This window comes from Rhyacophila brunnea, unplaced genomic scaffold, assembly GCF_057557595.1.
Source record: "Rhyacophila brunnea isolate RB1 unplaced genomic scaffold, BYU_Rbru_1.0 scaffold_10, whole genome shotgun sequence".
Taxonomy (NCBI): Eukaryota; Metazoa; Arthropoda; class Insecta; order Trichoptera; family Rhyacophilidae; genus Rhyacophila; species Rhyacophila brunnea.
The window spans coordinates 15382171-15454259 of NW_028232752.1; the positions used below are offsets into that span (position 1 = coordinate 15382171).

The window sequence follows — 72089 nt, forward strand, 5'->3', positions numbered from 1 at the left end:
ATTTTCTCAATTCAAAATGAGTAATGATGTTCATAATGAATGAATTACCTGTGACAGGATCTCGTTGTTTACTGTTTATGCAATATCCGTCTTGTTCCTTCCAGAAAATTAGCGTAGAGCGTCATATGAACGGTGTGTGTCAGCGATGAACTCCAGATTATTGTTTCTTCTTCGAATCACGATTTCTCGCGTCGATGTGCGGTCGCCAACCATGATTCCAGCAATGTCGTCAACAACAGTCGCATTGAATCGACGTACGTGCTCTCCAGCTGGTGTTTTATCAGGATTGATGACAATGGCGTGATTGTCACTTTGCGATTCGTGCATGTGTGCTTTGAAGAATTTCAATAATTCATTGTGCTCATTCAACAGGGCGTCTAGTTCGCCGACGATGCGCCTGGCATTAGGCGAATTGAGGCTATTGTAGCCGCAACGTGCATTCACATGATTGATGTCCTCACCGCCCATGAAGTAGATTTGTAAAAATGTATGTGGTTCGTTTGGCATTGGCAGCAATGAGCCTACTTTGTGGTATACTTGGCCTTTGATTTTGAACGTAGAATGGAATTGTTGACCATTTGCCGCATTATTGTGAACTATTTCTGTTGCTCCGGACGAAGTCATTTGGAAGCATGAATTGAATGTGCGAATGGACTTCAGGAACAGGTTTGAATCTGGAACCGTGCCGATGAGCAAGCCGTTCAATGGTTCTGGTGGTATCTCAATTTCTGGTAGTTGCACTTTTCCTGATGTGCAACACATCCCGGCTGACTCATGTTTAAATTTGAGCGCATGACAATGGGGACATTCTTTGTCCATAGCACCAATCAGCACTTTCGAATGAGCGGAATATTCAATATCTGGCTCGTACTCGAATGCGAGACGAAGGAACGAAGCGGATGTAAATGTTCGATGTACTTGTTGGCGTTGTAGGTCATTTGCTCTGCGTGTGTTAACTACGAACCGGCGCGCTTGGCTTCGTTCCAATTGTCGTTGTTGATTTCGTTCAGCTCGTGCCTCTTGTGATTGAAATGCACGCAATCGTGACATGCTTACACGCACGTTTTTGTTATCCTGTTGGATTTGTTCGTCTGTTCTTTCTGCTCTACTATTTCGCATGTTTGTTGCTTTATTCGTTCGACGGCCCAAATGGCCCCCCTTGCGTCTTGCTGGCATTGTGCACTGTAATACACGCACATAAAAATAGATAAATTAAAATAAATCGTACAAAATTTTGCACGCACTGCGTTGTGATATGCCGAATGAAATGTCAAAATGACGCGACGCTTCTCTTGAATTCTTCTCGGACGTAGCGCCATCTGTCATTCAACAACATAAATAATTTCGTTCTGTTTGAAATACGAACGACGGTTAAATTTGTTCATACAAAAATAATAAAATCGCGATTAAAAAATGGGATGGTGGGGGTAGGAAGGTGAAAATTTGGGGTTATAGGTATCTTTTGATGCCAAATAATAAAAAAAAATACAAAAAAAATTGTCAAAAAAATAAAAGAAATTTTTCTGGATAGAGATACCCTAATCACCTAGCAGTATGAAATATACTTGTTGACCTATTCTCATACTTAACAAATATACATTAAAAAAATCATAAAAATCGGTCGAGCCATTTCGGAGGAGTTCGACCACAAACATCGTGACACGAGATTTTTATATATATAGAGATATTATCAGATTTTTCATTTGTCACCATTTCTTCCACCTTCTTTCACCGATATGAATAAGCTTTTGTGTATAATTCGTAGATTATTTGGACTATTAACATTGTTATTCGACCATGTCCGATCCTAATAAGATCGTATAGGCCTCCAGAGAGTATAGGTTTGTTATTAACAGATTTTGTTTTTACGAGAAATGGATGTCAACAACTTTCTCAACCTATTAGGTCCATACTCTGACTCATACACAAATTAAAAAAAAAACTACATGTGTATTTGCCAGACCCAGGATTCGAACCTGGGACTCTGGGAAGCCGGTAGTTCTCCGCTGATGACTCGGCACCACTCTTATGGATTGGAGTAACCTTTGACATCTTCCACTATTATTCTATAAGCAGTTTGTAATTTTAAGGTTCCAATTTTGAATCAAGTCATATTGGGATTATCTAATTTTATTACTAACCTATAAGATATGAGGTTTGTATAAGGAAATTGGTGGAAAAAATCAACAAACCTTAACTTTATAAATGTTTATATAAAATACATGTATTTCAAATAAAAAGTAAATATTATTATATCAAAATGATATTGTACAAATATGTAATATATGCTAAGATGATTTATTTTGAACATTACAGAGAGCAAATAGTGGAAATCATAATTAGGGATTTACATGTGGCTGTTAATCCAGTTTCTTAAGTTTGGTACTCTAGCCCAGACTCCTGGGAATCTAGGATCGCCACATCCTGCACCGAATGAAGTGACTCCAATGAGTACTCCACCAACTACGAGTGGGCCACCAGAGTCTCCTTGGCAGGCATCCTGACCTCCGACTCCTAGACGACCGGCGCATATCATGTTATCTGTGATAGTGTATTTACCGGCGTATGCCTTGCTGCACTGCTGTTGGTTGACAGTTGGGAGTGTGACCTTGTACAAAATTGTGGGCCGGGCGCCGTTTTGCTGTTAAGTTAAATTAGAAATATACTTATAGGTTCATAAATTTACATTAGTATTACCTGTAAAAATTGAATAACTTTGCAAGACTGGTTATATTCTTAGAATCTTAGAACCTACATAAAATTACCATTCACACAGTGTTTATAAAAATTGGTTTATTTGAGACATTTCAGGTAAGGTCGATGTACATCCCAAAATGCCAATTTTATTGATTGAATAACAGAAGGAGAATTCATCCATGGGATTCAAAAAAGAAAATTACCCATCGCTGCACTAGGAATAAACTGACATAGTTGGTCAGAGGAATCTGGAGAAAATATCCAGGAAACTGTCAATATGCGAAGATTTATTTAAATACTGTTATCATAATGCATAAGATTTCTGCGCTTTATCAATAAAAAAAAACATGATACATGAGATACAGTATTTCGTGCAAGGCGAGGGTAGTTGACAACTAGTAACTTATTGTCAACACTGCTAAAAATTTAATATCTGAAAACTTATACTTACAGATAGCCTTCCCCATCCAGTGACTAGTCCATTGGATCCATCTGGTACTGGAGCTCCTTGGTTGGGGAGGGGGATGATAGCTACACCAGGTCCTAAGTTCAAAAGAGTAGCCAAGAAGAGTAGACTGATGTCATAATCGTGAGTTGTATTGCTATATTTTTCGTGGCTCACAAATTTGGTGCCTTCGATCACTTGGCCGCCACCATCGTTTTTGGTAGACCCTGCACGAACTTTCCATTTATTAGCAATGTTTATCCTGGAAGACCACAAAATCGATTATGAAATTATTTAATTTTGCAAGTAGAGACCGACAAGTTTAACGTGATTCGCACGAAGCTCACGTTTAACTTGTCAGTCTCTACAAGAAAGTCATTAAAAACCCTGACTGCCCCTAGATGCTAGTTACAATTATTAAGTTAGGTAAGTTGTTACTTAGTTAGTCAATTATCTACCTTTGTTGATTAATAAGCCGATCGCCATCGATTGGCGACATTATATGGACTTTAAATAAAAGGTAGTTATTTATTATAAATAATTCGTATGAATCATAGAATTACCGTATGTTTAAAGGCTATAATACTATATTTTACCTATAGAGAATAATGAATTACTACGTTAAGGAAGCCAATATGTTTTTAAAAATAAAGATTTACATAATGATCGCACAGATTTAACTTCACACAAATTAAATAAGTTCTAATACAGCTGTGGTAAATCTATGGCAAGTGCACTACGATTGACACACGACAAAATTGTAGAACTAGAGTACCGACAAATAAAGGTTTGAATTAGATAATTTTCGAGATACTCTGTGGGTGTTATTAAGAGGCTTTTTAGAATACCGAGATCCAGTTGGCTTGAAGAACCGATAAGCCAGGTTAAAATTATCTTGAAGCATTCGCAGTACGTGGTCGAGCCAGGCCAACGTTACCTCTTCACTGAAAGTGTGATGAAAGGCTGCTTATTCAGTCAGAATGCAAGCGTCGAATATGTGAATTGAGATGAGTTTCAGATATTCCGCATAGAGAAGAATTTTGCTCCAAATAACCCCATTTGGATGGCGAGCTGCCTTTGTAACCTCGTAATAAACAAAGCAGCAGACAAAAAAAGACTAGTCATTCAGCTCATAACTTTTTCTGGTAACTTTTGTATGCTAAAATAATCATTACTTACTCAAGAAAGCAATGGGCAGCTGTCAGAATGACGTTGCGACTGATAATGGATCCTCCGCATTGATGGAAGATGGTTAAATTAACGTGTTGGACGAATAGGCTGACTTGATAAGGAGCCTCCTTGATATCAGCTGGGGTTCCTCCAACAATCCTCTCATCCTCGATAGGAATGGAGGGAAGGACAGAGCCTAAAAATAAAATCATGTTTTCAAATATTTCGCAGTTTGGCATCGAAGATAAATATTTTTATTGTTTATTTTTGTATTTTACAACATTCAGTTCAAAGAACAGAAATAAAACCAAATACGTTATAATATAATTCAGTAGTGTATACTGCAAACTAGCTACGAATGCCTATGCATATATTTTTACTCTTTTTAATTCACACGTATTTAAAGTTTGGCTGGTCAAGTAAATGCTTTATTGAATAATATTGGAATCCACTATTCAATGAAATTAAAAATTAAATCTAAGTAATATATTTAAATAGAATAATAAGCTAGGTAAAAAATATTTTACTCACCATTTACAAAGACCAGGAAACAAGCAAGCACTGCAAGACGAAACATCGTGATGTAATGATAGCTGATACCTTAATTTCGTTTATATAGGTCCGTTAATCATGTAAAATCTGATTGATTATAATAATATAATATCAAAAAATGCATAGTCAATGCTTATGGAAATGATGAAAATTTGATAACAGTGATAATATCTAGGTATTATATTTTTTTCATGGATTACAAAAAAAACACCAACCTACACAATTTTAATATTTTTGGTAATTCTGTAAAAATCTAGCAAAATATTTTAATAAATTAATAATTTTACTCATGCCCTATGGTTGTTTATTCAGATCTTTATTTTAACTTGAAACTGTCTCAAACAAATATTAAAAAAACCACGCGGGAATTCACCACCGTGATTGAGAATCCACTACCCGCGACATTATAAGCCGACACGTTACCACTCGACCATCCTGGATGCAGTCATTTGAACCTAAATGAGTAAGTGCTATTTAACTTAGTGAAATTCACAAAATGTTTTTATATTACAGTATTTTAGTTAAGAGAGCTTATATTTACCTAACCTTTTTTCGACCTTTGTAAATGATAATTCATTCTGATTGAATGCGTCATATCCCTGACTACATATTAACTACATATTAAACGGAACATCTTCTCTTTGTCTCTTTTCTTTTGTGATATTTTTTTGTATATAATAAGGGGTTAACAAATTAGTACTATAGATTTTTAAAATGTCATACCAGCCATTTTTTCTGATTCCAACCAAAATTGACATTATTTGTATTCAATTTTGTTTGACAAATCATCATGGAAATATACACAATTATTACACAAATATTGTACGACGTCAATAAAATTATTAATGGACAACGCACTCAATACAGTAGCTAGCAAGTTAATTCGCGCATAGCGACATTAGCACATGTATAGGTAAACGTCACGCAATTTCCATTATGCGATATCACGCATCGGGAATTTATAGCAATATCACCTTTATTGTAATGGCGTTAGAACAGTGTATCGAGTATCAATGTTCATTTGATCGAACCCGTTCGAACCGAACCATTCGGCAGACCGACAAAAAGCATCAGGAATTTATATCAATATCACCTTTATTGTAATGGCGTTAATGAAATAAATATGGACGAAGCATCTCAAAAAAAAATGACACTCACTTTTTTGTCGGGTCTGCCGAATGGTATAATCTGTTCTAACGCCATAACGGTGATATTGCTATAAATTCCCGATGCTTTTTGTCGGGTCTGCCGAATGGAACAATTCATATTTTAATGTCAATATCGTTCGCTTGACACTAGAAACACTGTTGTAACGCCATTACAATAAAGGTGATATTGCTACAAATTCCCGATGCGTGATATTGCATAATGGAAATTGCAAAATTTTGTCACGTGACGTATACCTATATATATATGCGAATGTTGCTATGCGCGAAACTACTTGCTAGCTACTTTATTGAGTGCGTTGTCCATTAAAAATGTCATTGATTCGAGGTACGCTTCGAGCATTCGTGAAATTTGTGATCAAAACAAAAAAAATTGGCCTTCAGAGCTTAGTTAGGTACTATTCATAACTTAATTAGAAAATTCGAGTTAAATAGTGTTTGTGATGTTAATAATCTAACCCGTCAACAACGTGTCATCTAACCCGAAACATAATGTGTCATCTATGCATAAAATTTTGTTGGACGGGTTGGACAGCTCGATGGCCCGAACAGCTGTACAATCGACTTGAGTAACACTTATATTTCCAAACACATTTAAACATGTCCCGATGGATATGGTTTGCATCCTGCAATGGAATACCACTGTCACCAAATAGGGACTTACTCGTATTGTCATGAACATCACGGGTTTTTTTCATTTTTTTTTTATTTTCCATGCGTAGTATGTGATGACAGGGGAATGGGACAACTGGGCGCCAGGACAATTGGACGCCGCACTGTCGTAGACACGTAAACAGAACGTATGCGATGAATTTTAATCAGTTTCTTTCTACTACTTAGTAGTTGTAATTCATTTTACTGGTAACATAATATTTTTTTTTATTGCGGATTGAGAATTACCAAGGCTTTCTATAAAAATAAAAAAACTCTTTTTTCGTTGTAACTTAAACATATGCACGATTAAATCATTATTTACGTGTGTATTAAAATAATAAATTAAAATAATTATCACCAACTATTAAATCATAATATAATAATATTAAATCTCCTTTTTAAAGTACGTATAAACCAAACGTCTATTTATTTGCGAATTGCCAGTTGTCCCGGCGCCAAATCGTCCTAGACCCGGCTGACAGTGCTCTAGCCTGGGGGGCCGAGCTCAGGAAGGGCCCGGCGTGGCGAGCCGACCAGATAAGTGATATAAACGCAGATCACAAATTTGACCTAATAGTAAAAAAGTCGCTATTTTAATATGATATTAATAATTAAAACTATTTGGTTGTACGATGCAATTTTTTACTGTGTTGATACTCGACAACTCCATCATTCAAATGGATGTACTCGTACATATTATTAAAAATATAAACAATCGCTAAAAATGAACTGTATGGATAACGCTACTGCAGCGCGTCACTCTGACTTTACCCTTAGCGATAGATATCCCCCCCACCAATCATCCTACCCTGGGGGTCAGCTTCAGGGTGTGGGGGCTATGGTGGTAATTCATCGATTCCATCATCAGGTGGAAATTAAACAGAGCAAAGAAGAGCCAGATGGATGGATCAAATTGAGTGAATAAAGAATTTTTTTTTACAATTATCTTTTATTCGAAAACATTTTTATAAACATACTTATTTCTGAAGCGAAAAGTAATCCATGGTGATAAATGGGTCATTTTTTATGATAGACTGTTCTACAACTAGTGTTTTTTTCCTGTGAATTAACCTAGTAAAATGTATTTTAGTTCATGGCTTCTCATTTTATTAGGAGAAGATCTTTAAAAAATGTTTGTAAAGAAAGACAGTATACAGATTAATTCAAAAAATAATAAATGTGATTTAATAATTATTGATTGTCTCATTCGTAGGGGTATTATTTTAGATGATAGCATAAACATTGTCTCCTTTAGACCAAACCGGCTCGCATCACACGCGGTCTTAATCAGGCATATCAAACGGACTAGTAATAACACATTATGTTAAAATAAAAAAAACTCGTGAACTATAATTCAATTTGAAAAAACATTCATATACATACAATACCACTAGACTCTCTGTCTCCCCTGTGAAGATAACATAAAGCCCTTTAGAATCCAGACAATGATATATAAGTCGTTTCATAAAGACGTACTCATTAATCTGATGATTTGATAGAATCTTGCCGATATAGCTTTGTTTCTACTTATATTTATATACACTCATAATCGTTTTATCTTTTTTTTCGAAATGGCAAGACAATTAAAATAAAAATTGTGAATCTTATCTTAAGATATCTAGATAAGTTTAATTTGAATGAGACATAAAAAGCGTCGATTAGTTGGACCCATTGTAATTAAAGCATATTTGCATATGCGGACAACATTGCTATTTATAATTGACTAGAATTTAAGTACTTTCATAACCGAAAAGGGTCAGCATACTAGGACTCGCTGTTAATGTAGAGAAAACCAAATATTTAATATAGCTCATTAATTTGTGTAGCTTTCATCACGTTAGGTAGTGACGTCCCGTGGGAGTAGGCAGATTGAGCGTCGCCTGGGGGCGGCAGTTACTCGCAGGGCGGCATCAAGGAAAATCATTTGCAATATATAGAAATAGCTACATAAACTTAGTAATAACGAAAACATCTTTTCATTTAAAAATTCAGCTCGCTGGTTTTCTCGGGTTCGCGATATATAGTTTACTTATGTTGCCTTTCAACGTCCTTGGTGACCAGAAATGACACGTGCGGATATGTGAATAATTAGTCTGATAATTTGTTAGTAATTTATCCATACAACACATTTCTTAGATATTGGACTCATGAAAGGATGGTAAAAATACTGTATAAAAATGAGGCGGCAGTTTGGCGCTGCCTAGGGACGTCACTGACGTCAAGTGCCTCTATAAACCATGACGACTCTGTAAAAATGTCGTGTTTTCATTCTATAATAACCCGTTTTCTCAAAATGTTTGTTAACCACCTCGACAATGATTCAACCACTCCGTCCACTCCACTTAGGAGTGCCGGAGCTGAGAGGTGTAAATACATATAAAGTGAGAGATTACAATATGCCGAATATTTCTGCGGGTATTGGGGGTTAATCGAAGATGATGCTGAAGCCTCGATGTTATTATTATCTGTTCTGGAAGGTTGCGTTGAATGTGCGTGATATGGTACTTTGGGTAGTGAGGAATGATACACAATGGTTGCATTTCTTGGTTTTGTATTTTAGATATAAGTTTGGATACACACGGCAATATACAGTCACATTAGTTTTTATGTTGAGTTGATATGTTTACATTGTAATTTGGCAATTGATTTTAAGTTGAACGTTATGCGGAATTGCGCGCATAATTTGACAGTACCGTTGAAGAGCTGGAATGCTACTTATTTATTGCCTGTCAATTTCTGTTCGTATTATTATCTATGCGATATAAAAGAGCATATACAATAATGCGTCAGTTGTAGGGTTGAGTAAACCTCTACACGGGACAGTATAAAGAATGTAAAAATCCGGATAAAAAACAGTTGCCGGGCAAAGTTTCTAAAATGCGAACGAATTGACATCGTGAAGCTCTGCGACCACATGTGGCGCACTTCTCAATCCGATCTCATTAAGGAGAACTGGTGCCTCATAAAGAGTGCCACTTTGTTATTACCTAGTCCTGTACTCATTACCAGATTGAGATTGAGCAGCCAAGTGTGCGACAAATCGTGGGACGAAAATCAAGCGATTCGCATGGCTCGACAAACGGAAAATTGGAATTGGAAAATCGGAAAATTGAAGCAACAGAAGAACCAGTAAGCTGAAATGACAGAAGGAAACAGATATGGAATTTTTATTTTTTAGAAATCCTAGATATTTTTGTCATGCAAAAACAACAATCACTGATGTGATGTTGAGGCTGATTTTGTTGACTTGTTAACTACTCAAAGGGTTCTTGTAAATCGAACGCAGTTTACATATTGTGGTGTCTATATTTTCATCTTTGCACAGTGATAGAATTGTAAATTATACAAGCAGAGCGAGCTGGCGATAACCAGCCGTCTCGCTAGCTCTTGCATATAGCTTGTATATGTAGATTTTTAATATGTAAATACTCATGAGTTCGAAGTAAGCTTAAGATTGGGTCGATTATGTGGACCCTGTATCAGTGATAGCCTTTATGGTGGGGGTTTTTCGAATTAATTTATATTTAAGCATTCGTTCATAAGAGAGTTCGTTACAAAATATATAATATGTATGGCAGATAACAATATAGGCGAGTGAAAATCCTGTCTCTAATATTATGTAGATCCACGACGATATATTTTTTGATATCTGATATTTCTCTACAAGGATTCTAAAGCTATCCTACAAATCGTTACCTTACTTTGAAAAGGTTCTAATTGCACTTGACCATGTTTTGAGATATGAGCGTTTGAAATTTGGAATGGTCATATTTTCAATATAAAAAGACATGTAGATAGAACTCCAACATACTGCTAATTCCCATATTTTACAATAGATGACTCTGAAATGAATGTATATGATAGAATATGGTTAATGGAACCTTTTCACATCAAAAAGTCATTTTAGGCCAAAATGTCAGTTAGAACCTTTTCAAAGTAAGGTAACGAAATGTTAGTTTCAAATTACAAGAGACATAAATGTAGGCAAGATACCAATATAGGTGACAATCCTGTCATTCTGACCGGTACTCGTTCTGTGTTTCCGATATGTACCTAATACACGAGAAATTATATATGTATTTGAAATTTCTCCACAGGGATTGTAGAGCTATTCTACTATACTAATAAATGATAGTCTCAATAGGATTCAAATGAACGCTTAAGTAATAAAATAGCTTTAAATGTGGATTATTTTACTTGAGTGAGATTAAGTTATATAGTATCAGATTTTTGGATTGCCACCATTTCTACTTCCTTCTTTCATCGATATGAAACCTTCTGTATATAATATTTATTCATATATAATTTGGACTATTTAACATACTCCTCCATAATAACTCATTAATCCATATGTTTTTGATACGATAATATATTCTACATGTAATATTTTCACATTATTATGTTCGGATGATTTAAACTGTTTTTTTTTTTTTAATTTATATTTATATTATAATGATCTCTAATGTATCTGGCAACATCAAAATAAATTTTGTGAAATTCTATTATTTTCTCTATTTACAGTGTAGATAAGCAATCTAGATAAAACAACAAAACGCAGGGAAAAGAGAGAATTATAATAAAGCTTGGGGAGGCTTTCATCCAGCAGTGGATTGACCCCGGCTGATGATGATGATAAATAAATAAGCAATCATCACTACATTGGGTTTTAGTGGCGATACTAAAAGCCAGTGTGTTTACGGTGGCCTTTTGCGAATTTATCTATAATTAGGTTATGTGCATACACCTTATCAACATTCTCCATATAATAGTATTTATTATACAGGTACCTGCCTACTTAATAACTTATTGAACAATACACATCTATTTTTTAGCAAATAAAAAAAATGCTTATTGACTAATGAGATGGAGATATGATTTTGTTACGGCTCGTCTTAGGTACGCGCGTTCGGCGGCGCGTTGAGCGGTGCGCGCAACTCAATCGTATAACCGTATAAACATATAACCAAAAAAAGACTTTGTCTACGAAAATTTTCACACACGGATAAATGTTTGAGTTGCGCGCGCAGCTCAATGCTCCACCGACTTCGCCCACGTAAGACGCCCAGTTAGAATCGAAAATATAATCTTCTGCCCATAAAAAAAACTACTTTTTCAAATTATTATTTTTTTTTTTACATACCGTGAACATTACAAATTACAAATTTAAGACGTTCACAACATGACATTTAAAAACAAAGAAACAGTGTAAAGAAGAAATAAATATATGCAGTATGAAAAGAAAGTATAAGGTACAAAATTATAAAAAAAGTATATATAAATTATAAAGCATGGCAGCATACCTTTTCAACATTATCCAATTTATAGTATGGACAGAATGATACATAATCAATAACTTATTGAACAATAAACATCTATTTTTTCGCAAATAAAAAATGATTATTGATTAATGACATAGAGAAATATTTTTATTGGAATCAAAAAAAAACTCCATCCCATTGACATTCCATTCCCATGTCTCATTAACAAGATAGAAAGCTGAAATTTTCTATAAGTAGTAAGTACGTAATTTTATGGGTTTAATTGTGAATCACGAAGTTTGCTATTGTATGGGTTTTCAGAGTGGACGGAAGGGCTGTTAATTTTTTTTTAAATCTTTCAGATTGAAACTGAAATGAGCTCAACAAAAAAATATACATTACTGTTCAAAGTGTACAACCTCTATAAAATATTAATATTGAGATTGGCTAAGAAAGGAGGTTCGAATAAGGAAATAGGAGGAAAAAATAAAAAAAAACTTAACCTTTTTAATGATTATACAAAACCTTTTATTTTAAATAAAAATTATTTATTATTATATAAAAAAAAATGATATTGTAAAAATATGTAATCTATGCTGACATGATTTATATTGTACATTACGGAGAGAAATTGTGGAAATCATAATGAAAAATTTACATGTGGCTGTTTATCCAGTTTCTAAACATTGGTACTCTAACCGAGACCCCTGGCAATCTAGGACTGCCGCATACTGAAGCACCGAATGAAGTGATTCCAATGAGCACTCCGCCAACTACGAGTGGGCCACCAGAATCTCCTACGCAGGCACTTTGACCACCGACTCCTACACGACCGGCGCATATCATGTTATCGGTGATGACATGTATACCGGTGTATACCTTGTTGCACTGCTGTTGGTTCATAATAGGGATGGTGACTTTTTGCAAATTTACGGGAGTGGTTCCGTTAGCCTGTTAAGTCAAATTAAAAATATATAAACATGTTATAGACACAATACAAGTAAAGCTAATCATGCTGGTGGTGATGGTGAGTTTGTATAAAGTTGTGGGCTGGGTGCTGTTATGCTAATAAGTTAAATTAAAAATATATAAACCTGTTATAGACTGCTCAAAATACACCCATGTACTATCTAATGCAACTTATGAATTATTTTTTATGTGAAGTAGGTTTACAGAAATTTACATCTGCATTACATTTAAACATCGAATAACTTTGCAAAACCGGTGATATTCATAGAATCTTCTTCATTTTAATTCATATCCTTTGCTTAGTGGACCATGTATTTATTATGCAGATAACTACCAAGTTACCATTCATACAGTATTTTTTATGAAAAATTGATTATTTGAGCTCAGGTTGGTATTAAATTCTAAACCACTAATTGACTGAATAACAAAAGGAGAATTCATCCATGGGATACAAGAAAATCTCTCATCACTTCACTAGGAATAAACTGATAAACTTGATCAGAGGAATCTGGATAAATATCTCGGAAGCTATGAATACGCGAAGATGGATTAAATGCTGAAATCTTTATAATTCTCGTATATTATAGGGATTGCAATACCGAATGAATATATCAATACCGGTATTTCGGTATTTATTATTGAATACCGGTATTCGTCAAAACATATTATAAAAAAAAATAAGTACATATCAATAAATATGACTATTAAAATCTATTAAAAACACTATTTTATAGCAACCTTAAGTAAATTTGTAAATATGCATAGATCATAATGTTTTACAACTGTTAATTTGTACGAATACAGTAAGTCCGGGTACTGAAAAATCTCTCTGAAATTCAACGTTTGTTAAATATACTACTAACGTTGGATCAATAGTTATAAAATAATTGGAAATATTAGCCACGAATGTTATCTTTTTCGAAATATGTTAATTCATCGTGACAATTATTAGTCTATGAGTATATTTGAGGTATTTTGATATAATATTATTTAACCTTTGTTAGTTTCAGCCAATATATTTGCATTTTGACAGCATAACACTTATACATTAAATTTAATCTACAATATAGTAGTAAGTGATGTAAAATAGCATTAATTTCAAGTTCTAAAAACATAAATGTGTATGCTTTCTTAATACCTAAAATAACAGTGTATTGAATTTTTGAAACCGGTATCGATAAAAAAATGAATCCCTACTCGTATATCAAGCAAATTTAAAACTAAAATCTTTTAAAATAAGATTTCTGAGCTTTATCAATAAAATAAAATATTCAAGATAAACGTATTGTCAACACTGCTACAAACTTAAAATCTGAAAACATATACTTACAGATATCATTCCCCATCCAGTGATTAGTGCTGAGGATCCATCTAGTACAGGAGCTCCTTGGCTGGGAAGGGTGATGATAGCTACACCAGGTCCTAAGGTCAAAGGAGTCACCATGAAGAGTAATGCGATGTCATTATCGAATGTTTTGTTGTTATATTTTTCGTGAATCACAAATTTGGTGGCCTCAATCACTTGGCCGCCACCGTCGTTTTTGGTCGACCCTGCGCGGACTCTCCATTTATTAGCGATGTTTATACTGGAAGATCACAAAAAGATTTTGAAATTATTTCATAATATATTATTTGTCTTCAAAAATATTCTACAATCTAAAATTCTTAAAATAACGTGTATTCGGTTTCTACAGAACAAAAGTAATTTTATTATCGCAAGCACAAGAATGTCATCAAAAAACTTTACTCTCCCGGATGTTAGTAAAGTTACCATTATTTAGTCAGTAATGTCAATTTCACACATTAAGACGATACTTCAGTGAAACGGCAAATAATTTTCAACTATTTATAGGGGCGACGAAATTTCGGACTCGCTGGCAATCGGAGAGCGAGCATCTAGGTGTGAACACGTCAAATTGTGTCGTGATGACGACGGGGGTATTAATTCTTAAATCGTGTAAAGATGACTAAAAACGTAACCCATTTACTTAAAAAAGAAAACGTCAATATATTATTATTATTGTTAGTAAAATAACAATAAACAGAACATTAAATAGACGCATTTTGGATTTATATGACAAATTATATTTCGTTCGGCGCACGTCATTTGCACAATCCGCGCATCGGATCCTAGCCTAACCAGGATCTTTTTAGACCATGCCTCAACTGAGATATAGCCTCAATTGATTACTAAGCCGAATGCCATCGATTAAACCGCATTGACACGATCCAAGTACGATCCAAGTACACTTGGATTGAGTGCCGTCCAAGTGACAGCTTCATACTAATTATTCCTATCCAAGTTAACTTGGATGAGTAGGACGCGGTTAGCTTGGAAAGGAATAATTAGTATGAAGATGTCTCATACGAGTGCACTTGGATGGTATTCGGTACAAGTGTACTTGGATCCTTGGACCGTGTCAACGCGGCTTTAGCGAAATTTTATGGACCGTTATTAATTATAAATAATTCGGATGAATAATAATTATAAAATCACCGAATTCATAATAATTTATGAATGAAATTACATAATAAACACACATATTTACCTTTACAATAATTAAATAAGCTCAAAAAATAGAGCTGTGGAAAACCTATGGCAAGTGTGCTACGATTGATACACGACAAAATTGTGGAAATTTAAAGGGCATCGACAAATAAAGGTTGAAGAATTCTCAATTAGATAAATTTCGAGATACTCGCAATGCGATCACGTAGCTACACTCCATATACACTCTGTGAGTGATATTTAGCGGCTTTTTAGGATACCGAGATCCAATTGGCTTGAAGAATCGATGAGCCAGATTGAAATTTTCTTGAAGTATTCGCAGCACGTGCCCGAACCAGGTCCAACGTTACTTCTTCACTGTAAGTGTGATAAAAGGCTGCTGATGATGATCGAATAGGTAAAATTACATTTTAACTGACAACAGTCGTGACTTTCAGATATTCCGTATAAAGTAGAATGTTGCTCCAAATAATCCCATTTGGATGGCGAGCTACCTTTGCAAATCTCGACGTTTTGCCCTTCTCTAATCAGGAGAAAATCTTAATCACCGTGTCAGCATCATTGCGTATTCCAGAGTGACAGCTTTACATTGGTCAGATGATATTGACTTTCATAATATGAAGTGAAAGAGGATGATAAAGATAATCGGAGAAAAGACACAGCCCTGTCTGACTCCTGACATAATCCCGAGACATTCAGTGAAAGTGTCACCAATTTTGATGCAACTTTCGTTATTCATGGAGGGCTTTGATAATGGCGACGATCTTAGAAGATCACTATTATCGAACTGGTATGAGCGGACTGTCGAAATGCTTTTCATAATACACAAAGCAGCATACTAAAATAGACTATTCAGCTTATAACTTTTTTTGCTAAAATAATCAATGACTTACTCGCGAAAGCAATGCGCAGCTGTCAGAATGACGGTGCGACTGATGATGGATCCTCCGCATAAATGGAAGATGGTTAAATTAACATGTTGTACGAACATGCTGACTTGATAAGGATGCTCCTTGATATCAGTAGGGGTTCCTCCAATAACCCTCTCATCCTGCATAGGAATGGAGGGAAGGACAGAACCTAAAAATAAAATCATGTTTTCAAATGTTTCGCACTTTGGCAACGATGATAAATATTTTATTTTGTTTTTGCAATTTACTGAAAATAAAAATAAATAAATACATTATAATGCAGTAGTCAATACTGCAAACTAGTAACGAATGCCTAGGTACATATTTTCACTCTTTTTAATTCACACGTATTTAAAGTTTGACCCGTCAAGTAAATGCTTTATTAAATAATACTGGAATCCACCATTCAATGAAATTAAAAAGTAGATCTAAGTAAAATATTTAAGTAAAAAAATATTTTACTCACCATTGGCAAAGACTAGGAAACACGCAATCACTGCAAGACGAAACATCGTGATGTAATGATAGCTGGTACCTTGATGTCGTTTATATAGGTCCGTTAATCTCGTAAAATCGGATTATTATATAATAATGCATACTAAGTGCATATTATTATGGAAATGATAAATTTTGATAACAGTGATAAAATCTATTATATTTTTTTCATGGATGACAAAAAACACCACCAACCTATATAATTTTAATATTTATGGTAATTCTGTAAAAATCTAGCAAAATACTTTAATTAATTAATAGTCTTACTCACGATGAGGGATTCCACTCCCGGGATCCCGGACTGTTTTTGCTATCTATTATTCCCGGGATTGGTAAATATAATCCCGAAACTTTCGGGATTCATATTTTTTATCAATTTTTATGGGAAAAAAATAAAAACGAAAGTATAGGTAACAGATAAAATATTTTTAATGACATATAACTGCATTAGAAATAAACTGAGTTTGAATAAAGTTTGATATATTACCCATGTGTTGCCAATTCATTTTATTTTTTCACATAAATTAATAATAAAATGAGAAAGATTGGAAAAAATAATGCTTCGCACTTTTAACACAGTGATTCCACCATGATCTCACACTTTTTACGACAGTTTCATATTTGGCTGACATTATCACTGAATTTTAGATTTATGAAGCGGAAACGCCATAAACCATGATTTACTTTACTATTTTAAATCTCGCTAACCCATTCATTAAGTCTTAACCATCAGAAACAGCAATCTCATAATATATGTGAACACTAAACGCAATATTAATAATTCTACGAAATTTTATAATTGAAAATCGTTCAGATTTGTAAATAGTTTTAACATAAATAATTTTTATTATACAAAACAAAAAATAAATATTTAATATATATATCATTAAAATAAAACATAAATGAGAATCATACATATTTATTAGATTAGACTTTTTTTAAAGAATAAAAAATAAACTAAATACCTAATATAAAAATAATAAATTTTAGTGAGAGGTTTGATTTTGTGTGGCAGAACTAAGTGCATCAATATCGATACCGAGTGAGGTTGTTCCTACACGCAAACAGTTCTCCAAATGCACATCAGTGATTACTGTTCTCACTCGGGATTTGATATGCTTCATCCGACTAAAAAGCTTTTCACACGTGTAAATGTTTCCAAATGGTGAAGTCATCATTAGAGCATGTTTGTAAAATGCAGGATATGTCTCCTTGTCCAAATATGTTTTGTAAAACTCTTCCAAACCAACCTGATGGAATTTTTCCTTGAACTGTTCATCGCACCATATTTCACAATGTTCCATTTGTAAATTTCCCGGTTAAAAATTCACGTATACGGAGAATGGCTTTGCAAATGCAGCAAAAAGCACAAGGTGCTTTTCAAAATCTTGTAATCGGTTATCGAATTCAAGGTTCAAGTCGGATATCAACGAAACGTATTTATCCGCCGCTCCCTGTGTCACGTCTGGTTGCAATAACAATGTAGGAAAGGGATGAAGATTTCTTTTTCCTTGACTATTGTTCCCAAAGCTCAAGTTTCGTCGGGAATGCGGAAATAATATTATACACGTTATTAATTGATTGATATTTTCCTTGTAGACGACTATTAACATAATTTTAGGTGACTAACTATATCGAAAATAAATAAAATGCCATCAGTGATATAACTTTCTGACATAAGATGAGATGGCGTTGGAGAATTGAAAAAATGAAAAAAGGAGTATGTGCGTGTTCGCGCGCGAATTCAAATTCGAGCGAGCCAAAATCGGATCTCAATTTGCAAAATTAGCACATCTAGCGGCAGCATTTGATATTATTTTTATTTTCTCACTGCTCCGCGGGCCACAAGTTGACAGCTAGTGGGCCCCATGCGGCCCGCGGGCCGCGGGTTGGCCACCCATGAGTTAGACGTTACAGCCATTTACTCGTACACCTCAGCTGCCTTCTTTTAATAGAAAGTAAACCTTTGCGTACTACCAGACATTGCTACTTTGGAGACCCACTGGTTCCAGGAAAAAACACCGGATAATAAACAACCATTTTTACTGGCTTACGCAATCGTAACAACATCGGAAAAAACTAAAAAACTAACACTTCATGCTTTGGTAATACTTCGGGCATATTATTCAGATTAATGTTTATTTTTTTATAATATTGTATTTATTGTTGACACAATGTTATTTTTTTATTTTAATTGGACTTGTATTTGTATTTGTTATCTTTTCATAAAAAAATAAGTAAAACTGTTTTACTTTCAAATTATTATTTATATTACAATATTATGTACTCCATTAAACTTATGTATTTCCAAAAATCAACGTACGAAATATTAACAATAAATATTTTAAATAGTATAAATAATACTAGATTTATTTTTGACCGATTTTATCAATGTTTTTTGTATATATAAAAATTTTATATTAACTATCGAAAAAAATGCCAATCTAGGGATCGTCAAATTGTAATCCCTAAATCCCAGGATCAAAATTTTGGCTCGAGATTGGATTCCCTACTCACGACTGATGGTTGTATTACAGATTTTAATTTTTACTTGCCATCTCAACCTATTAAGTCTATAACTTTGACTTCAAACAAATATTAAAAAAACAACACGTGAATTTGCCTGAAACGTGATTCAAATCCACTACCCGCGACATTATAAGCCGACACGTTACCGCTCGGTCATCGTGGGCGCGATCTTTTGAACCTGAATAATTATAATAAGTGCTATCCTAACTTAGTCAAATTTACGAAATGATTTTATAACAGAGTATTTTAGTTAAAAGAGCTTATATTTAGTTACGTAAGCTTTTTTTCGATATGTCTATAGATATGTCGTATCCCTGATTACTAACTGTACGACACTTTCTTTCATGATTTAAAAAAAAATATATACGTGTTTTTTTAATTGTTTCTTAATTTTCCTGCGCTGATTAAACATGATAAATATATTTAATTATTATTTGTTTATAAATTATTTTAAATAATTATGATCGTAAATGATACATATTATAATCTAGATAAAATAATAATGGTGTATAGATTAGAAATTGCTATATTTATTTCGATCTAAAGATAAAAATAACTTTTTATATACCACGTTTTTAAATTTGTTGTTGAATCATATAAGCTTGACAATTCTATGTACCTATTAATAAAAACTTTTTATTGTACTTCATAGAAATACTGAATAAATATTATAGAATATTGAAATGTCATTTTGACATTTCATATTTATTTCCATAGTAACGCACGTATATTTTAATAATTTAGTTGCTAGGACCCCCTTAGCAACCGACAATAATAACTTTTCATACAAAACAGAATTCACTCAAAATGAATTCAACTCTGCTTAAAAATGGCTACAAGTATTAACGGCGGACGTGCTCAGCGTGGGTCAAAATGGAGCTTTTTTTCTATTTTCAAAGCACGATCCTGGACATACCTTAAACGTTATAGATAATCTATTTATATAATTTTGAAGCCTTATTATCTTTTATATTTATTTTAAACATTTAATGACTGCACAAAGTATTTTTATTACATAAAATAGTATTCTTTTAAACCTCTCGCTCTAATATTTTAGAATATAGTCATATTTCAGTACATAAATGTGCAGTGGTGTTAGGATTTTTTACATTTATTAATTTTTAACCGCATTTATAAAACCATCAGTATAATTTATGTCGACATTGTTATAGTGAAATATTTATGATAAAAAATTATATTGATAATCTCTCCGATCCCAAATTTGACAAGAATTAGGCATTTTATTATTCAAAAAATGGGCAAGATTAACACATTTGAAGATAATTCTAAAGATACTCATTATAAGCTATGTCTTTGACCATTCAAGTGTGATAAACAACCTACGAATAATGATTGCTTTATAATAATTATTGACCTAAGAATAAGGTAGTGTTTTTTTGAAATACGCCATTTCTTTTGGCATCTCCCAGTAGTTAAGCTACAACATACGGCCGTAGCCATAAATTGACAAACTATAATAGAGGTTGGGAGTAAAATGATGTTAACGCGCGTGTTTGAAAATGTACCTAACCGATTTTTTTTTAAACGGGTTTTTTCAAGTCTTTATTTTCTACGCGGGGTATGTGACCAAATAACTGCAGAGTGGTAATCCATCCATTCCATCATCGGGTGGAAATTAAAGAGGGCGAAAAACTGGCAGATTTATGGATCAAATGAAATAGAATTGGTTGAGAAAAGAATTATACTATTTTAAAATTATCTTTTATTCAACAACATTTTAATATACATACTTATTTATGAAGCGAAAAGTAATTCACAGTGATAAAAGCCAAAGGGGTCATCTTTTTATGATAGACTGTTCCACAACTAGTGACTTTTTTTTCTTTGAACAAAACTAGTAAAAATATTTTAGTTCATGGCCTCTTATATTTTAAGAGAATATCTTTAAAAATTGTTTGTAAAGAAAGACAGTACACAGAATAATTCAAAAAATATTAAATGTGGCTTAATTGATTGTCTCATTCATAAGGGTATTTTTGATGATAACAGAAACATAGACTCCTTTAGACTTGCATCACACACGGTCAGGCATATCAAACGGACTAGTAATAAAATTATTCATTTTTTTAAATAAAAAAAATCGATAGTACTGTTGTAAGTATTTAGAAAGTAGAAATATTCTAATAAAAAAAAAATCATGTCGGCTAAAATTATTAAACATGGAACATGCTTTGCCTACTGATTCTCTGAATTCGGGTTTACACGTCATTCCCGAAGCGCCATTCGTGGCCGACTGGAGTCTCTCGCGGCCGCGCTACTTTTGTGACTTTATTTTTCGTTACTCCTGTGCGATTTTTCGTAAAGAATCCGCCCGGGAGGTCAACACAAAAGCATGTATCCATGCTAAAACTTGTGACCTTAAATTCACATTTCTAAAAAAACGTTATCTTCCATATACATACACTCCCACTAGTGACTAGACCCTCTGTCTCCCCTGTGAAGATAACCTTAAGTCCTCTAGAGTCTAGACTATGATAGGTAGATCGTTTCAAAAATATGTACTTAGTAATCTGACAATTTGATAATAATCTTGCTGATATAGGTTTGTTTTTCTGCTTATATTTATCAACAGTCATAATCTTTTTAGCTTTTATTCGTAATGGCAAGACAAAACAAAAATTGTGAACCTTATCTTCAGATATCTAGATAAGAATATGTGGTATCCATGGCGAACTAATTTATATTCAAGCATTCGTTCATAAGACGTTACAAAATATGTATGTAGGGCAAATACCAATATAAGTGATAATCCCGTCGTTCTTACTGGTACTGTGTCTCTAATATGTAGGTCCACGAGTATATTTCTGATATCTGATATTTCTCTACAGGGATTGTAGAGTTATCCTACAAATGTCAGTTACAAATTACAAGAGAGATAATAAAAAGTAGGTAAGATACCAATATTCGTGAGAATCCTGTCATTCTGACCGGTACTCGTTCTGTGTTTATGATATGTAATACACGAAAAATTGGTATAAGCGACTGGTTGGGCCAAATTATGGTCGCATTCATGTAGGTGGGGACCTACACAAATCCCCTTATTTATTATTGTCACAAGACCAGACGAAGAGTAATTACGTGTCATAATACGACCGTGATGGCGAATAAGGCAGTTAGCTCAAGTGATATGCATTATGCAGCCAGCGGATGTGAGCAAGTTTGTTATAACTTTATCGTCGCTACCTACAAGCCGCATCGCGTTATAAAGAGTAATTCAAAAGTTAACTCAAAACATATCTGTTCAACTTTTGTTGCACTAAGTCTGTTACGGTTCGAGTGAACATCGTGTCCATCAATCATCCATCCTGAACTTATCATCATCATTCAGCAACCTCATAATATATCATCCATCCAAAAATGTGTTGTCCGTTTACCAAAACGTGAGTGAACATCGAACCAGCTCCAGTACGCGCCAGCTCGCTCAACATCAAAGTTCAGTGTCTGGCATACTTTGTTCGATTATATTTGTTACGTATAACTGATAAAATGTGGTAGACATATTTTATCTATAGTCTAAGGTGGTAGATAATGGATTTACATTTAAAAAATACTATAGAGGCAGCATTTCGAGTCTGCTTGGACTAAGGAGTTATGTGATGATAAACCATGAATAATTTGGGAATGTTAGCGAGTTTTTTTTTTGTTGGTCCTGCAATTCTATAGGGATTTGGGCCGCCTCACGAGGAGATTTTTTTATTTAGGTGTGTTTTTACGAGAAATGTATATTAGTCACTTCCTTAACTTATTAGATCCATACCTAGGTCCAAACAACATAACCTTTTTTGCCAGATTCGGGACCCTCACCTGGGACCGACGCCGTATAAGTCTGACGCATAGCAGTTCGGCCATCTTTGCGAGCTTAGCCTTACTAATCGTTAATTTTAAACTAAGCATATTTTTTTAATGGGAAAGAATGAAGAGAAAGATACTGTTGTGGCTGCATTCAAAATTTAATCACTTTTTTCTAGCTGTCATTATGGATACTTATGCATTTACTATCGAGGTTTTTTTAAGGACTTTGCCACGCAAAGTACTCTACTTAATCCTAAGTCAATGGAAATATATGACGGCTGAGAAAAATTGTTACATGTAAATTTTACGTAAAACATTTCACCGTGACACAGTTCGCCGTGAGCTTTCTTTACGAAAAGAGATAGCTGTATACAATATTACGGTCTCCAATTTTATTAGATTCAATATGAACATTAATTTAATTTTCATAGCTGAATTTTCAGAGCATGAATTTTCAGAGCATGAATCTAGTATAATTTATACTATTTAAGACATTTATTATTAATATTGTGTACGTTCAATCTTGGAAATACATAAGTTTATCGGAGTAAATAATATCGTAATATAAATAATAATGTGAATTTAATATGAGATTGCTGTTTCTGATAGTAAAGACTTAATGAATGGGTTAGCGAGATTTAAAATAGTAAAGCAAATCATGGTGTGCTTATGGCATTTCCGCTTCATAAGTCTAATTAGTCAGCCAAATATGAAACTGCCGTAAAACGTATGAGATCATGGTGGAATTACTTTTTTAATAGTGCGAAGCATTGTTTTTTCCCAATCATTCTCATTTTTATTAATTTATGTGAAAAAATAAAATGAATCGGCAACTTACACATGGGTATAAATCAAACTCAGTTTATTTCTAATGTAGTTATTTGTTATTAAAAGGGACCTGGGATTCATAGGTATCGAAAATAGCTCGGGATCCTGGGATTGGAATCCCTAGTCAGTACTATTCGACCCAAAGAGGTTGAACAGTCTTTAATATACGGCCATATATTTCCGATACAACATTTCACGGTGATGTGTGATGTGGCGAACTGCATACGTACAAGTTTCTGGACACGGGGAAAAATGACTATATTCTAAACAATATAAACCATTGGATCGAAAGGTTTAAAAGAATACTATTTTGTGTATTAAAAATACTTTATGCAGGCATCAAATGTTTAAGATAAATAGATTTTCTACAACGTTTAATGATGCTCAGGCTTATACTCTGCAAATAGCATCAAATGTCTATTTTGACCTACGTGGCAAATGTGGTAATACTTAGATAATATCTTATTGTAAATGTTTAATTGATTAAGTAAGATCTAGAGAGAAGATTATTTTAGAATCAAAAATAAAATCTGAAAATCAAAAAATACTTAGTCCTTTGTTCCCATTATCACGATAAAAAGCTGAAATTTTCTTTCAGGGGTAAATAATTATTGTAAAGTAACAATAAATTATGAATCATGAAGTTTGCGGTTATATGGTTTAGATTTACGTTGACGGATTGGACGGGCTGTTACATTTTTTTTTAAATCTTCCATATCAAAAGTGAATAATGAGCTCAAACAAGCTCAAGCAGGCAGTGGGGCGGCAGCGGCATGCGGAACGCAATCGTATAACAGTGTGAAATGTTTGTAGACAGCGCTCCTTTCACATTATTTGGTTTTGGCCGTACGGCTAAAAATCGAACGGCAACAGTGGCGCGAAGAAGAGCATGGCTCTTTTCACATTACACAGCGACGGTTAAAACGGTGCCGTATAGCAGCCGGGAATTGCCACTGCATTGCACGGCGGCCGGACATGACTCATGGTGTAGGTGACCTAATGCACGCTTTCATAATATTATTATTAGACGGTTTTAACCAAACAGCACAACACTCGACTCAACCACAAACTGAGCTCGTGACGGAAAAAACCGTGCATAAACCGTATAGTGAGAAAAGAGAGTAAACTTGTTGTCGATTCGGATATTGACCGTTCGATTTTTTGCCGTACGGCCAAAACCGTGTAATGTGAAAGGAGGGTTATATGTTTGAGTTTCACGCGCCGCTGCCATCCCGTTACTTGCACGTTTCCTCTGGCCAAGCACTAAGGAATTAAGCTCTTATAAGGAAATTTGTGGAAAAAATCAACAAAAAAATTAACATCTCAAATGGTATACAAAATGTATTTAATTCAAATAAAAAATATTTATAATATATCAAAATATTGTACAGGTAATTAATATAATATGCTAACATGACTCGTATTGTACGTTACAGGAAGTTTATATTGGAAATCATAATGAAAGATTTACATCTTGCTGTTAATCCAGTTCCTGAAGATTGGAACTCTAGCCCAGACTCCTGGGTATTTAGCACTGCCGCATCCTTCGCCGAATGAGGTGATTCCAATGAGTACTCCGCCGACTACGAATGGGCCACCAGAATCTCCTTGGCAGGCATCTTGACCTCCAATTCCTAGACGACCGGCGCATATCATGTTATCTGTGATGGTGTGTACACCGGCGTATGCCTTGACGCACTGTTGTTGGTTGATAGTTGGGAGTGTGACTTTGTACAAATTTATGGGACCGATACCGCCTTCCTGTTCATTAAAAAAAAATACATATATATAATATGTTATAGAATCTCCAAAATAAATATGTAAAGCTAGTCATGAATAATTATTTTATATGTTTTATATATACAGCAATTTACATCTTTATTGCATGTAAAAATGGAATAAATTCACAAGACTGGCAATATTCGTAGAACCTTCTTCCCGCCGGGTATTTTTTTTGCGCCCGTCATTATTAATTGTACTTCTGATGACAAATAACTTTTTTATATATTTTTTAAAAAGTATTGACAATAGATTAAAATTTGAAGAACTTGTTGTTTCGTAAATGTATTATCTCAGTACGTCTTCCTTGCGCCTCGTCTCACACTATAAAACCACTATTTTCTACGTTGAACATCGATTGGGAATGAATGAAAAGAAATTTCGGATTGTAATCTCGCCCTGGATGTAGATACTGTATGTATATCAATAGATATTGATAGTGTACCGACAGAGCTACAACTTGACATTATTGATCTGCAGTGTGACACTGATTTAAGAGAATTGCATCGTCGTGAAGAAATCTCCAAATTTTACAAAAATTAATTCAGACCTTAATTCAGACAAATTCGACCAACTTAAAGATTATGCAAGAAAAATGTTCGTTATTTTTGGATCAACCTATATAATTATGTGAACAAACATTTTCGATCATGAACCTCAATAAAAATTCTTTACGATCAAATATCTCCGATGCCCATTTAGAAGCAGTTTTGAGAATATCAACTACAAAATTAACACCTGAATTTAAAAAAATGTTCAAAAATTTACAACAGTTTCATTTTTCTCATTATTTTTTTGTAATGTTTATTTTTCGTGATAATAAATAGTGTATATCTAAAAATGGTATTTTACTTGCGGCCCGTCGCTCATTTTGAATTCTTGAATTTGGTCCTCTATCCAAAAAGTTTGCATCTCCCCCCTGATCTAATGCGAAGCTTTTTATATTACGACACAAAATTACCATTCTTTCAGTATTTATGAAAATTGGCAAATTTGTGCTCAGGTTAGTATTACATCCTAAACCACCAATTGACTAAATAACAAAATGAGAATTGATTCGTGAAATCCAAACAGGATAATCAGTCATCACTACATTAGGAATAAACTGATTTATGGCTTAAATGCTGCAATCCTTATGATATATCCAGCAAAGTCAAAACGAGAATTATGTAACATAAGATTTCTGTGCTTTACCAATACAGATAATGTTCAATATTATTCCATGCTATGCGAGGGTAGTAACAATCCCTGTTTGCTGCAAACTTAAAATTTGAATTGGCGTTAACTTACGGATAGATGTCCCCATCCTGTGACAAGTCCTGCGGAGCCATCTGGTACAGTAGCTCCTTGGGCGGGAAGGTTGACAATAGCTACAAGAGGTCCTAAGGTCAAAGGACTCGCCATGAAGAGTAATGCGATGTCATAATCTTCAGATTTGTTGGTATATTTTTCGTGACTCACTAATTTGGTGGCATTAATCACTTGGCCGCCACCATTATTTTTGGTGGACCCTGCACGAACCTTCCATATAGAAGGGAGGTTTAATCTGGAAAAACATAAAAAAGATTTGATTTATCTATCTATTATCTATCTATCTATGCCAGGACCCCGAGAGATTCCGTGAAAGTTTCACCAATTTTGACACAGCATTCGCTATTCTCATGCAAAGATTTGATAATGGCGATGATCTAAGGAGAGCACTCTCAGTATTATCCATAGGTAAGGGCAGTTTGAACTGTCGAAACCCGTTCTATTTGTATATATAGAAGACTATGTTAGACTATTCAGATTACAACTTTTTCTGGTATCTTTTGTATAGGTACTTAAATAATTAAAGACTTACACATCAAAGCAATGGGCAGCTGTAAGAATGACGGTGCGACTGATGATGGATCCTCCGCATACATGGACGATGGTGCCATTATTAGGAATTATTCCAAACAAGCTAACTTGGTATGGAGCCTCCTTGATGTCAGCAGGGGTTCCTCCAACAATCCTCTCATCGTGCATAGGAATGGGGGAAAGGACAGCGCCTAAAAATTAAATCATGTTTTCAAATATTACAAATATTTTCAATTCAATATGCAGAAAATGAGAAAATCGAAATACATACTAACGTAACAGTAAATACGGCTTTAGCGTTGAACTATAGAATTGTGGGTCCCATGTTCAAATCCTGGGTCTGACAAGTACACATATTGCTTTCCAATTTGTGTATGAGGCAGAGTGTGGGCCTAATAGGTTGAACAAGTGGCTGAAATCCATTTCTCGTAAAAACAAAAATCTGTTAATACAAATATAAAATATTCACTCTGTGAAGGGCCCATATGATCCTATAAGGATCGGACATGGTTGAAGAAATACTGCAAACTATCAACTAATGCCCACACAGCACGTTTTTAAAGTCTGGCAGACTTCTAAAAATATATTAAAAATGATGTAAGTATTGAATAATATTGGGATTGCACTATTCAATAAAAATCCAAGTAAAATATTCAAATATATACGTTAGGTAAAACATATTTTACTAACCATTTGCAAAGACCAGGAAACACGCAATCACTGTAAGACGAATCATCGTAATGTAATGATAGTGGATACCTACTTTGATTTCGTTTATATAGGTCCGTTAATCACGTAAAATCTGATTATTACGTATTATTAATCATATCTGAATAATCTATGTAAATAGAATCGATAAATTTAAATAATAGTGTTATCTTTTATCTTTTTTCCAGGGAAGAGCGAACTAATTTTTATATTTTCACTTGCAAAATATTTTAATTAATAAATACTCTTATTGTAACTCGTGACTGACATATTAACATATTTTATGTTCTTGAACATGTGAACGTGTTTGAACATGTACGTAATCAATTTTTATTTTAACGGTACATGCTCAAACACGCGCGTTACTATGATCTTACTCCCTACTTCATTTGTCGTTTGTCAATTTATGGCTACGGCCGTATGTTGTAGCTTAGCCACTGGGAAATGCCAATAGAAATGGCGTATTTCAAAAAAATACAACCTTATTCTTAGGTCAATAATCATTATAAAGCAAACATTATTTCTAGAATGTTTATCACATTTGAATGGTCAAAGACATAGCTTATAATCAGTATCTTTAAAATTATCTTTAAATGTGTAAATCGTGCCCATTTTTTAATAATAAAATGCCTAATCCTTGTCAAATTTGGGAGACAGAGATTATCAATATAATTTTGTATTGTAAATATTTCACTATACTAACGTCGACATCAATTTTACTAATAGTTTTATAAATGCTTTTAAAAATTAATAAATATAAAAAATCTTAACACCACTTCACATGGACGTACTGAAATATGACTATATTCTAAAACATTAGAGCGAGAGGTTTAAAAAAATACTATTTTATGTAATCAAAATACTTTATGCAGTCATCAAATGTTTAAAATAAATATAAAGGATAATAAGGCTTTAAAATTATGAAAATAGATTATCTACAACGTTTAAGGAATTTCCAGGATCATGCTTTGAAAATAGATAAAAGCTCCATTTTGACGTACGCTGAGCATGTCCCCCCTTAATTGGAACGTGCACAACCTAATAGGTAAGTATATACTTTGACACCATCCATACTGCCGTACTAAGCACAGAGTCCGTAACTGAAGTATTTAGGTATTCTCGTGTTTTATTGAATTTGGATTCTGCAGAGTTTTTGTATAAGATCGATAAATAAATGCAAGCCGTAACTTCTATGGTTACTGAGAAATCGAGGTTTTTAATTGGTGTATTTAAGAAGTTTGAGAAAAAACTTGATAAATACTAAGCGATTCGGTTGTAACTATCCTTTAGTTTTTCGGACTTAAGGCCAGAATTGCCTAATATCACTGTTGTTACGCCCATAGTGCTTTAGTAATAATAGTGTGTGTTGATATTGTTGATCATTATCCTGTGACTGCAGCAGCCGTATTCGCCATTTAACAGTTCTTGTTTGTTATTTAAGTGAACTTGGTGATTTTCTAACCGCGTGTTTTTGAAGATAATTTCATTAAAATTTCAAGATAGCAGTCATTTGTATTGAAGTGTCTTATAAATTACCTTTTACCATTACTAGTAATTTCTTTCTAAATAACTTTCTAGACAATTGAAAGTCTAATAGGTACTGAAAGAAACCATAGGTCTCAATTAAATTATTTCTTCTGTCAGCTTTGAAGCGTTTAATATAAAACATTCATGAAACCACCAAATTTTACGCACTAAAATTACGCTTCAAACTGAAAATCTACCAAAGAAATAATAATGTAATTATTATTGCATTAAAAAAATACTTTAACATTATCACAACTTATTCCTAGTTGTGAAATTCGCAGTTATATCGCATTATACAGTAAAATCGTCACTATTGCCGTCCCATTTCGTGGCGCAAAGCTAGCACATTCAGCTGATAACCGAAAAATCGGTGGTTTGAATCCACTCGAGTGCGTTATTTTATCGTGTGAAAAAAAGCGGTCACCCATCCAAGAATGAAAACCTAACCTAACAAATAATCCAGTATATCGTCAATTTTCAAAATTTGTTTGCTGCTGGCTTCCTGTAAAGTGTTTTATTTAGATATGGATTTATACGACTCAAAGAGGTTGGTCTATCTTTAATATACCTTCGGCCATATATTTCCGATACAACATTTAACGGTGAAGTGTGATACAGCAAATTGCATACATACAAGTTTCCGGACACGGAGAAAAATTACTATATTCTAAACCATTAGATCGAGAGGTTTAAAATAATACTATTTAATGTAATAAAAATACTTTATGCAGGCATCAAATCTTTAACATAAAGTTAATATAATGAAATAATAAGACTTCAAAATTATATAAATAGATTTTCTACAATATTTATTGAATTTACAGGCTTATACTCTGAAAACACTATATCTCTATTTTGACCTACGTGGCACATGTGGACTCTTAGATAATATCTTATTGAACAATGGATAGCTATCTTTAATTGATTAAGAAAGATCTAGAGAAAAGATTATATTAGAATCAAAAATATAATCTCCAAATCAAAAAAAAACTACTTTGGTGTTATCACGATAGAAAGCTGAAATTTTCTTTATGGAATAAATAATTATTGTAGAGTTACAATAAATCGGAAATCACAAAGCTTGCGATTAAATTGTTAATATTTACGTTGACGAATTGGACGAGCTGTTATAATTTTTTTTAAATCTTCCATATCAAAAGTGAATAATGAGCTCAAACAAAATAACAAAAATTATACATTAAGTACTGTACAAAATGTAAGTACAAATGCTGCAAATAATTAATATTGGTATTAGCTAATTACTAGACTATAAAAGTGCTAGAATACAGTGGTCGAGCGGGGGGGAGCGGCAGCGGCGAGCGGAACTCAAAATTATAACTAGGGACCGGATTTATATGCTAGTGCATATTTTATTAGGGTGTATGCACAGCTATAAGAGTTGCACAGAAATCCATTTTGAAAGACGCATAATCCGAAACTAAAATATTATTGTGAATATAAATGCATATTTGAGACATTAGAGCATATTCGAGACATTAACTAGTGCATATTTCATAAATAAATGCATATAAATAAAGTAAGGTTTTTGCATTTATAATTTTATCGAAATCTATCGAAATATAAATAAAGTATGTAGGTAGATAGTTTAGATACAGTTTCATTTTTAATGGCATCCTCGAGAATTTCATTCATTTATCAAAAAAACTGAAGTCAACTGCCTCTGAAGGCACTTTTATTTAAATTTCGCGCAATTTGGACAGTGAGACATCATTTTCCGCATATCAACAAAATACTGACAGATATGCGGAATACTTAAATTCAATGAATTCGGAAAAAAACAGCAAATAGTATTTAGGAATAGTTAAGTATGTCGTTTTTGATTTTTAAAGTTGTGTTTAGTTTACATTTGCATTTTGCATTTCTTGTTCAATTATTTGTGCCTACTTGTACTCGTAAACAAACAATTTTGAAAATTGTAATTTACATACCTACTTAATTTTATATTGATCATTTATGTCTTTTTGTTGTATTTATTATATTGCTTAAGATTATTAATTTGTAATTCAATTTCTTGTCTGTAATATTTTCTGTGATATTTACAATATTTTCTCAAAAAAATGACCATTTTTAACTGCATATTTCTTTGGTTTTAGTGCATATTTTAAGTGCATATGTGCCTGCATATAATCATGTTTTTTGTTGCATATAAATCCACTCCCTAGTCATAACCGTATGTGAAATGTTCGTAGACAGGGTCTCTTTTTATAGGCATTTCACACACGGGTAGTTATACGTTTGAGTTTTACGCGTCGCTGCCTGCACGTTTACTCTGGACGAGCACTAAGGAATGAGGCTCTAATAAGGAATTTTCTGGAAAAATCAACAAAAAAATTAACTTCTTAAATGGTATACAAAATCTATTTAATTCAAATACAAATATATTATTGTTATAACAAAATGTTATACAGATCTTTTAATCTATGCTAATATGATTTTTATTATACATCACAGAGAGCAAATCGTTGAAATCATAATGAAAGCTTCATGTCATGTGGGTGTTAATCCAGTTTCTGAAGATTGGTACTCTAGCCCAGACTCCTGGGTATTTAGCACTGGCACATCCTTTACCAAATGAAGTGATTCCAATGAGTACTCCGTCAACAACGAGTGGACCACCAGAATCTCCTTGGCAGGCATCTTCACCTCCGACTCCTAGACGACCGGCGCATATCATGTTTACTGTGATGGGTATTTCACCGGCATATGCTTTGACGCACTGCTGTTGGTTGACAGTTGGAAGTGTGACTTTGTACAAATCTATGGGATTGACGCCATTTTCCTTATCGTAAAATTAAAAAAACATATAAACCTGTTATAAGATCCCCAAAAATACATATGTAAAGCTAGTCATGAATAATTATTTTATATGTAAACTATACAGCAATTTACATCTTTATTGCACGAAAAATAGAATAACTTCACAAGATCGGCCATATTCGTAGAATCTTCTTCTTCTTAGTCCATGTATACTGCTTATTTTGACTATATTATGGACAATACGCGGCACAGTTTTCTTGTGCCTTTCCATGATATGTCAGCATGCTCTCACAGTCAATGTCTTTCTCTCCTTCTTTTCCATACAGTTACGTTTAATTAATACAATGCGAAGCCTTCCAACTATATTACGACAAAAAATTACCATTCTTTCAGTATTTAAGAAAATTGGTGAATTTGAGCTCTGATTTGAATTACATCCTAAACCACCAATTGTTTGAATAACAAAAAGAGAATTCATCCATGGGATACAAGAAAACCTCTCATCGCAACACTTTGAATAAACTGGTAGAATTGGACAGAGGAATCTGGAAAAATATCTGGGAGGCTGTCAATACACGAAGATTGATTAAATCCTGCAATGCTTGTAATATATCAAGCAAATTCATAACTCGGATCATGTAACATAAGATTTCTGTGCTCTTCCATTAAAAAAAATCATTATACTAAGAACGGTATTTTTTAATATCCAATACTAGGTGAGGGTAGTTAACAACTCTTTTTGCCTTTAATTTAATTTATCGTTGACATTGCTGCAAAGTTAAAATATGTAAAGGCGTAAACTTACAGATAGCATTCCCCATCCAGTTACAAGTGCTAAGGAGCCATCTGGTACAGTAGCTTCTTGGGCGGGAAGGGTGACAATAGCTACACCAGGTCCTAAGGTCAAAGGAGTCGCCAAGAACAGTAGACCGATGTCATAATCGTAAGATGTGTTGGTATATTTTTCGTGACTCACAAATTTGGTGGCATTAATCACTTGGCCGCCACCATTATTTTTGGTGGACCCTGCACGAACCTTCCATAAAGAAGGGATGTGTAATCTGGAAAACCATCAAATAGATTATAAAATTATTAAAGTGTGTATTTGTTTTGATTTATCTATCTATGTCATGACCCCGAGAGATTCCGTGAAAGTGTCACCAATTTTCACACAGCATTCGCTATTCTCATGCGAAGACTTTGATAATGACGACGATCTTGGGAGAGTGATTTTAGTGTAATCTAGAGTGAATAGCAGTGTCGACTATCAAACTCCTTTGCGTTATATTTGTATATATTCCATTAGACCAGTGGTTCCCAAAGTTGACTGGGCCCCGACCCATCTAACAAAAATTTCCAATCTTGGGACCCACCTCTTAGCTGTCTTAGGAAAAGAGGGTATAAATATTGGTAATGCTCAGATTCTCTAGTGACGAATCGTGGAACTACATAATGCTGTCTTATTTGTTCTAATTGAAATAAAAAAAATATAAGTGTTACCAATATGAATCAAAGACTGTTGAAATAAGAAACACAACTTAAATTTTAAAAAAAATTACTTAAATACCTACACCTGCAAGGTTTTTTTACAAAGTTATTTCAATGGGAAGGATGTATTTGTTTCTTATTTTTCTTCATTACAGTTTTAGCATCAACTTCAACTTTAGTTACTTTTAATCGCAGTGAGTTTGATATATCCAATTTATTTCGGTATTTAGTTTTAATGTTAACCATAGCCGAAAATCCGACCTCACATAGATATGAGGTAGTATAGAGGAGGAAGATTTTCATAGCTTCATCGAACAGGCAAGGATAATTATCAGCAACTGAGAGCCAGAATTTCGTTAACTGTTTACGATTGAAACTATTTTTCAGTGACGTATCTTCTGATAAATTAATGAGTTCTTCACTTGCTTTTGTTGACATACTAGTTAGTAAGTCGTCTTGAAATGGGTTACAAATCCAACGCAACGGATCAAGCCATCTGTAGTGCATTGGCAATTCAAATTATTATTATTTTATCACAATATTTTCCGTAACTTAAGTGTATTTCAATTTTTAAGAATTATAAATAGGTGAATGAAATATCAAATTTATCAGTTTCTATTTTTTTTAATTCATGTATACAGTGGCGAGGGCCCACTTAATATTCGCTCGCGACCCACTGGTGGGTCGCGACCCATATTTTGGGAAACCATGCATTAGACTATTCAGATTATACATTTTTCTGGTATCTTTTGTATACCAAAAAAAAATAAAGACTTACTCAACAAAGCAATGGGCCGCTGTAAGAATGACGGTGCGACTTATTATGGATCCTCCGCATAAATGATATTTAGTGCCATTGGGATCCATTCCGAATAGGCTTACTTGGTAAGGAGCCTCCTCGATGTCAGCAGGGCTTCCTCCAACAATCCTCTCATCGTGCATATTATGAATGGGGGAAAGAACAGCGCCTAAAAATATAATCATGTTTTCAAATGTTTGCAGTATAACACATATATTTTTTTATTTACTAAATTCAATAAGTAAAAAGTGAAAAAAATCTAAATACATAATAAAGTAAATACTCCAAACTAGCAACTAATGCCGACATCCCACACTTTTGGCTTGTCAAAAAATATTATAAATGATGTACCTATTGAATAATACAGGGACCCCACTATTTAATGAAAACCAAAGTAAAATATTTAAATACATAGGTATATTAGGTAAAACATATTTTACTAACCATTTGCAAAGACCATGAAACAAGCAATCACTGCAAGACGAAACATCGTGATGTTATGATAGCTGGTACCTTTATTTCGTTTATATAGGTCTGTTAAACATACAAAATCTGATTATTATAATTTATTATTAATTATATCTCAATAATTTATGCAAATGGATCAATAAATTTTAATAATAGTGTTATATTTTATATTTTTTTCGGGGAAGAGTGACCTAATTTTAATATTTTCACTTGCAAAATATTTGAATTAATGAATACTGTCATTGTAACTCATGACTGATGGTTGTATTAACATATTTCTGTTTTTACTTGGAACTTGCACAACCTAATAGGTATATATTTTGACTCCATCCATACCGCCGTACTAAGCACAGAGGCCGTAACTGACGTATTTAGGTATTTTCATGTTTTGATAAACATTCTTGTCATTACATTTATTATTATAAATGTCATGTAAATTATAAATACATTCATTCGGAAATTTTAATTATATACTTTTTGGCAACGTAAAATGGCAAATATTTACTTACTGTGCATAAATCAGTCAAAGCGAAGCAATTACTAGTAATTATGAAAGGTAAATTATAAGACACTTCAATACAAATATTAGTACGGTCTAAGAAAAGCTTTCTATGAGAGAAGGCGTAAATACATTTTTTGTACGAAAAATAACATAAATAAAATTTTCAAGGTGTGTAAACAAATCTTAAACCAAAATTAACTCATTATCATCATCAGCCTGAATCTTTCCACTGCTGGATGAAGGCCTCTGCTTCCACTTCTCTCTGTCCTGTGCGTTGCGTTGCCACGTACTTCCACAGAACTTTATCATTTCATCGATCCAGCGGCTTCTGGGTCTACCTTGCGGACGTTTTGTACCTCTTGGATACCACTGTAAGACTAAATTTTTCCAACGATTGAGTGTCCAGCCCATCTCCATTTGAGGCTTTTAATGAACTATATCACATCGCAAACCCTAGTCTGCTTCTTTATCCACTTATTCCTCTTTTTGTCCTTTCGCGTTATGCCCAGCATCCACCTCTCCATACCGCGTTGAGCTACTCTAAGTTTCTGGATCTCTCTTCTACTTAGGATCCATGTTTCATACGCATATGTGGTTACGAGAAGCACACACTGGTTGAACACTTTGTGCTTTAGACACAGTGGAAAGTCACTTTGGAAGACATTATTCAGGCGGCCAAAAGGACTCCAGCCTTGCTTTACTCTGCGAATAATTTCATCAAATATACACCCATCTATAAACATTTGTTGTCCCAGATAGAGGTAGTTTTTCACCTTTTCGAGCTGAGTGCTGAGTGATGAGGATCTCTTTTTAATAATTAAGTATTATTGGTAAATAAAATAAACAAAAAGTTCTTAAGTATTAACAGTAAAAGTAAAATAATATGGGAACTTAGTTCTCCCACTTGCCTAAAATACAGATACGGTCTCTGTGCTTGCAACGGCAGCATGAGACACGCGATCCCAGGAGCCTTATGTTGTAACTTGTGAGTGTACCTAAGTCGCCCGGCGACATGACGTCATATGACATTATTGTGACGTACTACCGGAGTGAGTCAATAGTCTTCGAGAAATTAACGCTACTCTAATACTGGCGTTATTCATTGTCCCCATACGCAATTAGGTGTTTCAGCATAATAATACCTATGATGAGCCGTGTGCATTGAGCGGCTCGCCTCGATGCGTGTATTGAGCATACGTCACAATTACGTCATGTCGTCGGGTGACTACATGTCACAAGTTACAACATAGGCTGCAGGACGTATGACATTACCGCTCGGCCATCGTAGGCGCTGTCATTTGAAACCGAATGATTGTGTACTATCCTTGGCCTGGTGACGTCCACGAAATGTTTTTTTATAATATAGTAAAATACTTATAAAAAACATTTCGTATCCCTGATAAATAACAATACAACACTTTCTTTCGTGATAATTTTTTGATTATGTACGTGTTTATTTTATTTGTTTCTCAATTTTCCTATATTGAATAAACATGATGAATAATATCTTAAACAGTTATTTCTTTTATTCAACGAATAATTCACGAGATTTAAAGAATGTACCATTCTAATTATTGAACATACATACGATATCACAGTTCAATAGGGGAACAACTCAAAATTTAAAGGTTTTGAGTTAAGATTGCCATTCGATGTAGAAATGTGTTCTCTTTATAATTCAGCAAAAAAATAGTCAAAAATTTCTGCAATGTGTCATAAAATCGAATAACCCTTTCTGAGATTGATCAGTAATTCCGTTATATAATCAAATGTATTGGTTAATTCCTTATTAAAATGTACAATTTCATTGTGCATTAATGAATTCCACTAAATTAAAAAAAACATACACTTTCATCGAAATCAAGGCTTTAAAATTAAAATGAGAATTACTGCAAAAAATCAAACACCATTATCTTGGAACAAGGTTTTCTGAGAAACAAAAAGAAAATAAAATTAAAAAAAGGGTCCGGGTCTTTTACTTTTTTCAAAAAGATTTTTTCTATTGTTTGTTTATAGTACAATTTCTCAGTATTGTTTTCAAAGTTATGTGTTTGATAAATATCTGTTATATTTTGTAAACAATCATTATCGCAATTAGTAAATGATAAATATAAATCGAGATAAAAATATTGATATATCGCTTAGAAACAACTATATTTTTTTAATCAAAGTAGAAAAATACTTCACCAATAAAAAATCATTTAAATTGCAAATGCACAGTCATCAGCGCTAACTATAATAACAAACGACTCAACCGGCCAACTATCAGGAACAAGAAAGTGACCAAGAGAGGACTCCGGAACTGCTATTCTGAATGAGGAATATTAAATATTCTTGTGTTGAATTTTATTACCTCAAATTTCCTCCCTTACATAATATTATAACCCATATGTGTCGAAAATTTATTGATCATCAACATAAAATACTTAGTTATACTGGTGATGACTGTGCATTAAGAGTTTAAATGATTTTTTATTGCTGAAGTAATTTTCTGTTTTGATTGAAAATAATTACAAGATAAAAAGAACTTTTTATATACCACGTTTTTAAATTTTCTGTTGAATAATAATATAGACTTGACAATTCTATGTATTAATAAAAACTTTTTATTGTACTTGATAGAAATACTGAATAAATATTATAGAATACAGAAATGTCATTTTGACATTTCATATTGATTTCCATAGTAACGCACGTATATATTAATAATTTAGTTGCTAGGACCCCCTTAGCAACCCAAAATAGTGTTTTACTTTTTAAGATTTTTTTCCGAAATAACTTTCCATATAAAACAGAATTAACTGTAAATAAATTCAATTCTGCTTAAAGATGGCTAAAAAGTATTAAAAGAATGCATTGTCATCGTGTCAAGTTAGTTAAAAATCGATTGCAAGATTTGTATTGGACAAACAAGAAAAAAATTGTACTGGACAAACAAGAATACGAGCTAAGAAAAACGTGGTAAAATATAACTGATTCTAATCGGTATTTTTACCTCGATTTACATTTATCATTTATTAATTGTCATCATGATTTTTTTTAAATAATTTATTTGCAAAATATAACAGATATTTATCGTCTTTATTCAATGTAGAAAAATTGAGTACATAATCACAAAAAAAAATCACGAAAGATAGTGTTAAGTTATTTCTCAGGGACACGAAATGTTTTATAATAAAGTATTTTACTATATTTTAAAAACATTTCGTGGAAGTCACCAAGTCAAAGATACCACATATTCATTCAGTTTTAAATGACAAAACCTACGATGGCCGAGCGGTAATGTCCTTGGCTCCAATCGTGTGTCTTATGGTTGTGGAGTTAAAGTATATACTTATTTGGTTGTGTAAGTTTGAAGTAAAAACATAAATGTGATAATGCAACCATCAGTCACAAGAGTATTAAAATATTTGGGCAAATTTTTAGAGAATTACTGAAAATATTAAAATTTGATCGTTCTTCCCTGAAAAAAGATAAAAGATAACACTATTATCAAAATTTATATATTCCATATGCAATGAGTATTAATTGCATATAATTTTCAGATTAATAAAGTGATTATCGGACCCTATATAAACGAAATCAATGTATCGACTATCATTACATCACGATGTTTCGTCTTGCAGTGATTGCTTGTTTCCTGGTCTTTGCAAATGGTGAGTAAAATAATATATTGTACCTAACATATCTACTTAAATATTTTAATAGGGTTTTCATTGAATAGTTGGACTAGAGTACCTACCATTAAATAAAGCATATTATTCCATAATATTTTTTCACAAGTCAAACTTTAAATACGTTTGAATAAAAAAGAGTGTTTAGTCATTACTTGGTAGTTTGTAGTGTTCACTATTGCATTATAATGTATTTTCTGTGTATTTAATTTAGTAAATTTAGTAAAAACAAAACATTCATAATTACTACTACTATTACTATTACCACTGCTGTACAGCCAATCTCTCCGGTCAGTCCAGTCCCTGCTGTCCGTTCTAGGACAACAGTCATTACAAGGTCGAAAACAAAAAATTTAACCATGAGTAAGCCACCTGTCGCTCCCAGCTGTGCGGAAACAGTTAATGTAGTGGCTTTACCGGCCACACCGGCCCCTTTCCAAGACAATTTGTCGCAGTCAGCCGGCACTGATGATAAAATATGGACCACGGTGGAAAGCAGCAAACGTCAAAACAACAAGTTTACCAAAGCAGCTGTTAACATTAGAGGTACCAAATCAGGCACTGCCTCCTGCTCTGGTATCGAGAAGACAAAATTAATTCACGTTTGGTCGCTTCATCCTGATACTACCGTGGAGGCATTGACTAGTTTTTTAAACGACAGTGTAGCTAGTGTGAAAATATCTGTTCATAAACTTCTAACAAAGAAGAATTATGCTTCATTTAAAGTTGTCGTTCCGGAGTCGGATGTAAACAAATTTATGATACCCGATATTTGGCCTGTTAACTCGGTCGTAAGCGAGTGGCAGTGGAAACGGCCTTCTCGTAGTCCGAAACTGTGACGTCCAAATAATATTAATTCATTTCAGAAGCTAGATATCTATTATCAAAACGTTCGGGGTCTTCGAACTAAGTCCGTTGATCTGCGAAATGCTGTTCTAGCATCTGACTTTACAGTCATATGTCTGAGCGAAACTTGGCTCAACGACTCAATGTGTGATTCCGAGCTGTTTGATGAAAGATATCTGGTATTTCGTTGTGACCGTAGATTTGGACAGAGAGGTGGTGGCGTTCTCATTGCTGTACGCTCCGACCGAGTGGACAGTATATCTGTTGTTGACTGTCACTTTGCTGCAGCTATTGACGTCGTTATTATTCGATTACGGTGCAATGGGTCATTTTTCACTGTTTGTTGCGTGTATTTTCCACCGCGATCGTCTCGCGATGCATATAATTCGTTCTTTTCATACTTTGAAAACTTGCCAGTTGAAAATTGCATAACCATCATTGGTGATTTCAATTTGTATTCATCCTCGACAAATATCGATCTGGAGTTTGCCCATTTTTTGTCCTGTATGAATCTCAAGCAGTTTTCAGAGATTAGAAATGTAAAATCGCGAATTTTGGACTTAGTTTTGGCGGATTCAGATTGTTGTGTACCGGTACATGCCTGTGCCGACCCACTTATACCTGAAGATGCATATCACCCCGCGCTCTCAATAGATTTGCCATTAAATTCTTTACGGTTCACAAATAGTCGTATTCAACATCATAATGTTGGAAATGGAGACAGTGAATGTATTGAATCGAAGTTTATTAATAATAATTTGTGGAACTTCTTTAAGGGCGACCTATTGCATATGTATTACGAATTTCAGAATGTTGATTGGGAAATTTTATATTCAATTAGTGACGTCAATGCTGCAGTGAAGGTATTTTACCAATGTATATATAATGTATTTGACAAATCATTCTTTATAAAAAAATCATCGGGCTCTTCGCGCAGCTACCCAAAATGGTTCAATTTTGATTTAATTAAAAACATTCGACTAAAGCACTTGCATCACAAAAAATGGAAGAAATCGAAGTGTCTCAGCGATTATATTTCATTTTCTAATCTGCGTAGGAGTGTGCATCGTTCCATTGGTGCTGCGTATAAGTCATACATTGATGGTATCGGGGGGAAGTTAGCGTCAGATCCTAAATCATTTTGGAATTACGTTAGAAGTACGCGCGACTCTTCTGCTCAATTATCATCTATGTCTCTGGAAGGGAATGTTTTGAGTGGCTCCCAGTCCATTGCTAACGGTTTCGCTCAATATTTTATGTCTGTATATTCTAAAGCTCCTTCGATATTGCCCACGCCTCACCCGGATAGTATTTCATCTTCCTGGCCGGTACTAGATATTGGTCTTCTGGATGAGACTGACATGGTGTATGCTTTCTCTCGACTATATCCAAAATCCTCAGTAGGTCCTGATGGTATCCCCCCTTGGATTTTAAAGGGCTGTCATAAGCTGTTAACTGACCCCCTACTATATTTATTTAATCTCAGCCTAAGTACTTCTGTCTTCCCAGATTGTTGGAGCCTAACCCGTATTCGTCCGGTGCACAAAAAAGGCTCGCGCTCTGAAATAATAAATTTTCGCCCGGTGGCTGTTCTATCTGCACCAGCTAAGTTATTTGAGTCTATTTTGCATAGGTATATTTATAAACATGTAGACGGTCAACTGACTGACGCTCAGCATGGATTTCGATCAGCTCGGTCAACAGTTACAAACCTTATGACGTATACTGAGTACATATCTCATTCGCTGAACGTAAATTGTCAAGTGGACGCAATTTATACAGATATGTCAAAGGCTTTTGATCGGGTAGATCATGATATTCTCATTAACAAATTAAGTGCAGTAGGTGGATCTATAAATTTTATCAACTTTTTCAAATCTTACTTTTCGCATCGCTGTCAATATGTGGAGTATGCAAGGTGTAGATCCGACGTCTTTCAAACTTATTCAGGTGTTCCCCAAGGATCAAATCTTGGTCCAATTATGTTTCTTATATTCATCAATGACATTGTCAATGTTATAAATGGAATCCAGTTTTTACTCTTTGCAGACGATTTAAAATTATATGCGTCAATTCACAGTGAATTAGATTGTCACATATTACAAAATAATCTCAACTCAATTGAAATTTGGGCGAAAAAAAATAAACTCGAATTTAATACTGATAAATGTGTGTGTATTAGCTTTTCGAAATCAAGATCTCCAATTATTTTCAACTACAATATGTCAAATAGATTACTGAACCGTCAATCAGAAATTAAAGACCTTGGCATATTGTTTGACTCACGTTTATCATTTCGCTCGCACATCACTTCTACGGCATTGCGTGCGAGCAAGCTTCTAGGATTCGTCATGAGACAAGCCAAGTCATTCAAGAATCCAACTGTTTTACGTACACTCTATGTGTCGTTAGTACGGAGTATTCTTGAGTATGGCTCCATCATCTGGAGTCCTTATGAAGTTTCCTATAAGCTTGTTTTAGAGCGTGTTCAGAAAAAATTTCTTCGTCATCTCTATTTTAAAGTTTATAATTATTTTCCTTTTGACACCTTCTCAAACGAGTATTTTCCGACTAACTTTCTTCAAGGCATGCTCGCCTTTCATTCTCTTGAAGCTCGTAGGTCACTTCTGCTCTTAAAGCATTTTTCCCTGCTCTCACGTGGTATCATTTTCAATCCCGATATTCTAGAAAATTTAAATTTTTACACACCCGTCAATTACATGCGTGGTCGCAGCCATGACCTATTTTGGGTGAAAGCTGTTTCCTCATGTCAGGCTCACCAGGCACCAATAGCGAGGGCTGTGCGGTTGGTCAATGCACTCCCTAGAGATGTAGATATTTTTGGCGATCCATTATATATTCTGTTTTTTAAATTCTATTTTATTGTTTAATTTGTATTTTTTGAATCATTGTTGTTTTCTTAAATTTTATTTCTTTTGTATAAAACTATTTTTGCTTTCTTTTTTTCCTCCACTTTGTTTTTTCTGATTTTCCTAACTGATTACTTGTAATTTTTATTCTAAATGTCATGTCGTGAACGTCCTGAATTAATAATTTGTTATGTACTCAACGTGTCTTTTTCAAATAAATAAATAAATAAATAAATAAATAAATTATCATCGATGCCAAAGTGTGAAGCATTTGAATTTATTTTTTTTATTTTTAGGTTCTGTTCTTCCCTCCATTCCTATGCAGGATGAGAGGATTGTTGGAGGAAGCATTGCTGATATCAAGGACGCTCCTTACCAAGTTAGCCTGTTCATTCAATTAAAAAATGGTACCACCATCCATTTATGCGGAGGATCCATCATCAGTCGCACCGTTATTCTTACAGCTGCCCATTGCTTTAATCGGTAAGTCATTGATTATTTTAGTATACAACAGTTATGAGCTGAATAGTCTATTTTAGTCGGCTGCTTTGTATAGTACGTAAAGGATATCTTAAACTCACTTTCATCAGTTAAAATAAATGTCACCTATTCGACGCTTGCATTCTGACTGCATGAGCAGCCTTCCATCACACTTTCAGTGAATAGGTAACGTTGGACCCGGCTCGGTCACGTGCTGCGAATGCTTCAAGAGAGTTCCAAACTGGCTTATCAGTTCTTCACGCCAACTGGATCTCCGCATCCTAAAAATCCGCTGAATATCACCCACAGAGTTTATATAATATGTGCTGTTCCTTCTGGATACTAGGAGCACTCTCCTAAACTCGTCGCCATTATCAAAGACCTCTATAAGAATAGCGAAATCTGCGTCAAAATTGGTGACACTTTCGCGGAATGTCCGGGTTCTGCCTTTTCTCCGTTTCTCTTCATCATCCTCTTATGATTCACACTAAGAGAGTCAATACCACCTGTCCAATACATTGCTGTCACTTTCACGGTACAAAGCTGTGTGATCTGGAATATCACGACGATGAAGCTGTCGTGTTAAAATATAATTTTTAATGTCGTTTAATATATTGTATATACATATATATATAAGTACCCTGTAATTAGATTTTTTAATCAACTGATTACCTTATCTCTTTTGATTAATATTGTATCTCTCTCCTACACATTTAAATATGTTTTATCTCATGTGTTACATATAGATATATATATCAAGACAAATTTAATATATATTGAAATAATTTCATAATTTACTGTGTGTTTTTCTAGTATAAAAACCGCCACTCTATGGAAAGTTCGTGCAGGGTCTTCCAAAAACGACGGTGGCGGCCAAGTGATCGAGGCCACCAAATTAGTGAATCACGAGAAATATAACAACCAATCTAACGATTATGACATCAGTCTACTCTTCTTGGAGACTCCTTTGACCTTAGGACCTGGTGTAGCTATCGTTACCCTTCCTGCCCAAGGAGCTGCTGTACCAGATGGCTCTGCAGGACTTATCACTGGATGGGGAAGGCTATCTGTAAGTTTACGCCTCTTCAGATTTTAAGTTTGTAGCAATGTTGACAATAAGTTACATATATGCAAATGAATAAATTGTTAACTACATTCGCCTAGTATGAAATACTATTGAATATTATTATTATTCTCATGCATCATGGATTTTTTCTTTATTGATAAAGCACATACATTTTATGTTACATGATCCAAGTATTGAATTTTCTTGATATATTAAAAGCATTGCACCATTTAATCGATCTTCGCGTATTGGTAGCCTTCGAGATACATCTCTGGATGTCCTAGTATAGCGATGAATGGATTTATTGTTTGAATTCCGCAGATGAATTCTATTTTTGTAATGCAATCAATTTGCGTTTTAGGATCATCATTACTTTATGAATGGTACTTATGTGCAGTATAGGTGTAGTTGAAAGGCTTTGCGTAGCATAAAATATACGTAACGTTGTGGGAGAGAAGTAAGAGAGAGAGAGAGAGAGAGAGAGCGTGCTGGCAGGTTACATATAAATTATACGTAAAACATTTCACCGTGAGCGTTCTTATCGGAAAGAGAAGACCGTATACTATACGGTCTCCAATTTTATTAGATTCAATAATTTTCATAGCTGATTTTGGCAAAATTCATGAATTTTATTTAAGAATGAAAACTTAACAAATAATCCAGTATATCGGCTATTTTCAAATTTATTTGCTGCTGGCTTCCTGTAAAGTGTAAACCGACAAGAACCGTGTTTTATTTATACATGAACTTTATGTCAGTACTATAAATGTGATACGGCGATCTGCATACGCACAAGTTTCCGGACACGGTGCTGGCATGCCGTGGGTAAGCACTGGCGACAGAGACTATTGTAAGTTCTGCATAGTGTCCATTATGCTCAAACTAAGCGGCGAGTATGAATTAAAAAGAAGATTCTACGAATATGGCCTGTCTTGTAAAGTTATTCGATGTGTAAATGTAATACATACCTATATGTAATTTTCTGTATACTTACCCACTTCACATAAAAAAATAATTCATGACTAGCATTAGGTACATGTGTGTATTTTACGGATTCTATAACAGGTTTATATATTTTTAATTTAAGTTAGGAAAACGGCACACTGCCCACAAATTTGTACAAAGTCATACTCCCAACTGTCAACCAACAGCAGTTGGAAGTTAGTTGGAAGGCTTCGCATTTGATTAATCATACGTAACTGTGTATCTCCAGATTTTTATGATCAACTATATCAATTTATTTATGGTGTTGCGATGATAGATTTTCTTGTTTTAATCCTATGGATGAATTTTCCTTTTCTTATTCAATGAATACAATTGACGTTTTATGATATAACATCAACCTAAGCCCAAATGTCTCAAATAAGCCAATTTTCATATATACTGTATGAATGTTAACTTGGTGTATTAATCTACATACATATTACGGTCCACTAAGCAAAGAATACGAAATAAATGAAGAAGATTCTATGCATATCACCGGTCTGGCAAATTTATTATTTTTACATGCAATAGCGATATAAATTGCTGTATAGTTTACATATAAAATAATTCATAACTAGCTTTACGTAACATATTTATATATTTTTTTAATTTATCAAACAGGAAAACGGCATCAGTCCCACAAAATTGCTCAAAGTCACCATCCCAACTGTCAACCAACAGCAGTGCGTCAAGGCATACATCGGTACATCAACCATCACCGATAACATGATATGCGCCGGTCGTCTAGGAATCGGAGGTGTAGGTGCCTGCCAAGGAGATTCTGGTGGCCCACTCGTAATTGGCGGAGTCCTCATTGGAGTCACCTCATTCGGTACAGTATGCGGCAGTGCTAAATACCCAGGAGTCTGGGCTAGAGTACCAGTCTTCAGGAAGTGGATTGACAGCAAAATGTAAATCTTTCATTATGATTTCCACGATTTGCTTTCTGTAATGTACAATACAAATCATGTTAGCATAATATATTAAATACCTGTACAACACTTTGATATATTAATATTTTATTTTATTTGAAATATATTATATACCATTTAAGAAGTTGATATTGTTTCTTATGATATTTTCCACAAATTTCCTTATACGTGTCTCCTGCCTTATTGTCTAGGAATTAGTTAATCCGGATTTCAATATTTTGCAGGGATTCTAGATTTTGTACAGTAATATGTAATTTTTGTTTTTTTATTGACCTCATTTTACTGTCGATGTGGAAGATTTAAAATTCTTGCCACTGCCCGTCCACTCCTCAAACTTCGTGATTCACAATTGAAACCCTACCATTATGCACTACTTATAAAACAATTCAACTTTCTATCTTGTTAATGGAATCAAAGTATTTTTTTTTTTTGATAAACAGAAGAATTTATTGTAAATTCTAAAGAAAACTTTTCTATAGTTCTTAATCAATTAGCATTTTTTATTTGTGAAAAATAGTGAGAAATTCGTAGGAGGCCGCCATAAATAATCTGGCTTTTAGCGCATATATATTATTATATACATAAGAAAGCTCTCAGCTGCTATCTCGGGTAGGAAAGTATTCAAGTATTAGCACTTATTGTAACAATTACAATAAGTTTAGTAATTGATACAATAAGTGCTATGTTTTAACAACACCTCTTTTGGCTGTGATAAATTTTAGAGTGAGATAGATAGTTTTGACAGTTCAGACGGCTATCTTATTGTAATTGTTACAATGAGTGTTACTATTTCGATACTTTCCTACCCTAGTTAGCTGCCGTAAAGGCCGAAAGCAGTCATGTGTACAGAATAGATGCGCAGTATCAACAATAAAACCCAGCATAGTGATGATTGCTTAAGTAATTATAACTATACACCCACGGTAACGGTAATAATACACCCACGGTGGCCGCGCGGCTTAAGCGTTGGACTATCACGCCGTGGGTCCCAGGTTCGAATCCTGGGTCTCGCAAGTACACATATTGTTTTTCAATCTGTGTGTGAGTCAGGGTATGGACCTAATAGGTTGAGCTAGTGGCTGACATCCATTTCTCGTAAAAAACAAAATCTGTTAATACAAACCTCTACTCTGTGGAGGCCCATGTGATCCTTTTAGGATCGGACATGGTCGGAACCTAATTATAATTGCTATATTTTTTATATGTTTTTTTGCTTCAATTGAACTAGATTGGATAAAGAAAATAATAGAATTGCACAAAATTATTTTCAGTATTGCCAGATCCGTTAGAGACAAAATGTTGTCATAATAATACATTAAAAAATAACATAACTTAGTCTTAACTAACAAACTTTTCCTTGAACACGGATTGAAAAATCAGTTTTTTTTGTGATTTTACCAAGGTTTTGACTGCGACTTGCTGTCATATCGCCTCTTCTCTTCTAGAAGGGGATCCGTCGATCAGGTCCTCACTCCTATTCTGTTAAATAACTTTACAATTTTGCCTAGCTCTTCCGTCTTACCCACCGCTAGGACACCCTTCAATTCGTCGACATTCTCATAGATATCTTCAATTCGCAGCTGTACTCTGTGAAGTTCATATTTAGGGCATTGTAGTGCTATATGTACAATGTCCTCTAAAACATGACATTCATCGCAGAGTTGCGATTCGCTTCTTCCCATGAGGACATCAAATATTTTGCCCATGGTGTGCCCTGTTCTTAGCCTCAGTATTAACTTAAGCTCATACCTCGTCAAAGAAGACTCTACAAACCAGGGCACCTCTCGTGGTGATGGTAGAATAGACTTACTCCATTTCCCCTTTTCTAGTGATGTCCTATGGTGAAAATCTATCCACATACTTTGGCACATTTTCTTTATAGCCTCATTCCAGTCCAGGTTTTATGGTATCCACTGATATGGTACCCCTGAATGGCCAGCTTCCTTTGCCAGATCATCTGGCCTCTCATTGCCCTCAATGCCCATGTGCGATGGGATCCATTGAAGGCATAGATCTCTTTCTCTATTTTTTTTGGAAAAATCAGTTGTTAATAGCTTCTACCAATAACATCACTAGATATTAGCAAAAGTGCCTCACCATGGTCGTATCAGATCCAAATAATATTATTTAAGCATAGATATTTCGTGTCCAAAAATTTATACGTACATGCAGTTTGGCGAACTCGCGTGAAATGTTGTATCAGAAATATTATATCGTCGTATATTACTAGGATGAAATTCATGTACAAATAAAACACGGTTCTTGTTGGTTTACAGGAAGCCAGCGGTAAACAAATTTTCAAAATAGCCGATATAATGGATTATTTGCTAGGTTAGGTTAGGTTAAGTTAGGTTAGGTTTTCATTAATGAATTTTGCCAAAATCGGCTTTGAAAATTGGCGCGGTTCCCGCCTGGCTTTCTGCCAACTGACTTGTACCTAAAACGCTTACAAAATACGTAAAAAAAACCTATCAAAATACAAGGGAAAGAGAGTAAAAAATAGGTATGTTATAAAATTATAATTACAGAAGAACGCGTAAGTTTTTCATCTTGGTGCTATAGAAATGACCATCCAATCCCGAGCCAAAATTCTGATCCCGGGATTTCGGGATTACAATTTAACAATCCCGGGATTGGCATTGTTTTCTATTGTTAATATAAAATTTTTATATTTACAAATATCATTGAAGAAATCGGCCAAAAATAAATCTAGTATAATTTATACCATTTAAGACATTTATTGTTTAAAATGTCCCTCTGAGGCGGACGAAACCGGTCCTAATCTTTTGTATAAAAGTGGAATAAGTACTAAAAAAATATTGTGTTTTATTAACTATTAATGAATATGTTAGCTAGATTTAAAATAGTAAAGCAAATCATGGTGTACTTATGGCTATTCCGCTTCATAAATCTTATTAGTCAGCTATAATATGAAACTGCCGTTAAACGTATGAGATCATGGTGGAATTACTTTGTTAATAGTGGGAAGCATTGTTTTTTCAAATCTTTCTCATTTTTATTATTTTATGTGAAAAAATAAAATGAATCGGCAACTTACACATGGGTATAAATCAAACTTCATTCAAACTCAGTTTATTTCTAAAGTAATTATTGGTTATTAAAAGTATTTTATCTGTTATATTTTCGTTTTTATTTTATTTTCCATACAAATTGATAAAAAAAATCAATCCCGAAAGTTTCGGGTTGAATCATTCCCGGGATTCATAGGTATCGAAAATAGCTCAGGATCCCGAGATTGGAATCCCTAGAGATGACCGTATAGTATGCGGCCATCTCTTTCCGATAAGAAAGCTCACGGCAAACTGTGCTACGGTGAAATCTAATAATGTACAATGTATGTAACCCATATATTTACCTAAACTTTAAACTCACAAAATTGATCTTGTACACGTAAACACAAAGACATTGTCAGTGATTCCGACCTTCTTTGTTAATCGGAACCCTTAGAGAATTTTAAAAATCTCGTGACACCTGTCACACTCCAAAATTGTCACCAATTGCAGCATGTGCTCTGGGGGTCTAGAGAAGCCGGAACCATTTTTGAGTTGACATAATTATAGTAATGGTCGATTACGAAAACAAAAAATATCCGACAACGTTGTTAATTTCGGCCATTAAAAAAATATCTTCAACGCTGCAATTGTACACCGCTTTTAGCTTTACCGCTGAAAATGCTATAAAAAACGACGCCTCTCGCTGAAAGCATGATTCTAGCGGGCAGACGCTCCTAGACATCCACATCGTGAACAGATACATTTCGTCCTCCGCAAAAAGTATATAAAATGTAGTAACTAAATAAAAATCTCCGTTTTCGACCATTCGGAATTGTTAGTTGTTCATTCCCAAGTCCCAAATGACAGACGATGACCAGCAACCAGCATACTGAGCGAGGGGAGGAATACATCTTCTCGCTCTCGACTTAACGGGATATGACACACCCCTATCTGGTTGCTACATATTATTAAGGTCATAGTTTATATTGTACTTTAAATGTATAAATAAATATACAGAGTATTTTGATAGTGACATATCTAGATAAAGTGTCGTCCTTGAAGGCATTAAAAATACTTTGATTAAAATTAAAGATTATTTAGGCTAAGCTCAAAAGATGACCCACGATAGCCGAGCAGCTATGCGTCATGCTTATATGGCTTGGATCCTGGTCGGCAAGATTCTTATCATATCATCAGATTAATAAATATGTTTTTTGAAGCGTTGTCTAGATTCTAGATTACTTTAGGTTATCTTTGCAAAAGAGTCAGGGGGTCTAGTGAGAATATAATATGTATATGGGGGTTAGCGTTTTTTTTTTAAACTGATGCTGGGCGGTTTGGTCTAACTAAAGGAACCTATCGACTACCTCATGGAATAACACACCAACTCAAACTAGTGTGTTTTATGTTTTTTGAGTTATTGTTGCATAGAAAAAAATACCACACCAGCCAGCAGGATTTTTTTCTCTAAAAACACCCATAATACTGTTTAAAACAATACTCGTAGGTAGAGCTATGATTATATAACATTTTTTGTAATATTTTAAATAACATGGAATAATAATATACCTGTAGTTGGTATCACAACTTATTGTTATTATTTTTATAATTTTTATAAATTATAATTTAAATAATATTTGCATAAAATAAACGGATTTTGCTACACGTTTTTTTGATTGGTTTTTTTGTTCTCCTGAAAAGTTGATAATTTAGAGTTAGTGTGTTATTCCATGAGGTAGTCGCTATGTTTGTGTTATCATATTATAAAACTTGTAAAAAGGTACTGCAAATGTTGGGCTTCGTCTTGTGTCCTGTCCGGATTTTTTCGGATGTTACGGTATTAAAAATTCTCTTAACTACTTATTTAGAAGTCGGCTTAAGAGTAGGTCGATTTTTTGGGCCCCGCATCAGTTAAAATACATGGAGCGAGTTTAAAAGAAATTTGAGGCTCCTTTACTTGAAGTTGTATGGATACTATGCGTGGCTTTATCCAACTGACTCCCTCTTAGGTATGCTTACATACTGTAGTTTAAACACTAGACGATATTTACATTTGGCCACGCATTTCCGACTTATACTTACGTGGTGAAAATGAGAATCCTGCCATTCTTACTAGTATTGACCTGTGTATTCCTGATAACTATGTTAGAAATCGGGAGCATCAGCTGGTTGTTCTCCCAATATGCAGAACTAACCTGCCATTGGTAATGCCAATTGGGAAGGCAATAACTCTGTTTAACCAAATCACGTCGGCTATTGACATTATCCACCTACGTGATGATGAGTATAGTTGGGAATTTTTTGATAAATTCTTAAAATAGGGTCTGCTTAGCTCATACGGTGTACTTCCTTGTATCTAATTTTTAATTTTTGTATTTACACTTTTCTACTGTTCATCTATTCTTTTTTTATATAATAGGTACTGTTTTAATAATATTATTTGTTCCTAAAAATTCTTAGGTCAATAATTATTATAAAACAATTATTATTCATAGGATGTTTATCACATTTGAATGGGCAAAGACATAACTTATAATCAGTCTCTTTAGAATTATCTTCAAATGTGGTAATCTTGTCCATTTTTTGAATAATAAAATGCCTAATTCTTGTCAAATTTGGGATCACAGAGATTATAAATATAATCTTTATCGTAAATATTTCATTATAATAATGTAAGCATAAATTTTACTAATGGTTTTATAAATGCGTTTAAAAATTAATAAATGTAAAAAATCTTAACACCACTGCACATGGATGTACTGAAATATGACTAAGTATATTCTAAAACATGAAATCGAGAGGTTTAAAAGAATACTATTTTATGTAATAAAAATATTTTATGCAGTCATCAAATGTTTAAAATAAATATAAAGGATAATAAGGCTTCAAAATTATATACAACGTTTAAGGAATGTTCAGGCTAATGCTTTGAAACTACTATAAAACCTCCATTTTGACATACGTTAGGCATGTGGGCCGTCAATGCAGATAGGTCTTTACCTATTTTTGTAGCGTGAGAAATAAAATAACATCATTTTTAATACTTGAAACAGTTGTAGCATTCATGGCCTTATAGTGAAACGGTATCATATAAATTTAATGTGTGCTTAGGTAAGTCACATCAGTTTGGCGTTTATTGGCGTTTACACGTATAGAATTTTTTTCGATTTTTGCACTTTTGTCGACACACTAAAGGAAATGTATTGACTATAGAATAGTAGAATAGGTAAATTTACTTTTATTAAGTTTTAGAGATACCTACGGCTTAGCCCTATAAGCCTTAAAGTAGCTGGCGGCGTAGCCTTACAAGTATGTTGTATATTGTAAGTATGTTGCTGATAACAATAATTTAGATAATTGAAACATTTTTTATTGCTGCAGTATTTTTATGTTTTGACTGAAATAAATGTAGACGTTTCTAATTTATACATCAGCATTTTTTTATCTTGATGTATATTTATCATGTATGATTATAATTAACAAATAATAACAGACAGTTATCACGTTTAATCAATGAGAAAAATTGAGAAACAAATAAAACAACAAACACTTTTAGGGTTATCAAATTGGAGATATATATTATACTAAACATTTCTTTCAATAAAAATGTATTGCGAGGTGTGGTATGTTGCACAATCTTGATGGAACCACATATCGTCCAGATCGAAATCATCTAATTCATGCAAGAAAAAATCAGTAAGTAATCATGGTTTTGTAGCATTCTCCATTGACAGTCAATGCATTGCCATTTTTGTTTTTAAAAAAGTACAATGACAATCATACAAAAATTACAGTACACTGTAGAAAGAGGCGCCACCAAATAAACATAAAAATATGTAAATAGATTTTTACAAATCCACTAAAAATATTAAAATTATTTAGGTAGTAGTGTTTTTTTGTCTTCCCTGTAAAAAATATGAAGATAACACTATTATCAAAATAGATCGATTACATAAATGCATTAAATATTACTAATAATTAAGATTATGTAATAATCAGATTTTACATGATTATCGGACCTATATAAACGACATCAATGTATTAACTATCATAACATCAAGATGTTACGTCTTGTAGTGATTGCTTGTTTCCTGGTGTTTGCCAATGGTGAGTAAAATATTTTTTACGTGACATATCTATTTCAATAATTTAAAATGGTCTTCATTTTAATAGTGGGATTAGAGTATGTACCATTGAAAAATGCATCTACAATATTTTTTGACAAATCAGACATTAAATACGTGTGAACGTTATGTTTAGGGAATCTAATCTCGAGCCAAAATTCTGATCCCGGGATTTCGGGATTACAATTTGACAATTCCGGGATCCCGGGATTGGTATTTTTTCCATTGTTAATATAAATTGTTTATATTTACAAATAGCATTGATGAAATCGGTCAAAAATAAATCTAGTATAATTTATACTATTTAAGACATTTATTGTTAATATTGTATGCGTTCAGTCTTGGAAATACATAAGTCTAATGGAGTAAATAATATTGTAATATAAATAATAATGTAAATTCTATATGAGATTGCTGTTTCTGATAGTAAAGACTTAATGAATGGGTTAGCGAGTTTTAAAATAGCAAAGCAAGTCATGGTGTACTTATGGCCTTTCCGCTTCATAAATCTAATTAGTCAGCCAAATATGAAACTGCCGTAAAACGTATGAGATCATGGTGGAATTACTTTGTTAATAATGCGAAGCATTGTTTTTTTCCAATCTTTTTCATTTTTAATAATGTACGTGAAAAAATAAAATGAATCGGCAACTTACACATGGGTATAAATCAAATTTCATTCAAACTCAGTTTATTTCTAATGTAGTTATTTGTTATTAAAAGGGACCCTGGATTCATAGGTATCGAAAATAGCTCGGGATCCCGGAATTGGAATCCCTGGTTATGTTGGCATTAGTTGCATGTTTGGAGTATTAAGTATTGCATTACTACGTATTTTTTTCTGCGTATTGAATTTGTGCGAAACATTTGAAAACATAATTTTATTTTTAGGCTCTGTCCTTTCCCCCGTGCCTATGCACGATGAGAAGATTGTTGGAGGAACCCCTGCTGATATAAAGGATGCTCCTTACCAAGTTAGCCTGTTTGGAATAATTCCTAATAATGGCACCATCGTCCATGTATGCGGAGGATCCATAATCAGTCGCACCGTCATTCTTTCAGCAGCCCATTGCTTTGCTGTGTAAGTCTTTGATTATTTTAGCATAAAAAAGTTATGAGCTGAATAGTCTATTTTAGTCTGCTATTTTGTATATTACGAGAAGGAATTTGGCAGGCAGCACAGTTATTGCCTATGGATAATACTGAGAGCACTCAGCTAATATCGTCGCCATTATCAAATCTCTACATGATAATAGTAAATGCTGCGTCAAAATTGGTGTCACTTTCACGGAATGCCCGGAGTCAGACAGGGTTGTGCCTTTTCTCCGTTTCTCTTCATCATCCTCTTTTGCTTCACGCTAAGAGAGTCAATACCATCTGATCAAGATATTGCCAGCCCTCTCACCGTATTGCAAAGTTGTGCGATCTGGAATAGTACGCCGATGAAGCCGTCGTATTAAAATATTACTTTTAATATCATATAATACATTCTATATGTTCAATATATTACAACTGCACTGTAAATATCTGTCAAACTATTATTTGAGTACCGTATCATTAGTTTTCTTTCACCATCCGATTAAAATCAATGATTCCTTAATTCGAGTTTAAGTTTACTTTTCAAATTTAGAATTTTAGTTTAAGTATAATATGTGTTCTCTCAATTTATCTCTTTTAATTCGTATTTTCTCTGTCTCGCTCTCGCTGATACATTGAAATATGTTTTATCTCATGCGTTACAGATAGACAGATAGATAAATCAAGACAAATATATATTGAAATAATTTAATAATCAATTTTATGGTTTTCCAGATTAAACCTTCCTTCTATATTCAAAGTTCGTGCAGGGTCCACCAAAAATGATGGCGGTGGCCAAGTGATTAATGCAACCAAATTAGTGAGTCACGAAAAATATGTCAACACATCTAAAGATTATGACATCGCATTGCTCTTCATGGCATCTCCTTTGACCTTAGGACCTGGCGTAGCTATTGTCACCCTTCCCGCCCAAGGAGCTACTGTACCAGATGGCTCCTTAGCACTTGTTACTGGATGGGGAAAGCTATCTGTAAGTTTACGCCTATTCAAATTTTAAGTTTTGCAGCAATGTTGACAAATTAAGTTATATTTTAGGCAACAGGGATTATTACTACCCTCACCTAGCACGGAATACTATTGGACATAAACTGCATTGGTAAAGCACACAAATCTTATGTTACATAATTCTAGTTGTGAATTTGCTTGATACAAGGATTGCAGCATTTAAGCAAATTTTCACGTATTGACAACCTCCAAGATATTTTCCCAGATTCTAACTGTATTAATTTATTCCTAACGGTTTTCTTGTTTGAATCCCACGAGTGACTTCTCTTTTCGTTATTATATTCAATTGGTGGTAAATGATGTAATACCAACCTAGCTCAAATTCACCAATGTTCATAATATATACTGAAAGAAGGTATTTTTGTGTATTAAAGTAGTTGGAAAGTTTTGCATCATCACATTCTTCTTCTTATTTACCATGTCTGATCCTAATAAAATGGCATACATAGAGAGGAGGCTTTATATTAATACATTTTGTTTTTACGAGAAATGGGTGTTAGCCGCTTGCTCGACCTTTTTTTTTGCTATTAGATAAAGTTTGTGATGTGTGTTTATCTCAATTAACTCATTCGCTGCTGACTATATAATGAGATTTTAATTAGCACTTTTAAAATGCACGTTAATTACATCGATCGGCCGCCTGGTCATTACGCGCATGTGCGTCTTCAGCGTCCAAAGTATTAACTGGTCAACCTGTCACGCCGGGCCCCCAGTCTACAGCCCTGTCAGCCCCCCTTATGGGGTCATGGTGCTGGCATCCATGGTAAGGCACAAGAAAACTGACGAGCGATAGAGATTATTGTAAGTGCCGCCTAGAGTGTCCATAATATAGTCCAACTATGCAGTGGTCAGTCTTGTGAAGTTATTCCATTTTACGGGTGTCAATTGCTGTACAGTTTACATATAAAATAATAATTATTCATTAATGGCTTGACATTTGTATTTTAGGGAGGCTGTAACAGGCTTATATATTTTTTTAATTTTTTTAAATTTTTTAACTTAACAGGATAATGGCACCAGTCCCATAATTTTGCAAAAGGTCACAATCCCTACTGTCAACCAACAGCAGTGCATCAAGGCATACACCGGTAAATACACCATCACAGATAACATGATATGCGCCGGTCGTCTAGGAGTCGGAGGTCAAGATGCCTGCCAAGGAGACTCTGGTGGCCCACTCGTAGTTGGCGGAGTGATCATTGGAGTCACTTCATTCGGTGCAGGATGCGGCAATCCTAAATACCCAGGAGTCTGGGCTAGAGTAGCAATCTTCAGAAACTGGATTAACAGCAAAATGTAAATCTTTCACTGAGGTGTCTACGATTTGCTCTCTGGAATGTATAATATAAATCATATAAACGTAGATTAAAATATTTGTACAACATTTTGTCATAATAATAATATTTTTTTATTTGAATTAAATAGATTTTGTATATCATTTAAGAAGTTATTGGTTTTATTGTTTTTTTTTTTCAAAGTAAAATACTGTATTATAAATATATTGAGTGTCCCTGACTTTCTTTCGTAAGTGTTTATTTTATTTGTTTCTCATTTTTTTCTACATTGAATAAACATAATACGAGGGTGGGTCAATAATTCCTTAGAAAAAATCATTAAAACAGTTTTTATTTTTGTATTTTTTTTTTATTCCTCAACATAATCTCCTTGGAGCTCAATACACTTGGTTAGACGTTTCTCATTTTTTTTAAACCGTCAGAAAAATAAGTTTTCGGAAGGTCCTCAAAATAAGCATTTGTCCGATCGATGACTTCTTCATTTGAAAAAAAACGTTGTCCACTTAGCAATTTTTTTAAGTTTGGGAAAAGGAAAAAGTCACTGGGGGCTAAATCTGGCGAATACGGTGGGTGGTCGACCAATTCGAACTTCAATTCTTCAATTTTAGCCATTGATCGTAAACATGTGTGAACACGGGCATTGTCCTGATGAAAGAGGATTTTTTTCCTGTTTAAATGAGGCCGTTTTTCTTCAATTTTGTTTTTTAGCTGGTCCAATAAAGATGCATAATAATCCCCTGTTATTGTTTTTCCTTTTTCCAAATAGTCAACGAAAATAATTTCACGTGCATCCCAAAATACAGTAGCCATAACCTTACCAGCTGATTTTACGGTTTTCGCCTTCTTTGGACATGGTTTGCCTTCGCAATCCACTGCTTTGACTGTTCTTTCGTCTCGGGAGTATAGTGGTGTATCCATGTTTCATCTACAGTCACAAAGCGACGAAAAAATTCATCCGGATTGCGTTGCATGAGCGACAACAGGGCTTTAGAGGCCACCACCCTATTGCGTTTATTGTCGACTGTGAGCAAACGCGGCACCCATCTTGCAGAAATATTTTTCATGCCCAATTTGTCATGTAAAATAGAAATGACGCTACCTTTTGAGATCCCTGTAACCTCAATTATCTCACTCAACTTTAATCTTCGGTCACTTAACACCATATCGTGGATTTTATTGATCATTTCTGGTGTAGTCACCTCTACAGGACGTCCTGAGCGTGGTTCATCCTTTGTTGATGTACGACCACGTTTAAATTCATTTAACCAGTTATAAATAGTTGCAAGTGAAGGAGCAGATATGCCGTGAACTAAATCCAACTCATTTTTTATTTCCTTTGCTGTTAACCCTTTTATATTAAAATGTTTAATAACAGCTCTAAACTCAATTTTCTCCATTTTCCATTTTTCCATTTTCCACAAGCAAATTTTTTTTTTTAAATGTACGAGAAACACACAACAATCCGACCAATCTGATTGAAACTTCGCAGCATACTGAATCGGTAGTGCCGCTGCATGAAAACAAACCGCTTACAGTACTAGTCGCGCCACCTGTCGGCTTTTCTAAGGACTTATTGACCCACCCTCGTACATATCTGTTATATTTTGTAAATAAATTATTTTAAGTAATCGTGATCACAATTAGGTAAATGATATATATGAATCGAGATAAAAATTCTTATGTCTAGATTAAAAACAGCTGAGTATATGCTTCCAATCAAAACAAAAAAATACTTTAGCAATAAAAAAAATCGTTTAAACTCATAAAAGCTAATATGGTTTAAAGCTAATAATAAGGCTAAGCCGCATCTGTAAAACTCAAAATGCCAACATAATCATAGTATGACAATGCAAGACAAGACGTTGAACTTCACGTAAAACACTAAATATCATGATAAACTAGGCAAATGAAAAATGTATAATAAACTTCTCGAACATGATTGTTTAATTCTGGTGTCCTGGCAGCAACCTGCAAAAATATAATAAACAATTGTATTCGTGAAATGTGTTTATCCAATGATTTTTTTTTAAATAATTGAAAACAACCTAATCTAATGCAGTTGACATTAAATAAATTAATAAAAATTTCAAGTAAACGATGGTAACTACAAGGGGATACCATTAAAAGTTCTTAATATCTGTATAAATCACAGCATGTATAACAATATGTTAAGTGAAATCACTTAACATAGTTTACTTGAAATATGACAAAAATATGCCAAAATCTTACCATGTTCATAACTTCACTATTCGAAGAGCTTACATCACTATTTTTGGTATAAAAGTCCGGGTTCATCAAACTATCATCGATGTCAAAAGGATCCGTCTGATTCATAAGGTTTTCGACAAGTTCTTACATTAATAATCAGACTGGCACTCGTGTTAACTGCTTACGCTCCGTCATCTTGTTTCACTTACCGTAGTGTACATGAAATGCTTGTCAGATACCATGGATTGCCCGTTCTAAAAAGGCATCTTAGCGCAGTGCTACCACAACAAAAAATTTACCAGCGAAAGAGGACGTCAGATAACATAGTTTACACTAAAAAAGTGAGTTTTGGTAAAAGTGTCACTTACAATGGTCTACACCCGAGCAGATCATTTATGTGTGCATATTTCAATTCTCATCAAGTATTAAATATTAACATAATAATTTACATATTATAAATAATAATATTAAATATATATTTTTTTAAAGTACTCATACTTTAAAGTATCTATTTATTTTCGAATTCCATTCAATTGCGTGGCGCCTAGCTGTCCTGGCGCTGAATCGTCCTCGACCCGTCAAAGCACAAGATGGCAAGAAGTACACTGCAACTCCCAAAAAACTTTAAAGGAACGACTATGAAGGATAAAGTTGGCAGAAATAAAAAAAACCCTGAGTCGTTCAATGGTATAAAATGCATTTATTACAAATAAACATTAAATATTATTATATTAAAATTCTGGAGATTTGTTAAGTACATATATTAAAATATATTACCTAATATGGTGGTATTGTAAGTTTCAGAAAATAAAATCAAAGATTTACATCATGGGTGGCCAAACCGTGGCCCACTGGGTGTCAACTTGTGGCCCGTGGAGCAGTGAGAAAATAAAAATAATAATAAATCAAATGCTACCGCTAGATGTGCTAATTTTGAAAATTGGGATCAAATATTGCCTCAAGATTTTAAAAACCACCGTGTGCTTTTTGCTGCATTTGCAACGCCATTCTCCATAGACGTGAATTTATTACCGGGAAATTTACAAATGGAACATTGTCAAATATGTTGCGATGAACATTTAAAGGAGAAATTCCATCTGGTTGGTTTGGAAGAGTTTTACAAAACATATTTGGACAAGGAGAAATATCCTGCATTTTACAAACATGCTGACTTCGCATCTAATGATGACTTCGCTATTTGGAAAAATTTCCACGTGTGAATAGCTTTTTAGTCGGATGAAGCATATCAAATCCCGAATGAGAATACGAATCACTTATGTGAATTTGGAAAGCATGTAGGAACAACCTCACTCGATATGGATATTGATGCACGTAGTTCTGCCACACAAAATCAAACTTCTCACTAAAATTTCTTATTTTTATATTATTTTGTTTATTTTTTATTATTTACAAAAAGTTTAATCTAATAAATATGTTTGATTCTCATTTATGTTTTATTTTATTAATATTTCTTTTTTGTTTTGTATAATAAAAAAATCGGTTGTGCGGCCCGGAAAGAAATCTCATTTTTAGAATCTGGCCTGGCTGCTGAAAAGGTTAGCCACCCATGATTTACATGTTTCTGTTAATCCAGTTTCTGAATACAGGTACTCTCGTCCAGACTCCAAGAAAATCAGGCTGAGCGCATCCTTTACCCCATGATGTGATTCCAATGAGGACTCCGCCAACTGTGAGTGGTCCACCAGAGTCTCCTTGGCAGGCATCTTGACCTCCGACTCCTAGACGACCGGCGCAGATCATGTTATAGGTGATGCGGTACCCAGCGTATGCTTTCATACACTGCTCTTGGCTCACAATTGGAATGATGACCTTGTACAAGTTTGTCGGCTGGCTGCCTCCTTCCTATTTAATTAAATAACAATAATCTTTTATAGACATCCAAAAATACAGACACGTCAAGGCTAGACATGGATTATCTTAAAGTTATTATACAAGGTGAAAATGGAATAACTTTGGAAGACCGTTCATAATGATTGAATCTCTTTCTTCGTAATTCGTGTGTACTACTAGGTAAGTCCAAGAATACAAACAGTTCACCACTCGTTATGCATCCTCCCACGTAAGGATTGCAATACCGGTATTTCAGTATTTATCAATACCGAAATACTGGTTTTAAAAATCCAAAATACCAGAATTTTCAGTGTTAAGAAAGCACACTCGTTCACGTTTTTTAAAATGAATTATAAGTTATGTGCTGCTAAAATATATATTGAGTGAATCCAACAGAGATGAAAAAATAATAAAACAAATTTCATCAAATATATTTATACAACTAATTATGGCGATGAATTATCAAAATATTATTTCGAAATAGAAAACATCTGTGTTCAATTATTATTCTATAATTTTTGATGACTGTACAAGCGATGAATTTAAGAAGCTTTTCCTGCAGCTGGACTTATTTGCACTTGAACTTTTGAGAGCTTTAGTTAAAATAAATTATCAATATATACAAATTCTTTGTAAAAAATCACTAGTTCAACATAATAAATGTAGGTTTGTAGGTTTTTGCTAAAAAATAATATATAAAAAAAAATTAATAGCTTTATTTATTGATAAGCACTTCTGTTTTTTAATGTTTAAGAAATACCAGTATTCAATATGCAATACCGAAAAACCGGTATTGACATTTTCATTCGGTATTGCAATCTCTACTCCCACGCCATGTATGTATGCTGCAAGTAAGGGTGAGATTCTCCGTAAAAATTTCAACGTCGTTTGGTTACTTCATAGTACTGTCCGAAACCACCCAAGTACCTACACTAAATCACTACTTTCGTCAGAGTTAGATAATGTATATGGATTTTCACTTTTTCTATCAACTATTTTTCACTACACTGGTAATAATCTGATATACTTGGATAGAAGAATCTAGAGAAATATCTCAGAATTGTGATGATTAATTGAATGCTGCAATCCTTGTAATAAATCAAATAAATTCAAAACTCAGTCCATGTAAAATAAAACTTCCGTGCTTAGTCAATGAAGAAAAGATTTCCACGAGACAATAAAAACGGCATTATTAATAATATCCTGCACCATTCTGTACTCGGTTACGACAGTCTCCAACTCTATATTTGACTAATGTATCACAGGTTCCATGACAAAATAGAACAGTGTCAAAACAGAATATGACAAAACAGAAAATGACAAAACAGAAAATGACAAAACAGAAAATTACAAAACAGAACAACGATAAATATAATTATGACGTTTCATTTAATATTGAAATTTTCTAATCTCTATTATGTTGATAGATTTTGAATAGCACAGATTTTCAATTCGCCATAATAAATCAAATTATATACCTAACATCTACATTCCTAATCGCTAGAAAGCCTCAAATAAACGGGACTTAACTCGGTGTTGCCGGCAATCTTAGGATATTATCTCAACTTAATCAATATAATAATATGTTCAAAATGATTCGGTGACTAGGTCCAACGAAATAATGACCTAATCTAACCTAACCTAAATAGATTCCACAAAAATTAATGATTCATTCCCCTGGCTGTTCTGTTTTGTCACTGTTCTGTTTTCTCTTGTTCTGTTTTCTACACATACTGAGAGATATCCCCATCCAGTGGCAAGTGCTGCGGAGCCATCTGATACAGAAGCTTCTTGGCCGGGAAGGGTGATGATACCTACACCAGGTCCAAATGTTAAAGGAGTCGCCAAGAATAGTAAACTGATATCATAATCATAAAGAAAGTTAAAGCCTAAGTGCTGCACGATTCTGGTGACCTGGATCACTTGGCCGCCGTTGTTGTGGGTGGTAGATCCTGCACGAACTTTCCATTGACGAGCGATGGTTCTGGAAGATAATGAAGTTATTCACAATATAATATCTCAAATTTAAGGACTGCAATTATATTATACGACTGAGAAGACACACTCTAATACAAACCAACTTCTCTTATGTATATTCTGTACCTTATTATGTAGAGTTGGGTATTTCCCGAAAAAATCTCAATCTCGAGATTCGGGATTTCATGAAAAGAATTCTCGAGATATCGGTACATTTAAAAAAAAGACCTGTAAAAATCCTAAAATCAAACAGACAAATTCCAATAAATATGATTTTTTTTATTTATGTAAGAAGACAAACAAAATATAATTTCAAAAAACACAGACTGTAAATCGCTGCGTCTGTCAATCGCGTACGCTTATGAGACAAAAAACTCCCTGATGTTACAAAAATTGCGCTCATTTTGAGTCGACGTTGGCTTAATTGTGTTAAATGCCTCGATCAGTCTTTGAACGTTTTGTGTTTTCTGTCCACTTTTTCGTATAGAAGATCGTCTTTTTCAAATAATATTTGATTATAAAGAAATCTCGAATCCCGAGAAAAGATTCTTGAGATCCGGGATTTCCCTAAATGTTAAAAATTTCAATTCTCGACATTCGGGATAAATCTTGAAAAATTCTCGAAAATTCCCGTCGGGAAATTCCCTTAACCCAACTCTACTTATATGTTGAAATTATTGTAAGAGGTAACTTTTAATGCTAAAATAATCATTGACTTACTTATCGGTGCAGTGGGCAGCTGTGAGAATGACGCTATGACTGATGATAGATCCTCCGCAGGCCTGTGTGAAGTTACCAGATTCTCTTTCTTCTTTAAGCAGAGCTACTTGGTAAGGAACGTCCGTGATATCAATAGGGGAACCTCCGACAATCTTTCCATCGAGCTTGGGGACGGGGAGAAGGACAGCGCCTAAAAATTAAGTCATGTTTTTAAATATTTTACACCTTGAACATCGTGGATAAAAGAATGTTTTTCTAAGTTTCCGTAATTTCTTAACGCGGAAAATGCAAAAAGTCTAATACACTTATTACTCGACACTAATACATAACTTGGCTAAGGATTTTTAGGTGCTAAAAAATGATTATTATTTACCTTAAATATGTAGATATAATTTGAAAATATGTTATGAAAATTTCATAAATATGTGTTAAAAATTTAAATAAGTCCATATTACAATAAATCATATATATTTCAACAGTTTAATTTATTATTTATTCACAAACATTAAACGCTTTATGACAATAAATAATAAAATAATGCTTCAAATTTTCAAAAGTGAATCTTTGACGATTTGATCTTAGCAAATTTTTATACACGGAAAAACTTCTTTCATCTTCTACCGATGTTATTATTGGGTATGTAAATGAAACTATTTCTGAAGTAGAAAAAATTTAAACATCTGAGGTATCTGATGGATTTTCCAAAACAGTTTTAATATTATGCAGCGTTTGAAGTCCAGTATTTTTATTTAAAAGACTATTTAATTGGTCCAGGAACATTTTGTGTTTATGTGAAAATATGTGCTTAAACCTATAATATGTAAAAAATATGTAATGATCCAAAAATATTTAAAAATAGTTGCTAACAAATAGGGCTTAAATGTTTCAAAATTGTCTGAAACGGACAGATATTTTTGATATTTGGTTGTGGGGCCGCTCAAAAAAATATTTAAATACCTAAGAATCTTAAGCCTATACATAACTATTGTTCAATATTCTTGCGATTATTACGCAATAAAATAATAAATATTTACTTTGATGTAAAATACAAAAGCCGATCGCCAATAGTAGCTCAATTTGGAAAGCGCTTCAGTGAGTATTAAAAACCATTGGTTAAAATTTGTCGCTTGACTTCTTTAGCATAGTGGTCTATGTGCGTGGTCGCGATACCCGAGAGATGCAGGTTCGATTCCTGTCTTACTTTGTTCAAAAAGATTTTTTCTATTGGTTATAATATATTTTCTAAGAAGTGTTTTCAAAAATTAGAATAATTTCTTTATTCACGTGGACATGATTAGTGAATATGATTATTGATGATTTATTAAATGAACTATATTTTCAGAATTGAATTCACACTTTATAAAAATATTCAACAAGATAAAAATGTTACCTAAAAAATATTTTGCTTACCATTCGCGAAGACCAGGAAACTAACAATCACCGGAAGACGGAACATCTTGATGTGATAGCTGATAATATACTGTCATTTATATAAGTCATCAAATACGTATTAATCTGATTAGGTATGTAATATAATTCATATCTAAATAGTACTTCATAAAAGCACATTATCGTCAATAAATTTTGATAATATAATCTTTGATCTTTTTTTCGGGTAAGACAAAAACCCCATTAAATTTTAATATTTCTGATAATTCCGAAAACAGCTGTAAAAATATTTTAATTTACTTTTTTATAACTTAAACGAAACGGGCATAATTCCCGATGATTGGTTGAAATCGACATTCATCACTCTACCAAAAAAGGCAAATGCAAAGGAGTGCAGCGAGTTTAGAACAATGAGTTTGATGAGCCACATGTTAAAAGTTTTATTAAAAATCATCCATAATAGTATTTTTCGAAAATGCGAAGAAGACATAGATGACACACAATTTGGCTTCAGAAGTTGTTTGAGCACTCGCAAAGCACTTTTCAGCTTAAATATTCTAGTGCAAAGATGCCTATATGTTAATGTTGATGTTTATACGTGTTTCATCGATTACGAGAAAGCATACGATACCGTTAAGCATCCTAAACTTCTCGAACTCGTACAGGGGAAAGGCATCGATGCAAGAGACATTCAACTGATAGCTTACTTATATTGGAAACAAACAGCAAATATAAAGGTCGAAAACGAAATCAATGGAGAGGTAAAAATTTGTCGCGGTGTACGACAGGGATGTATATCGTCATCTCTACTATTAACCTGTACTCAGAAGCTATTTTCATAGACGCCTTACAAGGTGAATCGGTGGGTATTTTGGTTAATGGGAAATATATTAACAATATACGATATGCCAATGACACTGTGCTGATTGCTGATAGCTTAAAGAGTTTACAACAACTGGTAGAAAGGGTTATTAATGAGGTCAATAATTCTTATGGCTTAAAATGAACCTTAAGAAAACAAAACTATTACTAGTATCAAAAATAGCGACACCAAACACCAACACAAATTTTGTCATTAACAGTAAACCAATCGAACGTGTGACCCATTATAAATATTTAGGTACCAGTCTCAGGAAATAAAAACTAGAATTGAGATTGCAAGGAGTGCCTTTCTCAAAATGAGACGCCTCCTTAGCTATGGAGATCTTAACCTAGGTCTGAGACTACGTATGGTACGTTGTTATGTTCTCTCAATTCTTTTCTATGGTATGAAAGTATGGACGCTAAACCAAGAGATGTCGCGAAGACCTTAAGCTTTCGAGATGTGGCTGTATAGACGCATCCTTAAACTTCCTTGTACTGACCGGGTGACAAATGTTGAAGTTCTCAATCGAATTAAGAAGGACCGAAAAGTTCTACGTAGTATCAAAATCAGGAAACTACAGTACCTCGGCCACATTATGAGAGGACAAAAATACAGTATTTTCCAACTTGTCATTCAAGGAAAGATCAAAGGTAAGCGTAGCAGAGGACGGCGCTACATTTTGTGGCTTAAGAACCTCCGTGATTGATACGAGTGCATCTCCACTAAACTGTTCCGGGTAGCAGACGACAAATATAAGATCGCCTTGATGTGGCCAATCTCCGCTAGGGGATGGCACAATAAGAAGAAGATAACTTATTAGTTCCAATCAGGCTTCGTAGTAAGGTTGAATGTCTTAAAATAGCATATGTACTTAAGTTAGTAGTCAGACAATTTTTCATCTGAATGTGAACGGATATAATATTGCCATTCATGGCTTAATCTGTCTGACTCCCATAAATGCTTTCATAATAAATTTATATTCTATACAGTGTAGTAATATTAAGAGAACAATATTTAGATTCATTCCATCATAATATTTAAATCCACCACTATGTGAGTAAGATACAAAGCTGGCTGCAAGGTCTAGCAAGACAGCTGGCTCTTTAAATTTTTTATGATTATGGTAAATAGTAATTATACATGATAATAAACGAGATAAAAAATATATAGTGTGTAGATAAGACATGAAAATATTTATTTTTATCAAAACAGCGGAAAATATCAACGAAAAATCATTCAATCAATTTACCGTAATCAGCACTACGATTTAACATGGGCTTAGTTTGTAAAAAGTTATACTATCTTTTTTGTATGGCGGAATCCTTGAAGTATTTTGTAAAATTTCACGGAACCCATACCAAAAAATACAATGAAAATTTTACATCTTTCTATGTTTAATTACAATTCATATGTAACAAAAATTAAGTAACATAATATTATACACAGCGCTGCCGGAAAAAAATTGGTCACTAACACGGAATCTACTCCAAAAAAATATATTAGTAGAATTCCTTACTTGATTTTGTGATCTGCTAAAATGTGTCGCCGCGAACCTTTTATTATATAATAATATGTACTTTACGTCATATTTTTTACCACTACAGCAGGCCTAGAATGACAGTAGTGTGTTTAGTAATAGAAGTGAAAAAATCGCAAACACCTAGGATTTGAGAAAATCACAGAAATATGTTGTGTCCTCACTGGGTCGAACACGGAGCTCCCATATGAAAGGCCAGCGCCTTCATCGGGGGTAATACGAAGATGCCGATGTAGCCCCGATGTTATTAATATCGGTTGTGGAAGGTTGCGTCAATTGTGCATGATATGGTACTTCAGGTAGTAAGGAATGATACACAGTGAATGCATTTCTTGGTTTTGTATTGGAGATAATAAGTTTGGATACATACGGCACTTATACATGACTATTAGGTACATTAGTTTTTTATGTTGAGTTGATATGTTTACATTGGAATTTAGAATTTGATTTTAAGTTGAACGTTATGCGGAGTTGCGCGCACAATTTGACTACACCGTTGTTCGGCCGAAATGCAACTGATTTATTGACTGTCATTTCCTGTTCGTATCATTGTCTATGCTATATAAATAAGCATATACAATAATGCGTCAATTGTAGGGTTGAGTAAACCTCTACACCTTGCGCACTGCTGCAACAAGAGAGCGTTTGTATTAATTATTACGTAGTTAATTATCAATTTTGTGAAAATAAATATTAATTCCAGTTATTGCCTGCATTTTCGATACTTGATATATATTAACATACCCTTCTACCTTAATCAAAATTAATGGGATCAACAATAAGAGTTATAAGCACGTTAATGCTTCGCTGTTGTACTTGTAACCTGTAACGTTAACATGAAATTTTTAAAAGCGTTGACAGAAAATGACAACTGATGTCGTTTATATTCCTTGATTCCTTGTTTCTATAAAAATGTCCTTCCATATAAAGTTCTTGCCACCAATAATAATTATGGCACAATATCTAACCTACACTTTGAAACCACTGTAGTGTTTTAGACTAGATCACGTTAAACCTTTTCAAAAAGTTTTCCAGTTGTACGTTTTTTTTGCAAGATTTTACGAATTATCGCGGAGCCCCTGGCACATTTCACGGAGCTCCAGGGATGCACAGAACCTCGATTGGGAATCAGTATACTAAATTATAAACCACAAGGCTGAAATAAAAGAGTTAATGTAAGTTAAGTGTAAATAACAACAAAAACACAAGCTTGTTAAATGGTCCAAAACACATTTACACGTTTATTACTATTACGTCAAAAAGGTAAATACATACCTGATTAAAGAGTGGGTACAGACTATATTAAATTATGTTAATAATATGGTGTTTATTGTAGGTAATGGGAACCGAAATACCTAACGGGTAAGGAGAAGCAGGCAACCGATCTCGAGTAAAGAAGAATACGGGATAAATTTAAACACGTGTCAAAAATACGTCGTACGTAGAATACTGATAACTGGTTCGGTTTATGCAGTGACGCTCATTTAATATTGGTGTATTACACACTCTATTGCATGTTTATAATGCGTGGTTCATTTTCGTCGGACACTTCCTGCGTCAAAATTTACTGTATTGGTATATATAGACTATTGGAATTATATGTATTATCTGTTATCTGGTAGTTACATTACTAAAACAAATAATGGAAATCCTAATGGGAGATTTACATGGGAAAAGATAGTTTATTGAAACAAAAGAAACACTAACATGTTAAATAATAAAAATGCATTTATTACTAATAAACATATCAAAAAAGTTGAATACTAGTTGTAAAGTACACATATTAAATCTATGATAATATTGTTTCAGTTGTAGGTACATTATATGAAGCAAATCATGGAAATCATAATGGAAGATCTACATGTTGCTGTCAATCCAGTTTCTGAAGGCCGGTACTCTCGTCCAGACTCCTGGGTATTTTGCCTGGCCACATCCTATACCGAATGAGGTGACTCCAATGAGGACTTCGTCAACTGTGAGTGGGCCACCAGAGTCTCCTCCGCAGGAATCTTGACCTCCGATTCCCAGACGACCGGCGCAGATCATGTTACTGGTGATGGAGGTGCTAGGGACGTATGCGTTGATATACAGCTGTTGGTTGACAATCGGGATTGTGACCTTGTACAAGTCTATAGTCGAGCTGCCTCCTTCCTGTTGAGATTAATAATAAAAATCCTTTATAATCTCCAGAAAATACACACGTTAAGCTATTTATGAATTATCTTTCAATATTATTACTATCGCCCGAAGGTACTTGATGGAATTTGAATTATGTTACTCCCTACATCATTTATCGTTTGTCAATTTATGGCTACGGCCGTATGTTGTAGCTTAATCACTGGAAAATGCCAATAGAAATGGCGTACTTCAAAAAAATACTACCTTATTCTTAGGTCAATAATTATTATACAACAATCATTATTCGTAAGATGTTTATCACATATGAATGGTCAAAGACATAGCTTATAAACAGTATCTTTAGAATTGTCTTCAAATGTGTTGATCATGCCAACTTTTTGAATAATAAAACACCTAATTTTTCTCAAATTTGGGATCACAGAGATTTTAAAATATAATTCTTTATCGTAAATATTTCACTATATAATGTTAACATTAATTTTTCTAATAGTTTTATAAATGCATTTAAAAATTAATAAAACCAAAAAATTTTAACACCACTGCACATGAATGTAGTGAAATATGACTATATTCTAAAACATTAGATCGAGAGATTTAAAAGAATACTGTTTTATTTAATAAAAATACTTTATGCAGCCATCAAATGTTTAAAATAAATATAAAGGACAATAAGGCTTCAAAATTATATAAATAGATTATCTACAACGTTTAAGGAATGTTCAGGCTGATGCTTTGAAAATACCATAAAATCTCCATTTTTACCTTCGTTGGGCATGTGGGCGGTTAAGGCATTTTTATATTATTGTCGTCAATATATGAATGCTAACTTTTTAAAGATATTTTAAAACAAGACTATTTAAACTTTAGGTATTACAACCTAACACTCAAATTGCTGCAATCTTCGTAAAAACCAAGCTTATTCGAGACTTGAAACATTTGACATGAGGTTTCTTCGCTCTACTACTACAGAAAAGATGTTGATGACATTGAAAAGGACGTCAAGACTGTTTGTTACCAATTTCACTTCCTATTCATTTAACTGAATGCCAATATCGTTGCCAACTTAAAAACTAATAATTACAAGATAAAAAGAACTTGTTACATACCACGTTTCTAAATTTTCTGTTCAATCATATAAACTTGACATTTCTATGTATTAATAAATATTTTTTTTTGTGTACTTGATAGAAATACTGAATAATTATAGAATACTGAAATCTCATTTTGACATTTCATATTAATTTCCATAGTAACGCACGTATATATTAATATTTTAGTTGCTAGAACCCCCTTAGCAACCAATAATAGTGTTTTAATTTTTACGAATTTTTTCCCAAATAACTTTCAATACAGAACAGAATTAACTGAAAATGAATTCAATTCTGCTTAAAGATGGCTAAAAGTATTAAAAGAATGCATTGTCGTCGTTTTCTGATATATGTGTAGCTAGATTTAAAAATCAGCCAAGTCCATAATATATGAATAGGAAAAAAACAGCTTTTTGTTTTCTCAAATACACAGTCATAGGATGAAAGTTTATATTATTTCGAGTATAGAATACATATTTAAAATTAATAAATTCCACATTTTGATAATGCAGAAATGTTAGAAAGCAGTAGTTTTTCAGCGATTCACAAAAAAGTCAAAAATACCTTAGGTGGACTTGGCTGATTTTGAAATGTAGCGACACATATTCTAAAAGTTTCAAATGTCTAGCTAGTCGGGAAGTTAAAAATCTTCAATCGTCCAATACAAATCTTGGACAAACAACAAAAAATTTATACTGGACAAACAAGAATACGAGCTAATAAAAACGTGGTAAAAGGCACCAAACTTACTGAGAGATATCCCCAACCAGTGACAAATGCTGCAGATCCATCTGGTACGGTAGTTCCTTGATTGGGAAGGGTGGCGATAACTACACCAGGTCCTAAATTCAAAGCAGTTTCTAAGAACATCAAACATATATCACAATCATTACTGAAAATCGTGTAATTTTCATGTTGGAAGATTCTTTTTGCCTGAACCACTTGGCCGCCAGAGTTGTGATTGGTAGATCCTGCACGAACTTTCCATTGTGCAGGGATGGTTCTGAAAGACCACAGAATAGATTATTACTAATAATATA

General features: G+C 33.8%; 7 protein-coding genes across 7 annotated transcripts in view; 2 read left to right on the plus strand and 5 right to left on the minus strand.

Moving 5' to 3' along the window:
• Positions 1 to 2332: 2332 nt before the first annotated feature.
• Positions 2333 to 4524, minus strand: LOC147078919 (trypsin-3-like). Its single transcript, XM_085955485.1, has 3 exons — positions 4322 to 4524; positions 3149 to 3404; positions 2333 to 2641 (listed from the first exon to the last, which is right to left on the minus strand). The coding sequence occupies exons 1-3, from the start codon at positions 4522 to 4524 to the stop codon at positions 2348 to 2350; spliced, it is 753 nt and encodes a 250-aa protein (XP_085811611.1). The 3' UTR covers positions 2333 to 2347.
• Positions 4525 to 12543: 8019 nt separating this feature from the next.
• On the minus strand, positions 12544 to 29871 carry LOC147078920 (transmembrane protease serine 9-like). Its single transcript, XM_085955497.1, has 8 exons — positions 29862 to 29871; positions 27619 to 27808; positions 27066 to 27321; positions 25468 to 25757; positions 16798 to 16895; positions 16314 to 16500; positions 14242 to 14497; positions 12544 to 12893 (listed from the first exon to the last, which is right to left on the minus strand). The coding sequence occupies exons 1-8, from the start codon at positions 29869 to 29871 to the stop codon at positions 12597 to 12599; spliced, it is 1584 nt and encodes a 527-aa protein (XP_085811623.1). The 3' UTR covers positions 12544 to 12596.
• A 2484-nt stretch (positions 29872 to 32355) lies between these two features.
• LOC147078921 (trypsin-1-like) lies at positions 32356 to 36304 on the minus strand. The gene is made up of 5 exons (XM_085955509.1): positions 36244 to 36304; positions 34897 to 35086; positions 34774 to 34794; positions 33436 to 33691; positions 32356 to 32652 (listed from the first exon to the last, which is right to left on the minus strand). Exons 1-5 carry the CDS (start codon positions 36302 to 36304, stop codon positions 32356 to 32358), a joined length of 825 nt encoding a protein of 274 aa, XP_085811635.1.
• Positions 36305 to 39497: 3193 nt separating this feature from the next.
• Positions 39498 to 46754, plus strand: LOC147078922 (trypsin-1-like). The gene is made up of 4 exons (XM_085955519.1): positions 39498 to 39543; positions 43574 to 43760; positions 44571 to 44826; positions 46429 to 46754. The coding sequence occupies exons 1-4, from the start codon at positions 39498 to 39500 to the stop codon at positions 46720 to 46722; spliced, it is 783 nt and encodes a 260-aa protein (XP_085811645.1). The 3' UTR covers positions 46723 to 46754.
• Positions 46755 to 53814: 7060 nt separating this feature from the next.
• Positions 53815 to 57280, plus strand: LOC147078923 (trypsin-1-like). Its single transcript, XM_085955530.1, has 4 exons — positions 53815 to 53860; positions 54769 to 54958; positions 55690 to 55945; positions 56987 to 57280. The coding sequence occupies exons 1-4, from the start codon at positions 53815 to 53817 to the stop codon at positions 57278 to 57280; spliced, it is 786 nt and encodes a 261-aa protein (XP_085811656.1).
• A 3775-nt stretch (positions 57281 to 61055) lies between these two features.
• On the minus strand, positions 61056 to 65487 carry LOC147078924 (trypsin-7-like). Its single transcript, XM_085955542.1, has 4 exons — positions 65442 to 65487; positions 64032 to 64221; positions 63069 to 63318; positions 61056 to 61346 (listed from the first exon to the last, which is right to left on the minus strand). The coding sequence occupies exons 1-4, from the start codon at positions 65485 to 65487 to the stop codon at positions 61056 to 61058; spliced, it is 777 nt and encodes a 258-aa protein (XP_085811668.1).
• Positions 65488 to 69679: 4192 nt separating this feature from the next.
• Positions 69680 to 72089, minus strand: part of LOC147078925 (trypsin-1-like) — a 7496-nt gene continuing 5086 nt past the window's right edge. The window contains exons 3-4 of the mRNA XM_085955553.1: positions 71800 to 72052; positions 69680 to 69973 (exon numbers count right to left, since the gene is read on the minus strand). Of these exons, the coding sequence (XP_085811679.1) occupies positions 69680 to 69973; positions 71800 to 72052 (547 nt within the window). The remainder of the gene's footprint in view (positions 69974 to 71799; positions 72053 to 72089) is intronic.

What these genes read in the sequence shown, in the direction of transcription:
- LOC147078920 (XM_085955497.1), bottom strand. An exon ending in CAGGATGGGGACATCTATCC is followed by an intron (nt 25,758 to 27,065) that starts GTAAGTTAACGC and finishes TTTAATGAACAG; the next exon opens with GAAGGCGGTATCGGTCCCAT. An exon ending in CTGGATGGGGAATGATATCT is followed by an intron (nt 12,894 to 14,241) that starts GTAAGTATATGT and finishes TTGACTTAACAG; the next exon opens with GCTAACGGAACCACTCCCGT.
- LOC147078921 (XM_085955509.1), bottom strand. Translation starts at nt 36,304, where the DNA reads ATGGAGATGGGCTGGACACTCAATCGTTGGAAAAATTTAGTCTTACAG. An exon ending in CTTACAGTGGTATCCAAGAG is followed by an intron (nt 35,087 to 36,243) that starts GTACAAAACGTC and finishes TTATATTTTTAG; the next exon opens with GCGCTGTTCTTTCCCCCATT. An exon ending in GGGTCGCGAGCGAATATTAA is followed by an intron (nt 33,692 to 34,773) that starts GTGGGCCCTCGC and finishes ATGGTTTTCCAG; the next exon opens with ATTACACATCCCTTCTTTAT.
- LOC147078923 (XM_085955530.1), top strand. Translation starts at nt 53,815, where the DNA reads ATGTTACGTCTTGTAGTGATTGCTTGTTTCCTGGTGTTTGCCAATG. An exon ending in GCAGCCCATTGCTTTGCTGT is followed by an intron (nt 54,959 to 55,689) that starts GTAAGTCTTTGA and finishes ATGGTTTTCCAG; the next exon opens with ATTAAACCTTCCTTCTATAT. An exon ending in CTGGATGGGGAAAGCTATCT is followed by an intron (nt 55,946 to 56,986) that starts GTAAGTTTACGC and finishes TTAACTTAACAG; the next exon opens with GATAATGGCACCAGTCCCAT.
- LOC147078922 (XM_085955519.1), top strand. Translation starts at nt 39,498, where the DNA reads ATGTTTCGTCTTGCAGTGATTGCTTGTTTCCTGGTCTTTGCAAATG. An exon ending in GCTGCCCATTGCTTTAATCG is followed by an intron (nt 43,761 to 44,570) that starts GTAAGTCATTGA and finishes GTGTTTTTCTAG; the next exon opens with TATAAAAACCGCCACTCTAT. An exon ending in CTGGATGGGGAAGGCTATCT is followed by an intron (nt 44,827 to 46,428) that starts GTAAGTTTACGC and finishes TTTATCAAACAG; the next exon opens with GAAAACGGCATCAGTCCCAC.
- LOC147078924 (XM_085955542.1), bottom strand. Translation starts at nt 65,487, where the DNA reads ATGTTCCGTCTTCCGGTGATTGTTAGTTTCCTGGTCTTCGCGAATG. An exon ending in TTTCCTGGTCTTCGCGAATG is followed by an intron (nt 64,222 to 65,441) that starts GTAAGCAAAATA and finishes CTTAATTTTTAG; the next exon opens with GCGCTGTCCTTCTCCCCGTC. An exon ending in CTGGATGGGGATATCTCTCA is followed by an intron (nt 61,347 to 63,068) that starts GTATGTGTAGAA and finishes TTAATTAAATAG; the next exon opens with GAAGGAGGCAGCCAGCCGAC.
- LOC147078919 (XM_085955485.1), bottom strand. Translation starts at nt 4,524, where the DNA reads ATGATTTTATTTTTAGGCTCTGTCCTTCCCTCCATTCCTATCGAGGAT. An exon ending in GCTGCCCATTGCTTTCTTGA is followed by an intron (nt 3,405 to 4,321) that starts GTAAGTAATGAT and finishes GTGGTCTTCCAG; the next exon opens with GATAAACATTGCTAATAAAT. An exon ending in CTGGATGGGGAAGGCTATCT is followed by an intron (nt 2,642 to 3,148) that starts GTAAGTATAAGT and finishes TTAACTTAACAG; the next exon opens with CAAAACGGCGCCCGGCCCAC.